This window comes from Erythranthe guttata, chromosome 3, assembly GCF_056151865.1.
Source record: "Erythranthe guttata isolate IM_541 chromosome 3, IM_541, whole genome shotgun sequence".
Taxonomy (NCBI): Eukaryota; Viridiplantae; Streptophyta; class Magnoliopsida; order Lamiales; family Phrymaceae; genus Erythranthe; species Erythranthe guttata.
Window position 1 is genome coordinate 15,227,501 of NC_142535.1, and position 63,289 is coordinate 15,290,789.

A 63,289-nucleotide genomic window follows, 5' to 3' on the forward strand; every position below is an offset into this window, starting at 1 on the left:
ATGAGTGATATCGTCGTTGGTCGCCGTCGCCGCCGCCGTCACTGCTCCAATCTAGGGTTACTCAAATCTAGGATTACTCAAATCTAGGGTTTTGATAATTCTTCGGCCCATAGTTGATTAACGAGATGCATAATCGAATTACATCTGTATTAATAGACTATCCCGTATCATTTAATAGACTATCCCACTGATATAATTTGACTATGGATCTCGTTATTCGACTATGGGCCGAAGAATCATCAAAACCCTAGATTTGAGAAGTGACGGCGGCGGATTTGTGTTTTAAAATTAATAGACTATCTCATATCATTTAATAGACTATCCCATATATCTAATTCGACTATGGATTTAGTTATTTGACTATTGAGCCGAATAATCAACAAAATCCTAGATCTGATAAGTGATGGCGGCGGATTTGTGTTTTAATATTGTTAGACTATCCCATGTCATGTAAAGACTATCTCATTGATCTAATTCGACTATGGATCTCGTTAATCGACGACGGGTCCCGTATTATTCAACCACATAGTATATTAATAATTTCAATATAGTACATTAATCTGCTATGATAGTATATTACGGTTATAGTAGTGATATGAAATTGTGTTACAAACAATATACCACTGAAATGACAAGAACATTGAGAACAAAACCAACGTAAAGTAATTCCAACATAACCACTAAAATAGTACATTAATAATCTCATAATTTCAATCTAGGGTTTTGATAAAATACTTAAAACACATCATAGCACAATCAACCAATATGTCGAGTTAAAAAACTCTAGTACATTAATAATCTCATAATAGTATAATAAAATGATAATGGTAGTATCATACGGTATTCATAATAGTATACTACTGTATTACAACGGTTTAACACTTAACCGAAGTTACCGAGCCATTACATCGTAAACACGACATTAATTAAACATATCAAATCTTAGGGTGGTTTGGAAAATAACAACCATCGGAATCATTTGAATTCATTGAGTTTATGTCCTCGTCGCTATCATCAGGAATGCAGTCGAGTTCTTCTTCGAACAACTGCACAAAGCCTGCATTCAATGCCTCACTTCCAGTGGCATCAACGGCTCCAACTAGTTCACCCCCATCCCCTGTTCCATCATCATCAGAAATAACAACTTCAGCATCATATGAACTTAAAAAATGCAGAATACAAATAATTGATTAAATAGACTACCAAATACATTCCAATGTACTACCGAATACATTAAAATCGACTGATGTAAACAAACAAAACAACTATCAGTCAGTTTCAACTTCATCAACTCGACCACACCAAATATTTATTTCGATTACTGCATAAACCAACTACAACACTCATATAAAACAACTCTGGTCCGACTGCGTGAACCATCCTCTGGCAACTATGTGAATCTTCTTCCAAACAAACATCATCAGACAAAATAAGGATGTATATGTGACGACGTAATTTTTTTAAGAAACGATCTACTTTACTACCAATATAATCAACGTATCAACACCAATCTTAAAATGTCTACCCACCATAACACAACAACCCCCGCACTATACAGCGAAAATAAAAACGAAAAAAAAGTTCATACCCGCTTAACGACGGACAACGATGAACGCTCAGATCCGAACCTACCTCCACGCCGGTGAAAACTTCTTCAAAGCCGACGGAAACGATGAATTGATGGAGAAATTCTTCAAAACCGATTGTACACGTTGTGATAATAACGAAACCGCCAATATACTCACGTAATTTTATTCCGTGATTTTAGGCAACGTATCAGCAATCTCATATCACGTAGTTAAGGAAATAAATGCCGTTCAAAAATAAAGCAGGGGTATTAAAGGGAAATTAAATAATATATTGTGCCAAGTTGGCATATTTGGGTGTATATCAAAAAGTGAAAAATTAATTGGATCTACCTCATTAGAAAATATGAACAAGGGGGTTATCCCTAATAAACCCATTTGAATAAGGATTTTTTTGTGGGAAATGCAATAAAATCAAACAAGTATTTGGTTTACTTTAATTCAATTCATTAGATTTAATAAAATTAGTGGTTTCGAATCGCATTAAAATAAATATATTTTGTGCTCTTATGCTTGAATCAATTTTTTTTGGTTGTACTACAGTTAGATGGATTAAGTTCTCTTGATTTGAAATAATGATTTTGTTGTTTTTGCGGTTTGTTTCATAACAATCTTTTGAGTGGGTTAATTATGTTTTAAGAGGAAATGTAAATAGATCGAGAAATCAAGGAAATCCGAACACCCGAAACTGAATATTTATACAAAAAAAATCTGTTTTTCTGTAGAAAATAAGTGATGATGCAATAGATCATCCATATGGATTGTGGCAGCTGTGATTCAATAAATGCAGGGGGTATGTATTTTATATTTTTGCTAATGTATTTATATTAAATTTACAAATAAAAACTAATTTTTAAATTACTTTTTTAATGCAGGTGTTTAGCATATTACATCAAACCTTCAAATGGTAAGATCTTAAATCCGAGTTCAACTCTTGTTTTCATAATGGGCTTTTGAGATCTTTTTTAAAAAGACTCAGAAGCCCAAAGCTGAAATGCAGCACAAATTTCGATTAAATTTGAAATCGAAATAATATGCAAAAAAAAAAAAAAACATATTGAATGAGGCATGTAAACAACAAAACGAACTAACACCACGGCGACGATTTGCGTTCCGTCCCCTTCTTCCATTGTTCGGCACCGCAACGCATTTCTTCTCATGATCTCTGAACCTGTCTGGATCCATGTGGAAATTTTTTTTGCAGACCAAACACTTGCTTCCCGTTTTGTCGTAATGGTTCTTGATCGATTGGTACACGTGAATCTCCTTCTCCTTCGGCGTTGCTAGAGTTAATACAAACTATTAGAGTTAATACATATAAAACATAGTTAATGCACACTATTAGAGTTAATACATCCAAAACAGAGTTAATAATAGATGTTAAAAATCTATTAGAATTAATACATTCAAAACAGAGTTAATGCAATCCATTAGAGTTAAAGAGTTAATGCAAACTAATATATTTAATGCAAGTCACATTATTATCAATTGTGTATTCATCAATAATTTTTTTAAACGCTAATGTTCAAACTAATCATGACTCTCTAAATTTAGCTGCATGTGAACCAAAACATTGTGAACCAAAACATTGTTGTGAAATGTGTACTAATCAATAATTTAGTAATACATTCGCTAATCGATGATCTAAGCTAGTTTTTCTAATTTTTTCTCAAAACATCAAGGCGTCGTTTAGTTGCCAATAATCTAATTTGCTAATAAAATGTTGAATAATCTAACGAGATCCCTCTAAAAAGGTAAGATAAAACAAGATATGTGGATATTTATCATCAAAAAAAAAAAAATCCAATTATTGAACCAATAATAGCTTATCTTTCCAACCAAACAAGGCTAACACTTATATATTTATCTAAGTCAAAAAAAATACTGGAAAAATAGAGTAAATCTAAAACAACAACATTAACAGGTGTTAAATACACTTCCCCCAAAAAAAATGTTAAATACAACTACTTAAACACAAGCGCCGAAATCATGCTTCATTTTCAAATCTGTTTAGTGATTACTAATTCATATTATATTAAGAAATACCCCACTAAAATTGAATGTTTGAATCTTCATTTTCAAATCAGATATGTGATTTCTAATTCATATTATATTAAGAAATACCCCACTAAAATTGAATGTTGGAATCTTCATTTTCAAATCTGATCAGTGATTTCTAATTCATATTATATTAAGAAAATACCATACTAAAATTGAATGTTGGAATCTACCTACTTTACAGATGTAACACATTATTTAATTAAAAAATGATGATTAACAGACAACATACCTTAGCTTCGCAGTGGTCGGGTTTGAACTTTGAATGCTCTCGAAGATGGGTAATTTCTTCAATGGTGTGAGAATATTAATTGTATGATCGTTTGCATGTCCTTTTTGTGAGGTTTTAATGAGGTTTTTTTTTTCCAGGCTCTTTTAATGGGCTTTTATTGTGTAGTTCAATTAAAACAACAATTTAAGTACACGTGAATCTTCTTCGCCTTCGTCATTACTATAAAACAGAGTTAATGCAAACTATTAGAGTTTAATGCAAACTAATAGATTTAATAGTAGATGTTAAAAATCTAATAAAGTTATTACATCGAAAACAGAGTTAATGCAAACTATTAGAGTTAAAGAGTTAATACAAACTAATAGAGTTCATAATAGATGTTAAAAATCTATTAAGGTTATTACATCCAAAACAGAGTTAATGCAAACTGTTAGAGTTAAAGAGTTAATGCAAACTAATAGATTTTATAGTAGATGTTAAAAATCTATTAGAGTTATTACATTCAAAACAGAAACAATTAGAGTTAAAGAGCTAATGCAAACTAATATATTTAATGCAAATCACATTATTATCAATTATGTATTTATCAATAATTTTTTAACCACTAATGTTCTAACTAATCATGATTCTCTAAATTTTGCTGCAGGTGAACCAAAACATTGTTGTGAAATGTGTACTAATCAATAATTTATTAATGCATCCGCTAATCTACGATCTAAGCTAGATTTTCTATTTTTTGCTCAAAACATCAAGGCCTCGTTTGGTTACCAATAATCTGATTTCCTAAGAAAATGTTGAATCTAACGAGATCCCTCTAAAAGGTAAGTTAAAGCTAGATATGTTGATATTTATCATCAAATAAAAATCCAATTATTGAACGAATAATAGCTAATCTTTCCAACCAAACAAGACTAACACTTATATATTTATCTAAGGCAAAAAAAGTACTGGAAAAACAGAGTAAATCTAAAACGCCAACATTAACAGGTTTTAAATACACTTTCCCCAAAAAAAATGTAAAATACAACTACTTAAATACACGCTGAAATCATGTTTTATTTTCAAATCTGATTAGTGATTACTAATTCATATTATATTAAGAAATACCCCACTAAAATTGAATGTTGGAATCTTCATTTTCAAATCAGATTAGTGATTTCTAATTTATATTATATTAAGAAATACCCCACTAAAAATTGAATGTTGGAATCTTCATTTTCAAATGTGATTAGTGATTTCTAATTCATATTATATTAAGAAAATACCCCACTAAAATTGAATGTTGGAATCTACCTACTTTACAGATGTAATACACTATTTAATTAAAAAATGATGATTAACAGACAACATACCTTAGCTTCGCGGTGGTAGGGTTTGAACTTTGAATTCTCTCGAAGATAGGTAAGTTCTTCAATGGTGTGAGAATTATAATTATATGATCGTTTGTTTTTTATTTTTGTGAAGTTTTAATGAAGTTTTTTTCCCAGCTCCTTTAATGCGCTTTTATTGTGTAGTCCAATTAATTAGGATTTCAATAATTTTAATTAATTTCAGCCCTATTCATTATGTTGGAATCGGGCCGTGTGTTGAATTTTTCTATATTTCAAATTCCGACTTGTACATTTTTTATCAAACGGAAATAAGTTCTAACATTTACTATGACTCCAAGATTGTCTCGTAGAAAAAATTACATTTTTCTATCAGTGATATAAAAATAGCAAATCAGTTGATCAAAATAATTTTTAGTTACATTAATGAATTCTCCTAGGATCCAAATAAAATGTTAAACCAAAGTATTAGGGTAAATTGCGAAAAACCCCGTGAACTTTAGTTTAAATAATGAAAAATACCTCCATCTATCTGTAATAACCAAAGTTCCCCTCTGATTAACTGTTGATTGAATTTTTTAACAGAAAATGTGTACAGTCTATTCTACTTAAAATTTTGATGAGCGAACATAAAATTTCCTCATCGGATTATCTTTATGTTTTTTGTATAATAAAGTGCGTGTGCTTTAATTTTAGGTTCTCCTTAGATCCCTCGACCATTTTTATAGGCTCAACTGTTTCGGTTCTTTTCCTTTTACGGTGAATTGATGAGTTAACAATCTTGGATCATTTTGAACAGTTTTAATATTTCTATTGTCCGAGTTTTTGTCTGAATATTTGAATTTATTTCATAAAAAATTTAGGATCAGTTTAAATAGTTTGACACAAACGTCTATTTTCAATAGCCAGTAGTGAACCGATCTTATTGAAATATAATTGATTGTTTTGCATAGCTCTGATCATTTTCTTTTCCCTTGAAATTTTAAAATTGAATTGATTGTCCATCTTTTAGTAGGCGTGCATGTGATATTTGTTGCAAACATATGATGAACAAGATGAAACAATAATATTTGAAAATGTTTCTCAATATTTGGTGCCCACGTGTTTCTTTTTGTGGAAGAATAGCAAGAACAAGAGGTGTTTATTCTAACTTTTATTTGAAGACCAAGCATCTTTAGATTGAGCATTTTTTTACAGTCAACAATTCGCAATGAACTATTTACAGAATAGTCTACGAGACTCAAACCCAATTCGATTTACTACACAATTTTACTTGATAGACATCTCCATGTGTTTGATTTGGATGATAGGAGCACAATTTCACAGCTATTATCTCGTAAAATTGGCGACAAGTCAATAACCTCTTGGGTGCAACACGAAATCTTCCGCAATCAACAATTTTGAATGAGTATTTGTTTGGGAAGATAGTTTTCCATGATTATTTTCCAGTTCATGATTTAATGCAAATAAAATATCAGCAAGTGAAGATTTCTATGAATATATAGAACGTTGTTGTCATTGATTCTACATTTTTTTTATTTACAATTATTTTTAGAAGGGCAATTACAATTTTGGTCATTTAAGTTTGCACGTTTTTCACTTTTGATTCTTGTTTACGGTCTTTAACAAAATATATTTTAATGCTGTCACATTTTTAACATATTGAGTCCCTTCGATCAATGATTGAATTATGGCTGAATATGGCATTTTTTTTTGAGAATTTGACTTCCTTTTAACTGGGTTGACTCTTTTTTTCGATTGATGACATATTCGTGCCAATTCTACAACCGATTTAAAATGCAATAACTTTGATAAAAACAAGTCAAATTAAATAAATTTAAAAAATAAAACACCCGAAGTTCTTGAAAGCAAATTTAAATAGATCTGCAAAGTTCTTACCCAACATAAAAACAACAAAGTTTTATATAATTCAAACCCCCAAATTAGATTTCTCGAAATAATGTTCAATAATATTCAAGATGCACGCCGATTAATGAATTCAAACGTGAACCACACATCCCGTGAAATCCCACAACTTTTCCTTCACACAGTCCCGAACTGAAAAAAGTGCCCTTTGCAACACCAAACGGACCGTATATCGATCTCCTTATTAGAATAGAAAGTTATCGATCTAATCATGTTCATTTCACCAACCATGCCATGATATTCATTCACGGATGTAAGAAACTCGGTTTTGTAGTCGATATCAATCTGCAATTGGTGATAAAATGTATATTGTATCTTCCTATTATAATAATTATTTGATTGATAATGATAATATATAGCATTTCTGATAACATCAACTTGCTGCAATATGCATTAATATATAGGTAACTGATGATTTTGATAATTAAATTAGACAACAAGATAATATAGCTATTATAATTCATTTTGAAAAAAAAAATTTATTTTGCTTACAGAGACATTTAAAAAGAAACAAAGGGAGTTTGAAAAATGCAGCATAACCTCGCGGTGTCGTATTTGAGCGGAATCGTGTACTGGAATTGGACCGGAAAGCACATGAAATCCATTAATCTCACCACCTTTCATTGAAAATGAAAAAGACGTTGTTGCCCCTACACCGGATGTCCGTTTCCTTAAATTTGTGTCGAAAAGCAGCGATTTTATTACCATGGTCTTCCCGTGTCCCGAGCAAAGTTTCGAAAAATAGCCACTTATTATGCTCGCCGAATATTCCGAGGGGTAACCGATATTGATCTGCATGCATGCATGCACTACAAAAAGTTTACATATTTTCATCTTTGAAGTTTGAAGTAAAGATATTTTGTTTTTGAGTTGATAGCATGCACACACACCATCTGCAGTGTCGAAATTGACTAATCCGTTGTTTTAGATGAAAAGACAAAACTACCCCTAACTATTTTAATTAATATTTTCAATTTTGCAAAAACAGAAAACAAAAGCTAAAATATTAAATATAAATAAACTAGAAGATAGTCAATCCGCTGTACGGTTAAACGTAGGGGTGCAAGTTGGAACGAAATTTCCAAAGTTCGCTAGTTCCGATCCAAAAAATTCCGATTTTGGAATAACTTTTTTCATTCCGACTTCCGAAATTCCGATTTTCGAATTTTTCCGATTTTTTGGATTGAAATTGGAATTATATAAAATAAATTTGGAATTTCCGATTTCCGATCCAATTTAATTCCGAAATTCATACCAAAAAATTCCGATTTTTTTTCCGAAAATACACCTATAAATAATATATATTATATAATACCTATTTTCCGAAAAATACACCTATAAGTTTTGTTTTAGGATTTTGACATAATGAATTGTTGTTAGAAGTTTTATTGGATATTATGTTGTGTTTATTTTTATTTACTTTTTTGAACTGAAATTTAGTAGTTATTAGTTTTACTTTAATCAACGTGGATGTTCTTATTTTTGAAAATTTATGAACATTGTAGAAAATTTCGGCTAAGTTTTGAAATTTTAAAGCTTATGTTATTTCCAAATTTTTTTCGAAATTCCGAAATATCGAACCTTTTAGAATTGGAACAAATTTTTATATTCCGAAATTTTTTGAATTGAAATTGGAATTGATTTTGCACTTCCGATATTTTTTTAGAAATTTTCTGAAAAGGCTAATTCCGATCCGATCCATCCGACTTTCACCCCTAGTTAAACCTCTATAAATTAATATAGTCGGACTAAGGAAATTCGATTAATTTAGCGGAATATTAAATTATCGAGTTAATAATTTAGCACGTTCTCGCCAAATTGGGACCGGAAAAATTATTATTTACGCGAGACTATTTTTTATTGAGTATTAATTTATCGAGGTTCTACTAGGGGTGTGCGCGGGCCATAAACCCGCGGGTTCTATCAAAACCCGCCCTCGTCCCGTCCAACAACGGTTCTTGATTTTGAAGAACCAAACTTGTGGGTTTTTAACGGGTTTACGATAGACGGGTCCATGGCGGGTTTGTAGTAGGACCCAACATTTACGGGTCGAAACCTGTTATCGTGTAAACTATTTTTTTTTAATATATAATTTATAAGTTTTACCGGAGAATAATTAAAACTAAACTGAATAACCTAAAATTTTAAATTGAAACCAAACATAAATGTTCTACTAGGGGTGTGCGCGGGCCATAAACCCGCGGGTTCTATCAAAACCCGCCCTCGTCCCGTCCAACAACGGTTCTTGATTTTGAAGAACCAAACTTGTGGGTTTTTAACGGGTTTACGATAGACGGGTCCATGGCGGGTTTGTAGTAGGACCCAACATTTACGGGTCGAAACCTGTTATCGTGTAAACTATTTTTTTTTAATATATAATTTATAAGTTTTACCGGAGAATAATTAAAACTAAACTGAATAACCTAAAATTTTAAATTGAAACCAAACATAAATAATATAAATGTCAAGAGTAAATAAAAATTAATATAAAACCAAAAATAACTAATTCATAACTTAAAAGACAAAATTTAAATAAAATAAATATAGCCTTTTCAAGTATAACCAATACTATTCAGCTCAATTCAACACCATTTTCTTCCTTCTTTTTTTTTTTTTTTTTTTTTCTCTGACGTGTGTTGACCGTCGTATATATATGTTTTTTTTCCTACATTTTCTTAGAGATTTTCATAATCTTTATAGCTATTACTTCCACAATTATAGTTTAGTTGATTTATGTATTTGATACTTTATTTATTCATTAATATTATTAATTTATTATACTGTATAATGTAAACAAAACGACGTCGTTTTGTATGGCTGGGCGAGACGGGTTTCACGGGTATTAAAAAAAATTGAACCCGTCTAAGACCCAAACCCACGGTTTTTCACGGTTTTTCACCATTTTAGAACCCAATCCTATGAATGGATCTATCCGTCCGGTCCCAACGGGACGGTTTTTCACGGGTTTGACGGGTGTAGCGGGTTGATGGGTCCGACTTGCTCACCCCTAGGTTCTACTATGCTATGAGATTTTAAGATTTTTTTATTTACCGTATCAACTGAATTACCTTCATCTCCCCCGAATATCGGAGAAGCCTCGTTGGAGCCATGTTCATTTTTACCCTGCGTTTTTTCATCAATTTATTATTACTATTATAAATTATTAAAATAAAAAAATAATAATAAGAAAAAACAAAAATAACGTTTATACCATTTGGTTGTTGTCCTCGTAAGGCGGTAGAGGGAAGAAGGAGGGGTTTATTTGCAATATAAATACTTATCATCTGAGAATTAATGACTTCGAAGAATGAACAGAAGGTGCTTGTTGAAATGCCCCAATGACCTCTTACTCATGAAGTCGTTTGATATTCACTTTGGACGTTTTGAATTTCAAATATCAAATGTAGTATTTGTTTATAGGGTAGATTCCACTTTCTTCCTTTGTATTTTAGCTCGATATTACTTCATCCTCTTCTAATCTTGATTGCATCGATTTGTCCTCCGCACTTGACAAATTGTCTCAATGTAGCCATCGACGTTAGTTTTCAGACCTTTGATTTTAACAACGTTTGGTCTAAGGTCTGAAAATTACAAAAAAAAACCACTCCTCCCTGTTTAAATAATTATAAAAAAAATTTAAAATAAATTGTGGTTGTCGTCGTGGACTATGCTTTCTCGTTGTCTTGATTTTTTTTTAATTATTTTTTTAATAATTATTTAAACTGAGAGAGGTGTCGTTTTTTGTAATTTCAGAGTTTAGACAAAACGGTGTTTATGTCAAATGTCTGACAACTAACAACAAGGACCACACTGAGACAATTTTTCAAGTGCCGAGGGCCAAATCGATGCAATCGATAATAGAAAGGGATAATGTAATACCGAGCCAAAGTATAGAGGGGGAAAGTGAAATTTGCCCTTGTTTATATATTTTTGTTACTTAACTATAATTTATTATTTGATTCATGAACTGAACAAAGTATAAGAAATTTATTGTTTCGTTATTTAATACCAATACAAGTCCGTTCAACTGATCAAATGCATAGTAGTTAAACTCGCGAGATACCGCGATATATATCGCGAGACGGTACGGTCCCAATCAAAACGAAACAACTCATAATATATATCGGCTATGCATAAAAACCGTTATATATCGCGAGATATCGTATCGTATCGCCACATCACGATACGATATTTACGATATTAGTCAAAATATTAAAATGAATTAAAAAAATTAAAAAAAATTAAAAAATTAAAAAATAAAAGAAAAAAAGAAGAAAACGAAATATTCACATTATCAGGGTCTGAAAACGAATTTCAATATTATTTAATGTTTTTTTTACATATATTAGATTCAAGAAATTTACACGCCAAGTTTTATATTGATAAGAGAAAATAGGAAAATGCCAAAGTTGGAGTTGATGAAGTTAAAGAGATTGATGAACATGAGGATGAAGACACTCGTTTGAAATTGGTGGATGAAAAAAAATTAAGTTACATTGATCTTGAAGATTATGAGTGATAGACTAGTTTTTTTACAAATTACGGATCAAAATTTGAACTTTGTTGATGTTATTTTTATGAGCAGTTATGACTTATGTCCTATTTTATGATATATTTTATGATACATTATTTTTTTAAGAAATTAGGAATGAGTGCTTTGACTTTAAAATATTAAATTTTACATTTTTATAGTATTTTTATTATGTAGATATATATTTTTTATTATTTTTAATAGTTGGTTAAATATCGTACGATACGATACGATAACGATACACGGAGAAAAACGATACGCCGGTATTTTCCGATTCGATAACCATGATCAAATGTAATTTATTTATTTATATTTTGGAAGAGAAAATAATAAGTCTAAAGAAATCAACGAGGATTAAAATGTTATGAAGAGTATACAAGTTCTTAAGCATCTTTAAAAATGAATTCATGATCTTCAGTTGTGTGCTTCTTGATTTAATTTGGAAAAATCAAAACCCTTGTGCGGAAAAATCTAAATGCAATAAGTTTTATACACGATCTATCGCCTAAAGTTCACTGGTCTTATTTAGCAAATTTTGGAAATTTTTGGACAGTTTGACCAAAGTGGCACTTCAAGACTCGAGTACATTTCTAGAAACGCAAATTTTGCTACCTATTCATCTTTTTGTAATGGTTTCATATCTTAGTCTGTTGGAACTCTATCGGAATAACGTATTCAATGAATTATCTCATTAGAGTTTCTAACAATGTTTTAGGGGGTTCATTGTAATTGTCAATACTACATGGACCTTAAAGTTATTTTAGTATATATACCTCATGGACGTAGGTGTAATTTACCCAAAAAATAAATACGTTTTGCACCCTAAAAATGCCAACACTCACAAAGCATGCCAACCGATTTTTTTTTCTTTCTCTTTTAAGTTTTGATGGATCAAAAGTTTCATGACACTATATTTCAACGGTATAAAGTGAGATTAAACGTGTAATATCCACCATATTTTATATATGTATTCTAACTTGACTGAAATTTTAGTTACTTTATCCCTTGCATGCACGCTATTTTCTTCATCAACAATGCCTCGTGCATCATCAACCGATCGAAACGTACAAGTGTTAATTGAAGGGATAGAAAAGTTTTGGGCACTATGGTCGAAATGACGATTCAAATGTATCTCACGAAACACAAAATTTGCTTCTCACAACTTAGCTAAGTGTGCATTTGATATGTTCAGTTTTGTAGTATTCGTGTATGTTGTTTTTGTGACGGGGGCTCCCCGATTGTTGACTCTTGTAATTTTTTATTTATTTAATTTATGATTGATCTTTTCTATCGAAAAAATAAAAATAAAATTCGTGAGAACAAATGAAGTAGATGAAATAAACTTTAATTAAACAATTAATTTCATTGCATTTGAAGTTATTCCATTTTTGTAACTTGGCTGGAGAATATACTATTGAAGAATGAATAGAGAATGCGAATATTTTTTTGTTTTCATATTAGGACAATTAATATCTGATGAATATTATACATTACATTTGAACACCAAGACACAAATAATATATATTTAAAATATTTTATTTTAGAAAATATTCTTTAAAATTTATAAATACTAGGGTAAATTATAAAAATCCCCATAAACTTAGATTAAATTATAAAAACCACCTCCACGTATTCGTAATTAACAAAACCCCCTAAAATTTTGTTTCCGTCTTGCACCACAATGTGACTTTTCACGGATTTTTTATTTATTCCCGGGAATAGACTTTACACAATTTTAGATATTTTCTGATGCAGAATGGAAGTACGGTAAAGAATTAATTGCACGAATTAATCCGAAAGAACACTACTCAGATGTTTTATTGATAATAAACAATCTTGAAAAATAAACCCTATAGCAACCACTTATACTATCGAAAACGGAAAAACTATAATCAAACTAGGAAAACTAGATAATTACCAAAAAATGCAAAAACGAAATAATTTCTAAATCTAATAGAATACTGATAATTGAAAATATCCCAACTTGCAAAATTGAAATCCCAATTTATAGAATTAATTATGAATTATTTAAAACTTTCCTAAAAGGGTAATGATATACGCAGGCCAAATTAAACATTCAGGCACTTTTTTACCATGATTTTTTACCTTTTTACCATAACTATTTACCTTTTGTACTATTCCTACCCAATAAAAATAAAAAAAAATAAAAAAAAAATTAAATTGTTGTGCTCGTGCAAAAACATGCAAGCATTTCAACAGTGGTCATCTGATTTCACACGAGCACTGTTGAAATGCTCGCATGTTTTTGCACGAGCATCTTATAAATCAAAAAAAAAAAAAAAAAAAGAAAATTAATCTGCTCGTGTAAAAACACACGAGCGGTTGAAAAGCGTTCGTGTGAAATCACACGAGCACTTTGCAACCGCTCGTGTGTTTTTACACAAGCAATTAAAAAAAAAAAACAAATAATAAAAATGCCTGCTCGTGTGGATTTACACGAGCACAGTGGATGCGCTCGTGTAAATTCACACGAGCAGGCCAACGTGTGATTTTTTTCTTTTTTTTTTTCCGGATTCGTAATCTACATAACAAGAGGATCGTAAAAACGTAAAAATTACCTCCGATCTGTTGACGATTTGCACGGGCTTTGCGAAAGAAAATCGAAAGGTTGAGAGAGTTTTGAGTTTTTTTACTTTTTGTTTTTTGAAGAATGGTAAAAAATGTGCCTGAATGTTTAATTTTGCCCTGCACAAATCATTTCAGTTCCTAAAATGGCAAAAACGTCGTTTTGGGAGCCTAATCGACCTCGAAACGCCAAAATCCATCCAAACATCACGGCGAAGTTGTGGGTTCGGTTCTCCTCGTCGTTCCGGTTCGGAAAAACTTGGCCTCACACAATTCCTCTTCCGTCGCCTCTTCATCATTTTCTTTTATTTCTCACCTATTTAACATAAAGTATAATAGACCGTACACATTTTTCTGTTAAAAAACTCGATCAACAGTTAATCAAAGAGGGAAATTTTAGTTATTACGGATAGGTGGGGGCGTTCTTTGTTATTTAACCTAAGTTCAGGGGTTTTCGTAATGTACACTAAATACTATTAACTTAAAAATGCTCCTTTCGATTGTTGGATAAAAGAAGAATATATATTCAAGGCAGGAAATTACCCAGCAGTCCCCATCCACTACCCCACTCGTGCTAAAATACGCCGCCGGCGTTTTTCTCACTCTACTCCCCCACCTCTCTCTCCCTCTCTCCTTCACCCTCAAGCTCTCTGTATTCCCGTTATTCCTCTGAAATTTCAAATTTCACAATTAATAAATTAATTTACTGACAGAAAAAAAAATAATCCAAAACCCCACAACCACCGCCAGCTCATCCGTTCACGTTTAACACGCCACCACCACCACCATAAAGCACCACCCCCGCTCCGTCGCCACGTGGCGGGAATTCGAATTTGATTCCTTCTGTGAGCGGAAATCGGATGCGGGAAATTCTCCGCATTTTCGCGTAAAGTACAAATTGGTGGGTGAAGGGGGGCCAAATTCGAGAACAAAAAAAATTGGGGAGTTGGATGCCTGAATTTAATGCATTGAGAGGGGTTTCAGCATAAACAAAGGGGGTATCGCGGTATCGGGTTCGATTCTAGGTTGTCAAATTGGTACTGTTGCTTGAAATTCCTTTCAGCTCGTAGGGCAATGGCTATTTAATACGATGATGCGTATCGCCAAAGGGCGTCCATTTTCACTCTGCGTCTCCTTATTTTCATTACCCTCAGCCTCCTCATTTTCTTCGACGATTTTGCGTTTTCGCTCTCGAGCTTTTTGTGCTCCGATCGCCGACCAGTTTCGCAGTAGAAGTAAGGTTTATCTTACTAGAGGTAAATTTGCGCGCTATTTTATTTATTATTTATTTGTATGTTTGGATGATTTTTTTGTAGTACTGTGTATAAATTTATTTTTCAGAGGTTTATGACTGCTCCTGATTAGAGTGATGGTTATTATTATTAATTTTTTTGTGTACTTTAAAAAAAAAAAATTGGGTGTTCTAATCAAATTTCGTTTTGCATGCCATCTTCACCAGTTCTGCTTCTCCTTTACAATGTATATGCAAAATTACTTTATGCTATTATGTTGGTTGTTTTGCATTAACGGAAACTTAATCATAGATTATCTCTTCGGGGAATGTTTTGTGAATTATGACTTCTCCTTTTAGTAATGTTTCTGTAGAAGCTAAGATCTGTATAGAAGAAGTAAATTGAATTTGAATTCTCTGTGATTGTTTCTGTTCTTGGTGAATTTGAGAATTAGTGTATGGTTGTGGATATCTATACAAGTAATTACTCAACTAGAGCATATAATCACTTGTCAAGAAATATTTGCATCATGACAGAGCACTTGACTGTATTAGTACAGCTGGTGTCGGTTTGTTTAATTTGTTACTTCTTGATTGGGTAATTTATTTCTGTTTCCGTTGATATTGTTGTTGCAAGTTAATTTCATGTATGTGCTTTTGACTCTTTTTAATTTACAGTGTTCTCTTTTTGTTGAACAGAGTCAAGTAATAATCAACTTAATACCAGTTACGTTATGGATAGCAAAACAATGCCGTATGAAAAGACTAGCAGCATCGATGGCGACGATAAGCATCCTCATGTGTGGTCTTCTCCAGAAGGAGGACAAAGGATTGATATAGGAAAACAAATCTTCTGCAATAGATCTCTAAACATGAGGAGTATAGTTGCAGTTGGATTCGATATGGACTATACTTTGGCCCAATACAAACCAGATACATTCGAATCACTTGCCTATGTAGGCACTGTCAAGAAGCTGGTTAATGATTTGGGATACCCTACAGAGGTTATCTTTCTCTCTCCTCTAATTTTCCTGCAACAGTGGTTAGTAGTTGTTGATATATGTATAACAGAACTGGGCAAATTTATTTTAGTTGCAAGTTTCTAGAATTTGCGCAATGATTAGTAATAATTGCAGCCAACTTGTGCTCTATGCTTATTGCTTTTGCTTCCTATTTGAGGATCTTTAGCATTTTAACTTGACTTGTTTCGTGTAGTTGCTGGAATGGTCGTTTGACTGGACTTACATGGTCAGAGGACTAGTTCTAGATAAAAAGAGAGGAAATATACTGAAGGTTTGTGTTGATCGGTTACAAATTGTGATTATTTTTCAATATGATTTCAGATATTTATCAGTGATTTGTTCTCTGTCAATTGGGTTTTGGGTTCATGTATATGTGAATTTGGTTCTGTAATTAACAGATGGATCGACACAAGTATGTAAAGGTGGCTTACCATGGATTCAGAGAGCTGTCGAAGGAAGACAAAGTTGCCACATATGGAAGTACATTGATCCGCGATGCGTTTGACGAGCCTGAATATGCTCTAATTGATACCCTTTTCTCTCTAGCTGAAGCTTACTTATTTGCGCAACTCGTTGACCTTAAGGATAAGAATCCGGGAAAAATTCCAGCAGAGTAAGAGAATTATTGCCATATGTTGTCTTAACCTTTTGTACCACGGTAGTTAGTTGCCTTTTTTGATATTTGCTCAATTTCTAGATTTCGATGATTACACTTCGGAAATTTTTCAAGTAGAGTTAGAACATTAGTGCAATTTTGCATTTCAAGATTGGCTGCAGTAGCTAATTTTCTTGTTTATCTAAACAATTCTGTAAAACTTCTAACATCCAAAGAAAAACCTTAAGGGTGAATTTGGATAGAAGGAATCGAGGGAGGAATTTCAAATCCATAATAACGAATCCATTGAGCTTGTTTGGATTGAGTTATTTGACAATGAATTTCAAATCTTTAGCTCTCATTTTATGTTTTTTTTAGCAGTTGTGGTGGATTTCAAATCCTTACAATTTGAAGTCGTTTCAAACCGTTTTTATTTGGAATCATTTCAAATCCATCAATGCAAATGAAACCTAAAATATTTTGTGGATGTGTTTAATCTTGTTGATGTTTTTTTTGGGTTTTTGATAAATATTAATGATTTTGAACAACAAATTACATGATTTACATAATAGTACATCCTATTTAGTTACTTAACTATGAATGGTTACAATTCTTTTAGAATTTTCCTTCCCCAATTTGGATGTCCTTTTGCTCAGTCACGATCAGCTTCTTAGTCAACAGCTTTTTCTTTAACAAAATTGATGTAGTACCGTTGAGTAACCTACTTCACCAATTTGGAAATAAAATTGTTTTTCTTCTTACTTAGAAACATTGTTGCAATGTTGTACAATTTCACGTATGTTCGAGTATGTTCTAAAGCTTATTAATGTCAACTCACGTGGTTTAGTTCACTAATTAGGTTAAAGCGTTTAAACTGAATAAAAGAACTTGACTATTAGTTCCTATGGAATCGACAAAAACATGTTGAATAAGGTCCACAAGATAAGAAATGTCAACATTCCATTTGTTCCATTGATGAACTTAACTTTCATGTAAGGTTGATCATTGTACTTAGGATCATTCATTTTGTTTGCCGTGATGTATATCGAAAAGTCTAAGTATAAGCAAAAGCAAAGCACGTATAACTGAACTTGCATAAAGTTAATGATTCTGATTGAAGTCAATGGTTTTCTCACCCTTCCTACATAATGGCGTGCAGTTATTCTCGTATGTATAAAGATGTTCGAGCTGCAGTTGATTTGTGCCATCGCGACGGGACATTAAAGAAGATGGTTGCAAAAGATCCTAAAAGGTATTCAAAGTTCATGCAATTTATTTCGAATGACACGTAGAAATTGGTTGATTTCTTTGAACTAGAATTGGAATGTAATAATTGAATTAGACTATCTGGAATGCATATGTAGCCAAGCATATCATCGATATATCTAATAAGTCACGTGTTTTTTTCTTTCACATACATACATTTAATGCATCTCTCCTGTGGTTATTTTATTATTCTTTCATAGCATATTGACTTTCATGAGGCAATTAATACACCGATCAATACCTTTATTTTAATCTTCTTAATTCTTAAATAAGCCTTCTATTACATTTCAGAATTTTCAATGAATAAGCCCTTTGAGGTCCTATCAATTACAATTATGTTGACCTTGTTCACCACAATCAGTCTCAGGATGACATGTCACTCCACACTGTTGTCACCTATCTCCTCAATTGTTTTCGCCACCATTTATGAATTATGCACCACGTAATTATAATAACCTAAGCAAGTCATTTCTAGGGCATTGCTGTGTGAACGAATTTCTGGAATATTCTTCGAACAATTATTTTCTTAAGAAATGCTTCACGGGTGACTGCTTACCTAATCTACTCGTGTGACATCTGAGTCGTAGACATGGATAATACATGGGTTCACAGATTTATTTAAAAAAATCACCTAAGATAAGCAAAATGGTGATTTTGCTGTTAATTCTGCCTAGAGATTCTAGATCACTTTAGAGTTATAAGCGTCGTGTTTTTTGGTATATATCTACATTGCACAATTAATTTTTATTGGCTGTGTCATGCATAAAAAGTGAATCTATTTCATGTTGTTATTAGATTTTTATGCAAGGTTAAACTATTTTTGAACCGTTTTCCTTTCTATTTCATTTTACGCAAAGGCTTATTAATTTTTCTAAATGCTTGATTCAATAAATTTCTAAATAAGCTCTTTGTATTTTGTACCAACTCCCTTGTGTATCACTTTCAAGTTACCCTGTTAAAGCTTGTGCAAATTTATGTTGTGATGAAGGTTCTCATAACTTAGATATAGGCATTGTAATTTTTTAGTAATCCCTCTTGTGTTATTGTTGCCCAAGTTAGTAATTCTTTAGTGATCTTGAGTTCAATTATACAAAACCCAATTTTTTTGAACCATAAATCTTAACTTTCCAATATGCTCATCTTATAGATATATCAATGAGGATTCCTCAATTGTTCCCATGCTGAAGATGCTTAGAGATTCTGGTCGTGCTACATTTCTGGTGACAAACAGGTAATTTCCAGGGTCAAAATGTTTTATGGACACAAATGATGCATTTAATTATGAAATTTATCTTGGGAATGGTTCACTTCAATTTTATATGGAGCATAAGATTTTTCAGTGTTCTACATATTCCGAAATCCTAAGACCTTATATCTTTTTATACTGACAAGTAGGTGTGGTCGTTAAGTCTAACTAAGAACTCGATTTGTTATTGGTGCAGCCTATGGGATTATACGAATATTGTAATGAACTTCCTGTGTGGACCAAGAGCAGTGGATGGTTGCTCCGATTTGAATTTTGATTGGCTTCAGTTTTTCGATGTTGTTATTACTGGCAGGTGATAAACATTTCTTGACTCTTGAAAGTCTTTGACAAAAATGATTATTTACTGGTTCTTGTTTCTGCTCACTTAAGATGGTAGTTTGGGGAATTAGGATTTTTTTTTCTTTCGAAAATTTGTACTTTGTGATATGTCATTACATGAATTTCACAATGCTTAATAATTGAAATGCACATTATATATGTTATTGTCCCTATTATATTTCTTAACTCATCGTGGACTAATAAGTGAGTTAATCTATTCTCTTGGCTATTCATTATTCTGTTAATAACACTGTTATGGCTCATTTTGAACAGCGCAAAACCAGGTTTTTTCCATGATGAAAACCGTGCTAATCTTTTTGAAGTTGATCCTGAATCGGGTATGCTTCTCAATACGGATAATGGAACTCCTATGCCTCAGGTTAGATTATCTTCTCGACATTTTCAGAAATGGAATACTCTACACCACTCTTCTGCAGGTCTAATTGACTTTCTTTTGTTGATTAACCAGGTAGATACTGCTCTAAGGTTACCATTGAAGACCCTAGACAAAGGTTGCCAAATTTTCCAGGTATACCCTACACACTACACTTCGATGTATATTTATACCAAGGAATGAAAGAAAAGAAGAATCAAATGTCGCTTTGTTTTCTGATTGTCGATTTTTCAGTCAATCATGCTCATTGTGTTGATAGTCTTTCTGAAATTACTTTCAGGGAGGAAATGTTGGTCATCTGCATAAATTACTGTCCATAGAATCAAGCTCCCAGGTATTCTTTGCCCTTTAGCAGGGGTTACTTTTCTTTGGAGTCCCGTATTGTGGTTTTTCTCTGTTCGGAAGTCAAAAGTATCTATTATAGTTGTTGCCCTTGGGTATGTCGTGGTTCTGATTGGCTGAATTTTTGCAACAATTGACATCTTATTTTTAGGTACTTTATGTTGGAGATCACATCTACGGAGACATTTTGCGCAGTAAAAAGATTCTAGGTATGGTTTACAATCTATCACATTTCGTTTTTATGCTTTCTAGCTTTTCTTATTTTTACCGAAGGAGATAAGAATCTGAAATTAAATTATGTTAATTGCAATGGCATTTTGCATTTAACTTGAAGTTTATAATCGTTGGATACTGATATATAGTGTTAATTTCTGAAGTTTGATATTTGGTTCATGTCATTCTTCTGTAGGTTGGAGAACAATGCTTGTTGTTCCGGAGCTTGAGAAGGAAGTTGAACTTCTCTGGACATTCAGAGAAACTCGCAAGGTATAAAAGGTCTTCTTTATTTGGAGTAATAATGCTTTGGAAAAGTGATTATTGAATGCCATGATATCGTTTCTTTCTATCTCTGCTATCAGTGCCTCTTGGATTCTTGATTTAATTCACGATATCTATCTATTCTCAGTTTCATGTTTAATTCTATGTAGCACCTTCAATTACTGAGGAATAAACGTGACCATATTGAAGACACAATACATCATCTCCAGTGGTCTATGAGGTAAATAAATTTCTAGCCTTTATTTTTCAATTTTCCATTGCGGATTTGGAATACGAAATATACTTTCATTTGTATAATCACTCCGTCGGATAGAATCTTTCAAGGAAATTCAGGATTCCCTTTACGACTGATCGAAGGATTTGAGCTGTCAAAGCAAACATGTGCGTCATTTGGAAAATAACCATGTACCTTTCCCTTTCTATCTGCGACCAGGTTCGATGGTGTGAATATTGAGAACAAGGAGGAGCTACTAGCTGAGATTGCCCAATTGCAGGTTAGGAAAGTTTACTGAGTTTTTCAATGATAATTATCAATTCACTTGACATAGCCATTACTCGAGTATCTGAGGTTAAAAAAAAAAAAAAACAAAACCTTTGCTTTTAAGCAGATAGTGTGATGTTTGATAAAATATTGACAATTGGAAAAATACTTTTGTTTGTTATTCTGAAATAGTTATCAGCTTTAAGTGCTATATAAATCATCTCATGCAAAATTTATGTCATGACAGTCGCAACAGGAGCGAGTGCGGCTCAGTCATCAAGAAGCACAACGAGAATGCCATCGAAAGGTAAATAAGTTCTCATCAACAAAACACATTATGATGCTTTTAGAAAAGTCAACTTCAGAACCGTTACATTTCGGTTTGCTAACACTTCAAGAATAATTTTTAAATTTTTTTTTTTTTTATCAAATATTTTCAGTTCCACAAGGTATGGGGACAGCTGATGAAAACTGGCTATCAGAATTCTCGGTTCGCCCATCAGGTGAGACGTAATTTCTATGAATATCTGCATGTTATCGAGATAATAATTAACTGTTTTTTATTTCGTAATTTTGTCAGGTGGAGAGATTTGCTTGTCTGTACACTAGCCAAGTGACGAATCTGAGCCTCTATTCTCCAGACAAATACTATCGACCGAGTGAAGATTTCATGCCCCATGAACTTGATATCCTTGCTTCATGAAAATACATTTTGTCTGTGGAGACTCTCCTGGTTTTCTTCGTAGAAAAATACTTAAAATCCAGTTGAACGATAGTTGCCATCTTAGAATGTTTCACATTCGCTGAAGATGTAAATAGTTAATGACTTTTATCTTCAAACCAAATGCAGTAATAGTCGTACTCTCGTAATGTTTGGTAACGTTTTTGGCTTTCTTTCCGCTGTTTTCCCAAACTGAATTCATGTTCGTTAATTATTAAAAAAAATATTCAAAAGTTTCTATTTCCTTTGAACGTGATTGTCTTTACTAAAAAACAATAAACTTCAATTTATTTTTGGGGTTTTAGCTCGCAAATCCTTTCTTACGCACGTGTTCCTACGAGCGTTTTTTGACAAGAAGTTTATATTCAAAATTGACGTAAATCACAACATCCTATCTCATTGTTCTTGATTGCAATAACAAGGAGCTGATGATTCTGATGACGACAACAATATTCTAGTACTTCAACCAAGGGTTGTTGACTATCACTAGATACATCTATATTTTGAGACACAGGGCATAGAGCTAAAAATGGTAGCATTATAGATGGGTGGAGCTACGGTGGCGCGAAAAGGAGACAAAGGTTGAGCACGCCGTTTTTATCTTAATTTTGGGAAGATGTGACCACACATGTGTGGGAACTATTATTATATCATAGGAGGGATAAATGGTATTTGGTTACATGTATAAATAAAACGGAGAAGAAAAAGAAAATACAAAATCGTTTAATGAATGACATTCCAGATATTTCGGGTGATTAGAGAACAATATGCAAAGTATAGTACTGAAGACCGTCTGATGTATAAAACTGGGCAAAATGGATTTACGAGCTGAAACCCCTTTATTTTTTCAAGTTATTCTTTTAAAATATATTTTTCCCAAAAATATTTAAAAATGATTTGATTGCTAAAGTATTTATTCTATCCATCCAAAAAAAAGAAAAAAAAATCATTTTCATTTTTTTTCCCAAAACAAAATGAAAATAAGCACCCAAAAACCCTCTCTCTAAAAGTTGATTGGAGTCCATACCATCCATTCTTTTCCTGTACAAATGAAGTGCATAAACAAATCGATAAACGGGATTTTTACTCGATAAAACGGTATTAAAACACCCACAAGCTATAAATACAAACATACATCACACACTCAACCGGTACCATCATCTTGCATCTCCACCGGCTCCGGAAAGACATCACTCGAAGATCTTTTATGCGAAGACGAATTCTCGTGGGCCCCACTGCCCCGCGACCCCACTCTCTCCGTCTGTCTCAAACCGCCGATAATTTCTCTACTCGTCTGACCCGATTCAGCAGAACCGTCCGATGAACTATGATGCCAGCTGCCAAAAATCGCAGCCGTCCAAGATTGCCTAGAAGAAGCCCTCCTCAGCCTCCCGGAGCTGAAATTCTCCTCCCTTACAACCTTAAAAGGGTTCTCCAATGCTTTAAGAACGTGTCTTATCGAAGGTCTTCTAGAAGCTTTCGGATTGAGGCATGATTTGGCCACGATTGCTACGGCCCACACTTCTTCTAGAAGGTCCTCGTCTATTATGAGCGACTGGTCGATAATCTTGATCACGAGTTCTTTGTCGTAGATATTGATCGAGGGTAAATTGGCGTCCATCCATTGCTTTGCGTCGGCTTCGTTTAATGCGCTTATACCGAGCCTACCGGTTACTAGCTCGAGTAGGACTTTTCCGAAGCAGTATACATCGTACGCGCATGTAATAGATGACGATCCTGATAATGTTTTTGGAATAATGTCATTTTTACGAAAGATTTTCAACCAAGTTTGTTTTTTGAACAAAAAAGGTAAGTTCATGTTACAAGTAGGGATGATAGTCGGACGGATCGGATCAAAATTAGCACTTTTGGAAGAAAAAAAAAACATTTTTTTGGAAGTGAAAAGCTAATTATAATTTTGTTCATAAAAAAATGGAAAAATAAGAAATTGAAATTTCGGAAATTGAAATGATAGAACGTGTTTCGAAATCGACGGAAAACGGAAAACGGAAAACGGAAAATTCCAATTTTTAACAACCTAGTTGTAAAATCGTAATAATTTTGATATTATAACTGTAATTTTCAGAACTATTTTCGGAAATTAAAATTAGATCGGAAATCGGAATGTATATGTACTCCAATTCCAATCCAAAAGGAAAATCAGAAAAATGAGAATCTGAATTTTAAAAATTCAAAATGAAGAATGTTGTTCCAAAATCCGAAAATTTTGGATCGGAATCGGCAATTCCGTTCCAATTACCACCCCTAGTTACTAGAAATGTAACATAAAATTTATAAATTGTTTTTTTCTTGCAGAAGCGAACTCTTACCAGAATGTCGTTTTCGGGAAGTCCTGCAAATTTTCAATTTAAAAAAAAAAAGGTGCTGAGAATTTCGGAGACGAGTATTAGACGGAACGTACAATAATGATCACAATCGAAAGCAACTTACTGCGGTGTACGAAGCAACCTCGCAAACATATTATGATTAATGTTGGCTCCTACATCACAAGCTTCACTTAAACTTCCGAGCCGCACCTCGTATTTGTCGTCCAAAAGTATACTGCTAGCTTGAATATCTCTTTATAAGTAAAGAAAAAACGAAATTAGGTCATATAATAATCAATACTATATATATATATGTCATGTAATAACTAATAATAATACCTATGGACAATCGAAGGAATGCATTCATGGTGCAAGTACGATAAAGCCTCGGCAGCTCCGATTGCAATCTTCAATCTCGTAATCCAATCCAACGACTGCAATTCGTCTTCTTCGTTTTCATCTTCGTTAGTTCGTCTATAAAAAGCGCTCGACAAATCTCCGTTAAGCATGTACTTATAGACCAAGTACTTTTCGTTTTCATCCTCCAGGCAATGGCCCACGAGCGGGACCACCCTCGCGTGCGCCATCGTCCCCTTGCTAAAAAAATCCAACTCCGACGCAAACGATTCCTTCGTCGTAACACCACGCAGATCGACTTTCTTGATAATTACGTAATCGCCCCCCTCCAATTTCCCACGGAATAGATCGCCCGAATGGCCGTTCTTGATTAGGTTTTCGCTGCTGAAATCGCGCGTAGCTACGAGCAATTGCTCGTACGTAAACGGTTGTCCTAATCCGGACAAGTCGACGGGAGCTTCTAGAACATGGTCCGCCCTCGGATTACTTCTTCGATGAACTTCACTTCTAATACTGCATGCTTTCGAAAGCAACAATATTAGCGCTACTAGAATTACGATAAAACCGAGCCCACCGAATACTCCGATCATAACGTACGTCAATACTCGTTTTCTCGTCTTCGGAAATCGTACCAATGGAGGCTCAAACGGCACACTACTATCGTTACCGAAAAATATACCTCTGTCGGAGTAAAACTTCAGACACGCATCGGGATTTCGCTGACCCGGCACACTCGTAAAGCAGTTGTCCGAAAATATAACGGTGGTTCCAGTTTTATTAGTAGCTGATCCTTCGAAATAATTGCTAGATACATCAATTAAACCGAGCTTTTCAAAACCGACGTTTAAATTTCCGTAAAACAGGTTGTTGGAGAAATTGAAGACTGCATTAGTGACGTTGAAAGAACCGATCGGGTTCCGAAAATCGCCGGTGAGATTATTACTGGAGACGTCTAGGTATTCGAGACGGGACATTGACCATAGAGAAATCGGAAGTACGCCGACGAAATTATTACTGCTGAGAACTAAATAATCTAATAAAGGAAGTTTTCGAAACAAGCTATCTAATAAAGAACCCTCCATCCTATTATTACCAATCATTAATTTCTCCAAATTTTTCAACCCGCCTAATTCGTCGGGTAACGAACCGAACAAGGAGTTGAATCCGAGATCGAGTTCGATCAGCTTGGAAAGATTTCCGAGCTGAGGTGGAATAAACTCACTCAAACTATTGTTACTCAAATTCAAGAATTCGAGATTCGAGAGTGAGCCGAACTCGAGAGGAATCCCACCGGATAAATAATTCGACGAAAAGTCGAGTTTAGTAAGATTCGAAAGAGCAGCAACTTCTTTTGGAATTTGTCCTGTGAATAGATTCTGCGAAAGATCAAGAACCGACAACGAAGAAAGATTCTCCAATGCAGTTGGAATATTCCCGGCAATCGAATTGTTCGACAAATTTAAGGAACCGAGCCGACTCAAACGTCCAATCGACGATGGAAGCGAACCGTAAATCGAGCAAGAACTGAGGTCAAGAACTTCAAGATTCGTAAGCCTTTCGAATAACCAGCTCGGAATTGAGCCCGGTAGCGAAAACCCCGTCGAATTGAAAACCGACAGAAACGGAAAATTCGACAAGGAATCGACGGCAAATCGAGGATTGAGGTTTCCTAAATGAGTTCGCCTTAACCCGGACAAGTTTATCCCTGTCACACGGCCGGTTTTGCACTGTATTCCGGTCCAATTCGAACAAGGGTTTGCTTTTTTGTGCCAATCTTTAGCTCTGATTCCGAGAGACGATCGGAGGTCAAATAGGGCCCGCCACTCTGTCTGAGAGCTCAGCCGCGGCACAGGCTGAGCCGCCGCCGCCGCCGCTGCCGCCGACGAGTTGAGGAACAAGAATGTGAGCAGAATGAAAAGCTTGAGGTGGGCTTCCATGGTTTTCGATTGAACACAAAAAAAGAACACTTTTTTATTTCAGCATTACACTGCGGAAATGGGAAAAATTAGAGAGAGAAATTAATTTTAGAGAGAGAGAGAGAGAGAATAATACAGTACAAGGATGAGTGTAAGTATTAAGGAAGCACATAGAACAGCTGAATATTATACATACATATGGCGTACCTTGACGATCACGAGGTTTGGTGTTTCATTTCAATGCGAAACAAATTCGCAAACTCGAACGAAGCTTCGGTGTGTGTGTGTGTGAGAGAGAGAGAGAGAGAGAGAGAGAGAAATACTAATTTGTAGTGTAATAAAAGCAGATGGGTTGAGGGGATGTGTATTAATGGCGGAAAAGGGGTGTTCTTCAACGGCCACAACTGTGCATAACAAATGTTGTTTTCATGGCAGAGGAGAGGTTTTTTTTTTTTTTTTTTTTTTTTTTTTTGTGATTTATGGTCGAATTACGTAAAAACCTCTCATGTTTAGGTAATTACAATCACACCCCTCAACTATAAATCTTCTTACACTTCCACCCTTGCGGTTTCAAATTTAGTGGAATATTCTCAATTTTGCACCTGTTTTATGCCATTCGAGCTCCACATTTTGAAGCAAGATGTGTTTTTTTGGCTTGTATATATCAGATTGTGGTGCATCAGAAACTGTATTTTTGCACAAAACGAATACAAACTAGAGAACATTCCACAGAATCTAAAAGATTAAATTAGATTTAACACCATAAGGTGGACGTCTAAAAGATTATGTTAGATTTAACATCATAAGGTGGACGTTTAGGAAGATTCAAAGTTGAGGGAAGTATTTGTAATCATCCAAAAATGGGGGATTTTTTGTAATTTGACCATACATCAGGGGTGGATTGTAATTTACCCATTATTACTTAATTAATGAAAGAATTAGATATTGAGTCAACTCGGCGGTGGTGGTGGGAACATAAAATGGAAGTGAGTGTCAATATGTGTGGGCTCCGGCGAGCAGTGTACGTTCTTTTTTGTTTTTCCATAATGATTAATGACAAATTAAACATGATTGTAAATAAAATAATGGGTAAATTATGTACACCCCTATATTGTGAAAAAAATCCCTTTGTATGGCTAATATAAATTTTAGTGGAATTTTCTAGATTATATGGAATATTATTCAGTTTGTACCCGTTTTATCTCATTCGACCTCCACATTTTGAAACAAGATGATTATAAGATGTATCTTATGGTTTGCAAATATCAGATTGTGGTGCATTATAAACTGTATTTTTGCACAAAACAACTACAAATTAGAGATTATTTCACGGAATCTAGAAGATTCTGTTGAATTTGATACCATAAGAGTGGACTTATGAAGATTCATAATTGATGGGACAATTATAATTACCCAAACAAAAATAGATTTTTCGTAATTTGACATTACTTTCGACGGTGGTCGTATTTTACCCAAAATTATTATTTAGTAATATGTATAAATAAAGTTATATAGTAATATGTTAAAAATAAAATAAAAAAGTAAAGAAAAAGGTGTATAATAATAGACAAGTGAATAAAATAAGTTAAAACAAAGGGTAAATTACAACCGCAACCATGAGGTATGCTTAAATAACTTTAAGGTCCCTATGGTATCGGTAATTACACTCACCCCTTGAAACGTAGTTAAAAACTCTAATGAGATAATGCATTGGATACATTATTCCGATAGGGTTCTAACGGACTATTACTTTTAGCTAGTGATGGAGACAACATATAGTTATGGGGTGACATGACTCCTCCAACATTTCTTAAATCATCCATAGCTCTTTGTTGTCTCCACCACTTCCTGAAACCAATAGTCCGTTAGAACTCTATCGGAATAACGCATACAATGCATTATCCCATTAGAGTTTCTAACTACGTCTCAGGGGGGGTGAGTGTAATTACCGATACCACATGGACTGTAATATTATTTAAGCATACCTTAGGGGTGTGGGTGTAATTTACCCTAAAACAAAATAATAGCATGGGGCCCTCAAAAAATGGTCGTACATATATCCCACGGGCAAAATGTTGAAATAAAAGTCCCTAAGTTCAAAAATTTGTGTTTGTTATTATAAAGTTGAATATATATAACTTGCATGAAATGGATGTTTTTTTTTGGCAAGTTGGCTTTACCTAAATACCCAAAAATAATATTATAAATACATAAAAACAGAAAATTGATGTAGCCTAACTTTTATTTGTTTGGCACTGCAATTTCTTCTGACCAAGTCTACGTTTCTCCTTCATACCTATCTCTTTAATTTAGTCTCTCTTTTTTTTTTCGAAATTATTTGGATCGGAATTGAAATATACATGAGATTTCGATTTTCGATCCGATTTAAGTTTCGGAAATAATTCGATAAATTCCGATTTTTTTTTCCGAATATTACACTTAAAATACCAATGTTATTATGTATTTTATATTTAAGGTGACCAAAAATTGGAAATTTCCGAATCCCGCAACGGCAATTCTGGTCCGACATTCTTCAATTATGGAACAAGTTTTTTCGTTCCAATTTTCATGATTCCGATTTTTGGTTTTTTTGGAAAGGAATTGGAACTAGTTTTTCACTTCTGGTAAAAAAAATGAAATTTTTCCGAAAGGGCTAATTCTGATACAATCCGTGTGCTATTTCTTAACTATTTCTTAATTTCTTTTTATTATTTTTTTTCCTTTTTCTAATTCCTCATACTTATTGTTACCAAATTGTAGGCCAAATTAAAGATTTTTTTTATTTTTATTTTTGGTCAGCAGTCATGTCATTATCCTGAATTAGTGAGTCACTGGGGGCAAAAGTGTAATTAGCAAATTTCCATGTCAAATTTAAGGATGTAATAGAGACATGATTAATTGATAATATAGGCCAAGAAACAAGTGAAGAAGAAGAAGATGAACAAAACTAGCCGCCAATTTTCCAACGCGTCCAAAGGCCGACAATATTTAGTGTCTTCCATTACATTCCTTAGCCTTTTTTTTTTTTTTTTTTTTTTTTAATTTATTTCAAATTTTCTTAATTTCTAAACTATTATTTTATGCTTTATATCTTCTTTATTTGAATCTTGTTTTTTTTTTTATATACTAAGCGTTCTGGTAACCAGTTTGCACATTTTAACTTTGAAGCCAGAATAGTTTTTTTCTAAAGGTTCTACCCATTCGATTGAGCTAACGTATTACGCTTAGGTGATACTATCCGATTTATTCAATTCACGTATCGTTTATCACATCATAATTCGTGACTACATAACAATTTGACAAAATACCTAAATATTATGACTCAAAATCAACACAATTATTCATTGAATAATTTACTTTTGTTGGGTATTTTGCCTTTAAGTCATACCATCAAGCAACTAACGTGGAATCTTGATAATTATATATATATATATATATATATATATATATATATATATATATATATATATATTAACAAGTTGACATAACAAAGGGCCCAATAATTTCATAATTTTCCAATATATGAAAAGTATGTGATTAGGATTATTCATGAAAGATATCTTTTTTTGTGGAATTTGACTTGGTCTTCAACCACTTATAAATTATTGCAGACCAATTATTAAGAGACAAATCACATCTTTGATTTTATTTATTAAAAAAGAGAGCCAAACTAGCCTTATAGGAAAGCATCTCCCTCCAAAAAAGTTTCTTGTTTCAATAGAGACTGATTCCGACCGATCGGAACCCGGGTTTTCAAATTACGATGATTCCGGTCAAGAAATTTACGATTTTTAGATAATGTATACATTCGAATTTCAAAAATTCCGATTTTCAGTTTTGTTTTGAATCAGAATTATAATACAGTAGAACCTCGATAAATTAATACCCGATAAATTAATAACCTCGTTTAGATAATAGATTTTTCCGGTCCCGATTCGGGGACAACGTGCTAAATTAATAATTCGCTAAATTTATAAGATAATACACATTCGAAAATTTTAAGAAGCCCCATATAATATATAAATTAATAATGCATATATTCTTAAATTACATGGTACAATACATATGTTACATATCTATGAAGGCTTAATACAATATTATTTTAATTGTCGTTTGTTTTTTGTTGATGTTCACATTACCATCAATCTCTTCCCTGACTTTTCTTAACATGGTTGGAACTTTCGATATAGTTTTCTCATAACTCAACAAAAAAATGTTCTATGACATTGATTCTTCAAGAGCTTCCGTTCGTGAAACGGGCTCTATAGTGCATTGAACTAATGGTACAATGAATAATATACACGTAAAAAAATTAAAAAAATATGTATTTAATGAAAATAATAATAAAAATAATTTCATAAATTAATAAATTATTGATTAATGTATAAATTTATAATTATTAATTCATTGATAAGTTAATATTTCACTAAATTAATTTAATTTTGATGGTCCCAACTTTATTAATTTATAAATGTTTAACTGTATATGATATCCAATTTCCAGCTCGGGCGCGCGCGCACACACACAAAAACACTTATAAATCAATATATTACGTAGTTTATACTATACGTGAATATATATATATATATATATATATATATATATATATATATATATATATATATATATATATATAAATTTATTTGCGCCGATCCGAAAAATTTCAATTTTGGAGCAAATCTTTTGAATCCAATTTCCAAAATTCTGTTTTTCAATATATTTTTTTTTCATTTGTTTCGGAATAAAATTGAAATTAGCTTCTACGTCTGAAAATTTTGAAATCGTTCAAAAATTAATTCCGATCCGGCCCAATTGGTTCAATTTCAACAGCTACGTTTCACACTCGTATAAAATTTCAAAAATTATTTTGGAAACAATTAATATCTTATGTTGTTCCATGTAATAATATATAGTTTATCAATGAATATAATTAATCCAAATATTTTATTTTTTTTGAATTGTTGAAATTTAATGAACCATATGGGCTCTCTATATAAATGGGTGCAATTGACTGGGCTGTAATGGATAGTGAAACACTGAGTGGACTGGGCTGTAGACTTTGTGTGGAATTCGGATAAATTGCATCAGAGAATAATATTTTTGAATTTTTTTAATTGTGAAATCTTTTTTTTTTTAATTCCAATATTCCAACAAAGAATCATAAGTTTTTTTAATTGTAGTGAAAAATCATAAAAATACATGATATTTTTTATATTATAAAGATAACTTTTGATGATAAAAGAAAAAAAAAATCAACTTTCTATATTATATCATAATCGTCTTATTCTTTTGGGCAAATTACGGTCAACTCCATGTGGTAAGGTCAAATTACGAGAAAAAAAACCCTCATGTTTGGGTAATTACAACTACCCCTTCAACTATGTATTTTCTTACCAAAAACTCCTCCTCCTGTGGTAACTTTGACACTGTACGGATCGGATGGACGCGTAAGACAATACATAGTTTAAGGGATGGACTCATTTAACCGTTAACTTTTTTGAATAACTATTTTTACCCTAGACGACATAGTGAGTAAATTACATTTTCCTCCGTTGAGATTATGTTTAATTACATAGGGACCCCTCGTACTTTAATAATATTACAAAGACCTCCTTAAAAGTACTTGATAAGCAATCTTAATCATGTTTTTTTTTTGTCTCTCTAATGTATTAACACGTGCTTTGCAAAAGCAATAAAATATCAAACAAAATGATATTTTGAGCAATTTGCAAGTTGCAAAAAGAATCCACATAAAGAAAATAAACTTTTTTGGGAAAGTGCTCCCCCCCCCCCCCCCCAATTTAAGGTGGAATCTGAAAGATTTTGAAAGAGAAAGGGTTAGGGAATAATATTACACACACAGACATATTTATATATATTACACCATTATGAGCATGGATTAATTAGTAAAAAATCAAGAAGCATTTTTCTTCCATACTCAAAGTGCCTGTTATATAATTTTAATGAGAATATAATGTATTTTCTTTAATTAACAAGAGAACCGGCAACCACTTTAATTAATTATGTGTGACGAGGTCGATCAGAAATATTTTGTGAAATTAAATTGGTTATAAGGTTATCTGCATATCTATCTATACTTAACTGAAGAATCTAGTCAACCAAATATCTATCAACAAGATCCCAACTCCATGCAAGAACAACAGATAAAAAAAAGTGACACTGACAGAAAATTAAAATATATAACAACCAATAAAAATGAATATTATTTACAGTACACCTATGTGGATGATGATAAGGATTACTATATATATATATATTATTTGGATATGATCTTTAACATTGAAGAATAATTTTGAAATATACACTAAAATTAAAGTTTTTATTTCATCTCTATCTTCAAAATATTTAGGTTGCTAGCTATCTATATAATGTTTTCGACATTAATTAAGTAATTAATTAATTATATATTAATTGGCCGATATTGGGTGCTAAATACCTAACACGCAAGTGCACGTATCGCAAACAAGTAGTAAAGTAGACTCGTGAGAGTCGGATGTCGATCCCACAGGGAATACGTAAATTATTTAATCCTAAGTACCAAATCCTAACAATTGTGATTTTTATCCAGCCTACGCAAGGTTGTCAAATTAATTAACTAATAAAATTAAAATAATTAAGAAAACAAGTAATCACGAGAAAAATCAATAATAAACGGATCTAGGATTTTATCTTCCCCCTATGCAATAATTCTCACCCAATTAATCTCCTATTATGCAAGTTACGATTCCCGATTATTAACCCAAGACACGAAATTATTCATAACCAGCTGTCGCTGCGCTATAAACCTATTATTCATAAAAGATTCACTATATGTCTATGCAAACCTAGTATAAATAAAGCATTAAATAACAAGTCTCGTAAACGGCTACCTAAGGTATTATCTGTATGTCTACGATAATACATGCAATCAACACACGCATTCGGTGAAAAACTACTCGAAGGCTCTTCTATCCCTGTTCTAATTATTAAAACGATCTGTCAATCAATTCTAACAATAACAAATAGCAACATAAGTTAGCTACGCTCATGCACTAAATAAGATCAAGATAGAAGAAATAATCGAAGAATTAAACTTGCATAAAAGTAGAAAAATAGGTTCGAATTACCACATAGGGTTCCAATAAAATCCTAGAATAAAAACTTAGCTACTCATGTTCATAACGAAAAGCATAATAAAAATACGAAAATTCATAAAAATCAGAAAAGAAAAGGAAAAAGGAAAACTAGGATGAAGAGTCGTCAAGTCTTCGTCTTCGTTCTCTTGCTCCTTGATTGCGTGTAGAAAAGATAAAAAACTAAAAACTAATAATAACGATAAAAGGTAAAAGATTCAAGATAGGTCTAATTGTGTGCTTGTGGCCTTTAAATAGGGTGCAAAAGTCTAATAGGGCGGGTTTCCTTGTATAATTGAGTTCCCTTCACTGCGCCATCACGTCCACTCACACGGCCGTGTGAGATTTTGAACTAAAATCCGCACGGCCGTGCGGTCTTTTAATTCTTCAGAAATCTGCTTTTTTCACTTTTGGCCCACTTTTTCTCTGAATTTGCAGTTTTCACCCCAAAAGTTGTCAATTCTTCAATTTGCACCTAAAATACAAATAATAACCAAATTAAGCACCAATTATCGTAAAAACACACCAAAAGCTCCAATTAAAAGGTATAATTAAGTGTATAAGTATACACTTAACACACCCCCAAACTTGAACTTTTGCTTGTCCTCAAGTAAAATCAAATCAAGAACACAAACCAAAACCATGCATCTCATTACATAGATCGATGGGTCAACTTAGCGTTTTCAGAATTTGCAATTATGATGACAATTCATAGGTATTCGCAAGCTTAACATTCAACGGCACTTAGTCACTCACTATTACCAAAAACCACAAATCATACAATTGCTTCAAGTATCCAATATTTGCAAGTTAAAGATAGAAAGAATTTATACTTACATGCATATATTTGACTCCAAATACTCACCAAATTATTTTACTCAACTAATATTGAACAATAAGCTATTGGGATCATTGGGACTTTGTGGCTTTCAATTGTTAGGCTCTTTGGTCCGAGGTAGGTAATATGGGTATATGTGGCTAATTTTCTTGAATTGAGGTGATTACGCCAAAATTTGAAAGATAGGCGTTTGAAACAATGAATTCACCTCTAGGGACTTAAATAAACTCAATTCTCCAAAATTCACACGTCAACACTTTTGCCTTGAGGCAATGGATCGAGTTTTCAACACAACTCAACAACTAGTCCTTATTTCTCCCTTCTAATCTATTCTTCTTCTTTTTTTTTTTTTTTTTTTTTTTTCTTTTTCTTTTTCGAATCGAAGGATTTAGATATATATATATATATGAAGATGCACATATATATCTATCCTTTTTCTTTTTCTCTTTTTTTTTTTTTTTTTTTTTTTTTATTTTTTTTTTATTTTTTTTTATTTTTTATTTATTTATTTTTTTTTTTTAGAAGAAGAAGAAAGATCTAATAAAACATTTCGACCGAACTCCAAGGGATAATTATTCAAAAATCTCCACTTTTCCACCTTCTACATATTAGCTAAAAGAAAGAACACCTTTTTTCTCCGAGGCTCAAATCAAGGTTCTAAGGATAAAAATTTAAAGGTAGGCTTGAAAGGCTCAAACGGTTCAAAGAAGGCCCAAATCATATCCCAAATCACTCATTACCCAACACTTCGTTTCATAAATGTCCTAAGGTGAGATTTAAAACCGAACAAAGCATGATTGAGCACAAATAAATTCCAAATTTAAAATGCAAAACATTCAACCAAAGCAAAGCACAAGGTGTGATTCCTAGCAATAATTCACTTCTACGTTCCGTTGAATCGAAAGCTAGACAAATACATACTCCTTATCAACATAAAACAAGTAGTTTCATCATCAAACATTGACCATCTACCATCATCGTAATTCATCGATGCATCGAACAATTTTTTTTTTTTTTTTTTTTTTTTTTGTAATAAAAACGAAAATAATAAAACGACAACTAAAACAAAAACTAAAGCATGCAAAATAAATAAAAAAAAAATAAAACACACATAAAGCGCACATAAACGAAAACAAGTGATTAACCACCCCCAAACTTAAAATTCACATTGCCCTCAATGTGATTTGCCCGGAGTTTAAGGATAGAAAACACCTGTTTTTAAGCGTCCGGACCATCGTCGGGTTGCGCTCCAACTCCACCATGTGCAAGAGCATCACCATCATCTTCCTCATCCGAAAGCTCGGGTACCGGTTCAAGGATCGGTGCGGGCAAAGGAGCCGGTTCGGTGCACTCGGGATTGCCGCACGCCAGATGTCGCACAATGGCTTGAAGCATCTTTCCCGACCACCGTTGGAGGGATTCGATCGTGCTCACCTTGTGCTCTACCGTTGCAAGCCGATTTCTCGTGATCACCAACTCTCGCTCCATTCTTCTTTGGAATCGTCGGTCCGAACTTGTGCTTGGACCCGCGGGTGGAGCGATTGGTTGGTTCTCGACGGGTTGCTCGCCATCTTGGATGGGTGCCTTGTATTGCCGGGCCGCAAGGTCATTCATCGGGTTCCGAATTGATGTGAAAATGTCCGTCGGTTTGGTTGGGACCTTCGCCTTCTTGCACAAGCCGGTAATGAGGCAAGGGAAATAAAACCCCTTGGAGTTGTTGACCATGGAGGTCCAAAATCGGCCGGATATGATGACGCCAATGTTGATCGGGGTGCCCTTGAGGATGTAGTATGCCAAAGCACACCGTTCGGGGTCCACGCGAGTCCACGAGCGGGTGGGGATGAGGTTGGCACATATGAACGTGAGGCACGCCTTGCCGACTTGGTTGATGCATTTCCACTCTAACTCGTACTTTTCTTCGGTAGATAGTTCGGACCAAATGGGGGGTCCATCGCACAACACCTCGGCGATGTGATCTCGTGTGACTGCAAGTTGCAGTTGCCCCCAATTTAATGGTGTCATGTGTCGGAGGTGATAGAAGGAATTGATGTCGTAGGCATTCCACTCGACCCTCTTGCCTCGAACAGTGCTCACGGTCCGCTCCTCTGTGAGGTGGATATGGTTGTTGGCGTAGAACTCGCGGACCAATGATAGGTTGATTGAACCCTCCGGTTCCAATAGTGCTTGCCACCCTCGTCGTAGGAATTCTTGATGTAACGGGGCAAATTGTGGAAGGGTGATTTCGTAGGCACGCTCCGTCACTAGTTTCTTCCCCTTTTGCTTCTCGAAGCGAGCACTAGCGCATTCGACACAAAAAGCGTCGTCGTCGGGAGTCGGAATTTGGTCGGTTTTCTTGCCCTTCCCCTTGCCCTTTGAAGTGCTTTCGCCTTTGGAAGTGCCCTCTCCGTCACGTCCTTGTTTCCCCATGACTTGAGAATGTGTGTAGAAGGGATTAGGAGTGGATTGGTGTGCAAAAATTCCCCCAAACTTGACTCGGGCAATTCGTCGAACACCTTGTGGGCGTTCTTGGTGGAATGGGTTTTTGGAGAAATTTGTACCCTTCTTGAAGCCTCCCTGCGCAAATTAACAACAAATCACCAAGATTTAGTAGTATGTGTGTATAGTTTGTGGAATTTCGGTGAAAATTGCCAAAGAAAATCGAAAATTTTGAAAAGAGGGGTTAGGGTTCGAAGTGGGAGAGAAAGAGGGGTTGGATTTGTGAAAATTGGGGTTTGGAAAAACCCTTTTAATCTGCCCTGTTTTTCCCTTTCGGACGGCCGTGCGGAATTTTAGCCTAAAATCAGCACGGCCGTGCCAAACTGTCAAATTGTACAGTGGCTTATTTTTCTTTCGGACGGCCGTGCGGGATTTTGTGAAGAAATCCGCACGGCCGCACCAATTGGCCAATTTGTCCAGTAGCATCGTCCGCTTCTCGGACGGCCGTGCGAGATGCCAGGTCTTTTTTCGCAAGGCCGTGTGACAAGTTGCAAGAATTGCATTTAAGGCCCTGAAAAATAAAAACTTCTTATTAGTGCCCCTGAAACTTTTTTTTTTTTTTTTTTTTTTTTTTTTTTGAAAAATAAAATAAAAGCAAAACTAAAAATTTAAAATAACATAAAATAAATAAAAAAAAAAACGAAAGCTCGGGTTGCCTCCCGAGAAGCGCTAAGTTTACAGTCTTCAGCCGGACTTTGTCTGCTTCTTTGTTCAAGCTAACGTGACCGAAGTCACTTGGCCATTGAATTCCTCTCCCCGATGACGCTCGTTTGATTTTTTAGGTGGCCACATCCTCCTTGCACGTTCATCACCGTTAGCACCCCAACTCTTTTGACTATCTCTCGGAGGAGTTGAAATTGAGTTCGCACAACAAACGTGCTCCTTCCGATTCCCTTTTCCGTTGTCATCTCCTGCACTCAACGATGCTTTCCCATGGTCCAAAATTGAAACATCAAAATTTTCATGATTTGTAAAATCCATAAGCTCAATAGTAAAACACTCATTATTCTCACATGGATTTTTATTAGCACAAAAAACATTAAATTTGATCGTTTCATCATGCACCGTCATTGTAAGATCACCACTCGCACAATCAATTAGAGTTTTTGAAGTGGCTAAAAACGGTCTCCCTAAAATAAGAGGTATCTCCCTATCTTCATCAATATCGAGTACAATAAAATCAACCGGGAAGATAAATTTGTTCACCTTTACTAGCACATTCTCTAAAATACCTTTTGGGTATACCAAAGACCTATCGGCTAATTGAAGAGTTATAGCCGTAGGTTCAATCTCACCTAACCCAAGATTTTTATAAGTGGAATAAGGCATGAGATTAATGCTAGCACCTAAATCAAGGAGCGATCTAAAATTTTTACCTCCTATAGTACAAGGGATAGTGAACTTACCTGGATCGCCGAGTTTTTGTGGAAGGGGTCGTGTAAGAATTGCACTACATTGTTCCGTGAGTTGGATCATCTCGTTTCCTTGCAATTTCTTTCTCTTTGTCACGAGATCCTTGAGGAACTTCACCCACTTTGGCATCTTTTGAAGGGCTTCAATAAACGGAATATTTATTTGGATTTCCTTCAGCTTGTCCAAAAATCTCTGATAATCGGCATCGAGCTTCTTCTTTATAAGCTTCTGAGGATATGGAATTGGCGGGGTTCGTGATTTCACTGGAGATGATAGTGGTTCTTCGTGAGTCGCTTCTTTTTCTCCAATCACGCTCGGCTCCTCGATCACCGTGTTTTGCTTCTCTTTTCGTGGGGCTTCCTCCAATTGTCTCCCATTCCTTAAACTCACAGCGTTGCACTGCTCGACGTTGTTCTTCCTAGGATCTTCAGTATTTGACGGCAGTGCTCCCGATGGCCTCGCGGTTAGCTGGGTTGCAAGTTGACCCATCTGTGTCTCCAAATTTCGGATGGAGGCTTGGGTGGTTGTCATGAATTGCGCCAAGATATTTGCGAGATCTCCACCTTGAGGTTGAGCTTGAGGCGAATTTTGAAATCCGGGCGCTGGTCGTGAATAATTAGGCGGTTGGCCTTGAGGGGGTGCTTGCCTTTGTCCCTGCTGATTTCCTCCCCACCCAAAATTAGGGTGATCCTTCCATCCCGGATTATACGTGTTGGAGTACGGGTTTCTGTGTTGTCGGTTGGCGTCATGCACATAATTTATCGACTCCGTTTCATCTACGCCTTGATCGGGAGCTTGGACTGCATGGACTTGCTGCGTCTGCAAAGCCGCTACCTGCTTCGATAGCTTCTCCAATTGAGCCGTGATTGCAGTGACTCCGTCTAACTCCAAAATTCCTCCCGTCTTGACTGCTCCGCTATTCGACCGGTCCGATGCCCTCATGTATTTGTTCCTAGCGATTCGTTCCAAGAGCTCGTATGCTTCGTCGTAGGTCAAACTCATGAACATACCTCCAGCTGCCGAATCAAGCACGGTTCTCGAGTTGTCTTGCAATCCATCGTAAAATATTTGCAATTGGCGCCACTCTTGAAGTCCGTGATTCGGGCACCTCCTTACTAGCTGCTTGAACCGCTCCCACGTCTCGAATAGTGCTTCACCGGCTTCTTGAATGAAATTTTGAATTTCTCTCCGGATTCGCTCAGTTTTTGTTGGGGAGTTGTATGTGTTCATGAAAAGTTGCGCTAGCTGGGCCCAAGACGAGATGGAGTGCGGTGCGCGAGTTTGCAACCATTCTCGGGCTGCTCCTTGTAGGGAATGCTTGAACAGGCGGAGTTGCAGTGCTTCGGGTGTTACTCCGTTCATCTTGTGCGAATCGCACGTTTCGAGAAAGTTGACCAAGTGAAGATGTGGATCTTCATGAGCCAATCCGCTGAAAAGACCATTGTTTTGGAGCATCGTGAGGAGTCCCGCTCGAATCTCGAAATTGTTGGCTTCAATGGGGGGCTGCTGGATGCTTGATTGGAACCCATTGAGTGTCGGAACGGTGTACTCGTGCAAGGCTCGTTGGCGAGGCGGTGGATTGATCAGCTGGCGTTGGTTTTGCTCGTTGACGATTTCTCTCACCCCATTCGGTGGACGCCTTTGGTCACCCTCCCCACGATTAGTCTCTTCTTCCATCGTTGCGGGAGTGTTTTGAGCTAACCGTTGATTTCTCCTAGCTTGTCTGAACGTTCGCTCAATTTCAGGATCGAGAGGTAGAAAGCTCGTATCGTGTCCTCTTCGCATAAAAAGTACCTAAAACAAAATAAAATAAAAAAAAATAATTAAGTAAAATAAAAAAAATTGGCTGAAGTAAGAAAAATTGCTTAAATTTAATATTAGGATAAATAAATAATTTAGCCGTATTCCCCGGCAACGGCGCCAAAAACTTATTGGGTGCTAAATACCTAACACGCAAGTGCACGTATCGCAAACAAGTAGTAAAGTAGACTCGTGAGAGTCGGATGTCGATCCCACAGGGAATACGTAAATTATTTAATCCTAAGTACCAAATCCTAACAATTGTGATTTTTATCCAGCCTACGCAAGGTTGTCAAATTAATTAACTAATAAAATTAAAATAATTAAGAAAACAAGTAATCACGAGAAAAATCAATAATAAACGGATCTAGGATTTTATCTTCCCCCTATGCAATAATTCTCACCCAATTAATCTCCTATTATGCAAGTTACGATTCCCGATTATTAACCCAAGACACGAAATTATTCATAACCAGCTGTCGCTGCGCTATAAACCTATTATTCATAAAAGATTCACTATATGTCTATGCAAACCTAGTATAAATAAAGCATTAAATAACAAGTCTCGTAAACGGCTACCTAAGGTATTATCTGTATGTCTACGATAATACATGCAATCAACACACGCATTCGGTGAAAAACTACTCGAAGGCTCTTCTATCCCTGTTCTAATTATTAAAACGATCTGTCAATCAATTCTAACAATAACAAATAGCAACATAAGTTAGCTACGCTCATGCACTAAATAAGATCAAGATAGAAGAAATAATCGAAGAATTAAACTTGCATAAAAGTAGAAAAATAGGTTCGAATTACCACATAGGGTTCCAATAAAATCCTAGAATAAAAACTTAGCTACTCATGTTCATAACGAAAAGCATAATAAAAATACGAAAATTCATAAAAATCAGAAAAGAAAAGGAAAAAGGAAAACTAGGATGAAGAGTCGTCAAGTCTTCGTCTTCGTTCTCTTGCTCCTTGATTGCGTGTAGAAAAGATAAAAAACTAAAAACTAATAATAACGATAAAAGGTAAAAGATTCAAGATAGGTCTAATTGTGTGCTTGTGGCCTTTAAATAGGGTGCAAAAGTCTAATAGGGCGGGTTTCCTTGTATAATTGAGTTCCCTTCACTGCGCCATCACGTCCACTCACACGGCCGTGTGAGATTTTGAACTAAAATCCGCACGGCCGTGCGGTCTTTTAATTCTTCAGAAATCTGCTTTTTTCACTTTTGGCCCACTTTTTCTCTGAATTTGCAGTTTTCACCCCAAAAGTTGTCAATTCTTCAATTTGCACCTAAAATACAAATAATAACCAAATTAAGCACCAATTATCGTAAAAACACACCAAAAGCTCCAATTAAAAGGTATAATTAAGTGTATAAGTATACACTTAACAGCCGATTAAACAGAAAAGTGCGGTTGATCGATTACTAGCTATAAATATAGATAGATATGGCCTTCGAATTTGTCAAGATATTGGAAATTAAAGAACATGTATATAATAATTTCGTTTAGTTCATCAACGTTATAACTTAATGGCATTTGCATTGGATTGCTCTCATTTCGTCGGGAAATTTACGTACAAAATTTGGCGTTCTTTGTCATCGAACACTAATTATCAAAGAAATATTCTTTTCAAGATCATGCAATTCACATCAATGATGATGCTGCAAAAAAGAAATATCTTATGTTCCCTTATGACTTGATAAAAGTAAAAAAAAAAAAAAAATTACAAAGCTTTTCGGTCCCGAACGCGTGATAAGTTATGCATAATCATTGATATATTGTATTTTTGGAATGTTCGGAAATTAAATAAAAATATATTTAGGGAGAAAAAAAAATGGTTTCTCAAATGTTATGCATTTTTTTAGATTTGTATCGTATGTCACGTTTATGATTAGCCGTTTAGGAAATAAAACAAGCGAGGTTGTACCGAAAATAGGGTTTCGTTCTTATCCCCATTTATAGAATCGCACATCCGTATCTATCTATAGAAACTATAAACGGCACGAGATATATCGAAACCAGGTCACGATTTACCGGTGCGAAAAAAGAAAAAAAAACTTTTTCGAGCACGAAAATTAAGCAGCTAGTAATTCTGGATAAATACAGATAACTTTTTTTTTGGACCCACTAATAATGAATGACTATAGATGAATATTTCACGTTGGTTTTAACCTGTTGAGAAGCAAAAATGATGACATGGATTAAAAAAAATAATAATAATAAAATAAAATAAAGTAAGCCTGTCTACAAGCTGTGCTTTTTATTACCAGCTGGATTTTTAATCTTATCTACTACACATTTTATTACATGGCAAATTAGGGCAAAAACCACGCTGTTTGTTACTGACAAAAATTACCAAAATAACCACCCCCACCCTTACTATAAATAAAGCATCTATTCATGCTACATTTTTCATTGCAAATTTACTTTTATACAAAAAACTTTTTTTTTTAAATATCGATAGGGAAAGATGGGATCGAACTCGATATGGACGAGCAAGCAAAATAAGATATTCGAGGATGCATTGGCGGAGTACTGTAAAGATTCACCGGAGTGGTGGCAGAAGGTGGCTAGGGCTGTCGGCAAGACGGTGGAGGATGTGAAATGTCACTATCAGAAGCTCGTTGAAGATATCGAATGCATCGAATCGGGAAAAGTGCCCCTGCCTAATTATAGACCTTATAAGGAAAATCGCAAAGAAAAAAAAATCATCGATGATCAAGAACAAAGGTATATATATATACATATAGCCAAAATAAATATAAAAATAAATGGACTTAATTATTTCCTCTCCAAATTAAATTAATTTGCCAATCTCCCTTTATTACATATTTTGTGCATGGATATATATATATATATATATATATATATATATATATATATATATATATATATATATATATATATATATATATATATATATATATATATATATATATATATATATATATATATAGTCTGAAATAATCTTCCATATTTGTTGACAGGATGAAGTATCTGAAGCTCCAATGAAGGAAGTATCAAGAATAGCCACCTTGGATCGAATGCATGGAATCTCGAGTTTCGATTTTTTCTTTTTAATAATTATTTTATAACAAAAGTGGAACAAGTACTCTAGCTTAATTATTTATGTTTTAATCTCATTTTTGTCCTTTATATTTCTAATTAATGAAGTTTAAATTTTATTAGTTATATGCTCCTGCACATGAACCAAATATTTGGATTTATTAACGGTACTGCTAGAAAAAAATCGCGATTTAGCGGCGGATTTTCCGTTTAGATGGATTTGTCGATCTCTAAAATGCAATACTCTTTTAGATAACATGTTTTATGAAATTAAAAGTTAAAAGGGTTCCGTTTAATTTTTTTTATTACCGATAATTGGTCGAATATTTCCGACGATTCATAAAAAAAAAAAAAAAAAAACTACTAAAATTAATGTTTTAAGGTTTCATGAAGTTTTGCTTTTATTTCTGTTAAATAGTGCAGAAATTTATGAAAGCAAAATTGACTTACCTTTTATTTTCCTTTTTTGGTAGATTTCAATTTTAATGTTATTTGAATCTCAGATTTTGTATTACTAAGCAAAATTGGCCAGAAATTGTAAAAATCCCCAATTGTTAGTCACCACAGCCCTAATTTTGAAATTATTGGTCAAAGTTTGAATTCAACCCCTCGATCTTTAATATTTTAGAGTTGACTTTGGCAAAATAAAAATATATATATATACATAATAGGTCACAAATCGTCCCAACTCCTTGATTAATTTTGTAACTTTGACTAAATAGCAGAATTAAATTTGTATGATTATTAAAAGGGGCTTGATAGATGCAGAAGGGTTTTCAATAGATCGTATATTAATTTGCAATATAATTTAACAAATTCTCTCATTTTCAATCTTGCAACACGGGAAACCTTATATGCGATTCCGGGTTCCGTGTTAAACAACCCGAAATTTAAAGAAAAAGAAGAGATTTTTTTTTTTTTTTTTTTGTTGAAAGAGTTTGAGATAAAGTAAGGTCTTGAAATACGAAAAAATAATAAATATTAAAATAATTCTATGACCTATCTTTTTTCTCTGCAAATATTATTTCACTTATTATAATTAATTTTGTGTTAATAAAATTTGAAATATTCTTTAATATAATCACAAACAATTCCCAAACAAAAAATTAATAATAATATTCTTACCCTACAACATTTTGTTCCCTTATCCTGCTAACCAATAACAAGGGTTTTTCCTTCTTCAAAGTAGTGATATACTTTTCATTTGTATCTATACTACTTATATCTTCACCATTAGGCAAGCTCCAATCAAAATAATGCAATAAAGACCCCACAAGTATTTGAATATTTTTAAAAGCAACGGTCGAACCGGGGCACATTCTCAATCCCGTTCCGAAAGGCAAATATTCGAAATGTGTTCCTCGATGACCTATTTTTGACTCCAAAAACCTCTCGGGTTTGAAAATCGGAGCATCCTCCCAATAACTAGGGTCTCGTGCAATCCCCCATGCATTCACCAATACCATACTATTTTTCGGGATTGTGTAGTTATTCACTTTGCATGCCTCCGTTGCGCGATGAGGCACTAAAAGTGGGGCCGGCACGTGAAGTCGTAACGTCTCCTTGATGCATGCCTGGAAATAATTGCAATTGTTAGATAGTAGCGATTCGTTCAATTCGTCGCCTTTGAAAGCCTGCGATATTTCGTCGCGGACTTTGGACAACATCTCGGGATTTTTAATCAATTCTACCATCAACCACACCGATGTTATAGTCGTAGTGTCTGTAGCACCAATCAATATTTCCTGCAAATCATGTAAAATTAATTATTAATTAGACAACTTTAACGTTCCGTTTTTAGCACTATAATATGCTCGAGTTTATTGCATTTAATTAGTACCCTTGTGTTATATCAAATTGCTAAAATACTTCCCGTATTAATATTATTAGCAAAACCCCCTTACAATGCATTTTTTTTGCAGATAACTCCCTAAATCTAGTGTTTTCGGGCGCATTTTGGGAATCGTTTTTGAACCATTGGATATTATTTTGCTAATACATCAATACCACAGGGAGGTTTTTAGCCATTTGAAAAAAATGTAGGGGTGCTGAATGCAATTAATAAACAAGTATATGTTTGTATAGTTTGAGATCGAAAAGGAAAAGAATCTAACCATCAAAGCGTTGCCAATTTGATCGTCGGAAAACGTGGTATCAGACAGGACAGTGTCCAAGAAATCTCGGTTCGAACTCGGGTTTTCACGCCCGAAAGATCTTCTTTCTTGAATTATATCTCCCCAAGTAAGTTTTATTTTCCGACAAATATCTTTCGCCTTCCCTTTACTCCAAAAATCCACCCCCTTCAAAATCGGCAAGAAATCGACCAATCCGGGAGCCGTAGTACCTTCAATAACCTCGTTTACTATATCCATCATCACCTCATAATTATCACCTTTCGCCGCCCCCCCATTAATAACAAATAGGTCCCTCGAAGTTAAAACGCTCGATATCATATTCGCCAAGGTGGCAAACATAAGGTCCTCGAGATTTACGACTTCGCCATCCTTACCTCTCAAATGATCCAAAATTTCCTTAGCCTTCGTCTTTCTCATCCAGGCGCTGGACTCCACAACCCTGGATGAGAAAACGCAATGCTGGCAGATCGATCGTAAAAGTTTCCATGATTTTCCGCAATCGGGCGAAAGTACGATCGACGAACCGATCGTACCTTGAAGGTAGTGATAGACAGCTGGCAAATGCCGCCCGGAGAATATTCCATCGTGGGTTCTACAAAATTCCTTTGCGTAATCGGGCGACGAAGCCACTACCATGAGTTGGTTTCCGAGCTTGAACGACATTAACGGGCCGTAGATTCGGGCTAGGTCATTCATAGCCACGTGGGGTTTGTGCATTAATTGCGAAAGGTAGCTCAAAACTTGCCATTGATTAGGGCCCGGCGGAAGCTGTTTTCGGTGCATTCGAAAAAACGAATGCGTTACGAGAAGGGAAAAAGGTAGCAAAAGAAGCAAAGTGGCTAAAAACATTTTAATTTTTTTTAATTTTTTGGTGTTTATTAATGAGTATTTTCTGTTAATTAGGACATGATCAGAAGCTGCAGAGGATTTATAACAGTTACATATGATCAAGTTGAATGAATATTGTTGTCATGTTGTATAAATTAATGATGGATCAACATGCAAGAATTTTTGAAGTGGCCCCACTTGTTGGGAAATAATATATAGTCAACTCTTCCACCGAATATTTTAAATACATATATACGACGTCGTTTAATTTTGAAAGTTGAATCTTCTCGTTCGGTTACTGCTATAAGGTTCTACTGACTAAATAGAAGGGGCTAATAACATGTCCGGCTGGTAGATTCACACTTTTTCAAATCCGCTATTAAAATCAAAATCCGCTATTAAATGCTACTATTTCATTAAATTAGTAGCACCCCTCCCCTGAGATTAATTTAATAGGGGTGATTAAAAAGGAAAACGATAATTTTATCATTAAAATCATGTTGTATTATTTTAAATTAAATGGTTTTATAGACAATTCATATATAATAACTAAATGTAACAAATTTAATAGAAAATCTAATTTAAAAAACCGAACATGCTAATAACTAAATAATTAATTAGTCATTATGTAATAATCTAATCTCATCTAATCCAATGTAATCCAATATAGGTAACCAAGCCAGTGTACTACTTAGATAAAGAATATTTCCACGGTTCTATTATTATAATGTGATTAATTATATTCTTGTTTAATAATTAAGTCAACATTAATTTTTGTAATTGGATGTGCTTGTGAATGCATTTGCATTAATGTCAAGCTTTTAATTAAATTAAAATGGGTAAATTACGACCACCCCTGATTTATGGATAAATTACGAGAAAAAAATTCCTCTTCTTTGGGTAATTATAGCCACCACTCCTTTTAAACAATGTTAATATATTCTCTCGGTTCCGACTTAATCACTTAATGACAAAGTTATGTGATCCGAGTTTGGGTTGGCATCAGACATCATGTATAGGGGCAGGGGCCACCCCCAGTCTCTTACTCCGCCACCGCCACTATGGTAAAGACGATTCAAACCATATCATACAGTTTGGATAAATATGTATAATGTATGTAAATAATAATAATAATAATAATAATAATAATAATAATAATAATAATAATAATAATAATAATAATAATAATAATAATAATAATAATAAATTTGGACTCCCTTAATACTATTCTCCCGGTCTTCGGTCAGCAATCATCACATGAGGCAGATCATCAAAAGAAAATAAAAAATATATTTTTAAAAACCATATATTTGCTAACATGTGCAGATTTACTAATATTATCCCCATTTTATTGAAAAAAGAAAACAAATTATTATTATTCCGAAAAACTGACTCATATTTTTCCTGTTTTGGTTGACCGGAGACTGTTAATATACTCATTCTTTTTCCTTTTTTTTTTTATTATTTTTTTTTTTTTTCTTTTTTCAGAGGAAAAATGGGAAGAAAAATAAGTAAAAAAATTGACCTCAACAGTCAAGCTAACCTTTCTAGACCACAACTCTTCAAATTCCAAGATTTAATTCACGAAACAAAGTATTCCCACTATCCCTAATTAATTGTCGTTTTAAATTTTATATAAGTATTAAGAATTTTAATAGATGTATCTTGATTTTATTAAAAAAAAAACATGAAAAAAACTAAACTAACCTTCATTTTTTTAATGATGCGACAAAAGAGCGTTAATACTTAGAGTTAAATTAATAAAATTAGAAAAAAAAAACAATGCATTTAAAGCAGTATTAGGATTAAAGTGATAAATAATACAGAACAAATTTAAAAAAAAAATACAATTATTATAGAATAGGAGTGATTAACCACAACAAATGTTTAATGAACTGATACAAATCAATATGTTGATTTCCACTAGACTTATTCGGAAATCACCATTTTTTTAATTAATTATAACAATATAAATTCGAAAATAGAACTTATTAAATATCCAAAGAATTTTATTTTTTAAAATCATCACTCCCTCAACTTTGGAACCAAAAGCAATGGCTTTTCCTTCTTAAGAGTCGTTAAATACGTCTCGCTCATGTCAATCGAAATCGGGTCGTCGCCATTAGGCAAGCTCCAATCGAAGTAATGCAACAAAGACCCGACGAGCATTTGAATATTCTTGAAAGCAACGGCCGAACCGGGGCACATTCTCAATCCCGTCCCGAATGGCAAGTATTCGAAATGCGTTCCTCTATAACCGATGTTCGAATCCAAGAACCTCTCGGGTTTGAAAATCGTAGCGTCCTCCCAATACTTCGGGTCCCGTGCGATTCCCCATGAATTCACCAACACCATACTATTTTTCGGGATTGTGTAGTTATTCACTTTGCATGTCTCAATCGCGCGATGAGGCACCAAGAGTGGGGCCGGCACGTGAAGTCGTAACGTTTCTTTAATACACGCCTGGAAATAATTGCAATTATTAGATAATAGTGATTCGTTTAGTTCATCGCCTTCGACTGCTTGCGCAATTTCTTCGCGGACTTTGGACAACATTTCTGGATTTTTAATCAACTCTACGATCAACCACACGGTTGTTATAGTCGTCGAATCGGTAGCACCAATCAATAATTCCTGCATGCATGTAAATATAAATATGTAAGATTATAGAAAACCTCAAATCAAAAACAAGATTATCTTTTTTTTAACTCAGATCAGGACTCGAACCCTAGACCTCTCTGCTATAATAATAATAATAGAGGCTACGTACCAAGAATTAAGTGTGATATATAGTTTGAGTTCGAAAAAAAAAGGGTACTAACCATCAATGAAATGGCAATTTGATCTTCAGAAAATGTACCGTCCGATAAGACGATATCCAAGAAATCTTGCGACGTTTTTGAACTAGGGTTTTGATCATTTTTCGTCGATGCTCTTCTTTCTTGAATAATGCCACCCCAAGTAAGTTTGATTTTCCGGTACATATCCATTGCCTTTCCGTTGCTCCAAAAGTCTACCCCTTTCAAAATCGGCAAGAAATCGACCAAACCGAAAGTCGTGGTCTTTTCGATAACCTCGTTCACCAACGACATCATCTCCTTGTAATCTTCTTTCCCTTCTCCTTCGATATGGAACAAGTTTTTTGCGGTTAAAGCACTCGAGATAATATTTGCTAGTGTAGCAAACATCAAATCTTCAAGATTTACGACTTGACCTAATTGCTTCGTCCGTAAATGATTCACCGTGTCCATCACTTTAGCCTTTCTAATCCATGCGTTCGTTTCCATAGCCCGAGACGAAAACACGCAACTTTGACCGATCGTACGTAGAAGTTTCCACGCTTTACCACACTCGGGCGACAATACGATAGAAGAATCGATTGTCCCCGGAAGAATGTGATAAACGGAAGGCAAATGCCTTCCGGAGAATATTCTATCGTGGGTCCGGCAAAATTCCTTTGCGGTCTCGGGCGAAGACGCAACGACCATCAGCTGGTCGCCGAGCTGAAACGACATCAACGGGCCGTAAGCCTTGGCTAGGGTTTGGAGCGCGATGTGCGGTTTGTATATTAATTGGGAAAGATAACTCATAACATGGAATTGATTAGGGCCCGGTGGAAGCTGTCGGGCCCCGAAGAGGAAATGCTTGAGGAAAAGAACGACAACGGGCACGAAAAGGAAATAGGCGAATTCCATTATCGAAAAAAAAATGAAGGGTGTATTATATTTTTTTTCAGAATTACTTAAATGAATATAATGAATCAAGAAAAAAAATAATTGAATTTTATTTGCTATTACACAGCTTTAAGGAAAACTTAAAACTATGTATATATCAAATTAAAGCTTATGGTAAACTAAAATGAAGAGGCTCATGTATTTATAAGGTGATGAAGTAGGTGCATGTATATTATGGGGATAGTAGTATGTAACTGACTATTCTTAATTCTCCAAAGAAAGACTGACTTTTCTGTATGTATATCTATGTATATACTTACAGTCGTGTATATTTGAATTTTAGTATTAAAAAACTAATATATTTAATAAAATGGGAGTTTTTTTCTTACTTAGAATGTAGTGTTGTTAGATTTTGCTTTTCAGCTGCTGGTCATTGATTGGTTATTGCTCAGTTTTTCTTTTAGCTAACTTTTCAGAAAAGCTCCTAACTTCCAAAAATGTATGGTCCACTTTATAAAAATATTTATTTTACGGGGAGTTAGATGTTATATCTGGTTATTTACATCGGGTGAATTTGAATCGTAGATTTGATTAAATAATTATCTACTAATCACACATAAACATGGGTTAAACATGGGGGCAGGGGCGGAACCGGGGGGGTTTTGGGTGGGAGGGACTAGAAATATTTTTATGGCTAAAATATATAAAATTTGAACTTTGTGGGGGCTAAAGTACATAAATAACATAATAATATTAAAAAAAAAAAGTAATAAAAAACAGGTAAAAGAAAAATCCTGATGAGGTAGTGGCCCGCAAGACATACTTTGGGTCCACCTCTGCATGGAGGTATGTTTGATTATGTGTGGATCTACGGATCAAATGCGGATCAAATTCATTAGTGTATATAATGAAGTGTAGCACCTAATTTCTTTATGCTACGTGTGAATATAAATATAGTTATTTGGTGAGGAAAAAATGCACTTTTTCGTCCCTTAAATTTACATCTATTGAATATTTGCTCCTTATTATTCAAAAAAAAAAAAATTTGATTTAGTCCCTGATGTTTTAAAAAATCTGACATTCCACCAGACGAAGGATTAAGAAAATTTCAAAATATGAAAAAAATCATTTAGTATTTTTTTTAATCTCTTGTGCGAGTTTCATGTTTTTATTTCATTCAAAATTATTATTTTAATTACATAATTAATTAATAAAAATTATTTGAAATTGCATATCTTGCACTAAAAGGCGAAATCCCTCGCCCCAGGGCTCCATCTCTATTTTTAAAATAAGTCGATCAAATATAGTAATAGAAGTTATATAAAATTAAATTTTACATATAAACAAATATTCTTATTGGTCCTTTGAATGGGCCATGGGTGTGAACCCTATCAATATCAATCAGGTCCTTGTATTGATATTGCCAGTTTGCCATTGAGATTTGATTGGTTAACTACTTATTCGATTCTATAACCGGTGATTAAATATCGGATGGATCTTCTGCTACCACGTGTATTATTCCGCTAGGGTTTACCTTTAGGGGTTTTAGGTCAAAAAAAAAAAAAAAGATTTACCTGGTGTTTATCACCGAATGTAGGGTCGAAGGAGCATTGGTTAATTCCCTGTACTAATAGAACTGCAATTAATCGGTAAACGCAATTACAAAAAGATTAAACCGTCTAGGAAGATTAGATCTTGTGAAAGTGAAGTGCTAACTAATTACCCTAATTATAAAATAAATAAAGTGCTAATTACACTAATTAGTAACTCAATCGGATGAGAATGTACGTGAGAGAGGCCGTTTATGTGGTCTAAACTTAGAGCTCGTTTGGATAGGCTTATTTAAAATATCTGATAAATTCATACATCTGATAAACTCTTCGATATTATTTTAGAAATTAATTTTATGTTGTTTGGATATGGAGCTTATAAGTTATTTTAGTGTAATTTTGTATTTTTACTGTGTCAGTAAATGAGCAAATAAAATCTTATATAAACATTTTAAGTAACAGTTTATAAGACCCCTAACGATTTATTATTTCAATATTTAAGATCTCTTTGAAAAAAATTATCAAACGTTAGTTAGCAGCTTATATATGGCTTATACTATGCCACATCGGATGAAATACACCGGGTAGATCTTTACCATTCATATACACACAAACACACACACCCACATTGGTGTGTGTAGATTAACGATAAAAAATCACCCGTTGTAACATTCATTGGGTGTAGCATAAAAATAACCGCTTATATATGAACTCTTAACCATCTTATAAGGTATTTTTAAGAGTTTATAAGTTTAGCCAAACAGATTCTTAATCATCGAACAATTACCAACTTGGATTATTATAATTGAGACCAAAAGGAATGACAACTAATTAATTAAATATAGGAAAAGTATTGAGAGTTCAATATTGGCAGAATTCCAAATATTTGTAGATCAAGATTTAGTCAATAAAAAACGTTACTTACTTGACCAGGAATAAATGTGTGACATTCAAATTTGTAGGAAACTACTCAGATGTTTCTTACACTGCTCTACCTCGGGCTACTCAGAACGAAGTTTCAGACTAAATAATAAATTTTTTTTTTCATTTCTAATTTTTTTTAAATAATAAAATATAATATTTAGCTAAAATTCAGCAAATTCATCTTATAAAGGATGTATATACTTTTTTATATCCAATGCACATGATATAATAATAGTGAATTGTTTATAATATATTTGATAGTAAAACATTTAAAACTAGAAAAATAATAAGTAGCAAATAATATAAAAATGGGTAAATTACAATCAACCCCCTGAGGTATGGTCAAATTATAAAACATCCCTATTGTTTGGATAATTACAACCACCCCTCAAGTATAAATCTTTTTACACGTTCACCCTTGTGGTTTCAAATTTCGTGGAATTTTCGAGATTATATGGATTATTATCACTTTTATACCCGTTTATCCCATTTGAACCCCACATTGTGAAGCAAGCTGATCATAATATGTGTTTTTAAGCTTGTACATATCAGATTGTGGTGCATCAAAAACTGTATTTTTAAACAAAACGAGTATAAGCTAGAGCACATTTCACGAAATCTAGATGATTATGTTGAATTTGACACCATAAGGGTGTAGGTGTAAGAAAAAAACATAGTTGAGGAATAGATGTAATTATCCAAACAAAAAGGGTTTTTCGTAAATTAACCATAAGTCAAGGGTGGTTTTAATTACCCCATGCTTATATCATATAATTAGTGTCAATTTTGACGCCTATTCAAACTTTTGATTTTTTAAAATTTGGAACAGTATTACAGCACACACTAGGTAGTCAATTTTTTATGAAAAAAAATATATATAAAATAGATAAGCTAAATCCTATTAAAAAAACAAAAAAACAAAAAAAAAAAAAAAAAAAAAAAACCTAATTGACAAATGTTCAGCAAAAATATTCACTCGATTCGTTTTCTTGTGACATAAGAGTCGAAGTAAGATGAAGTCATAACGAAATGACATCTAAATTATAGTAGTAAATATACCACACGATTATTTCTCAAAAAAAATTCTCACTCTAAATTTTGAGAAGTCTATGGCAATGTTTGTTGTGTTTTTATTTTGTTTTCATTGATTCTCCAAAATAAAATTATATATTTATTATATTTTTTAAATACTTTTCTCAAAACAATCTCAAAAGTATCTCTCTTTCAGACATGATGTGTCTGTTACAGTAAAATGATTTGACTGCTACACTAAAAAATGTCTTCACTAAAATACTTTTTTCTAACACATTTAAACATGATGTGACTGCTACAGTGCATTTTGTCTCCTTCCAAAATATAAACAAACATTACTTTCATTCTCAAATTTTTCCCCCAAAACACATTTTCTTAAAATAAAATCTAAATAAGTTTTAAAACGCTTCCAAACATTGCCTATATTTTTTGTCCATCCAGATTCACATAGCATGTTTACGCACATAACATATGCAGAAAAATATCTTTTACGCCCATGTTGAACACGGCCAACGTGGGCGTAAGTAGGGCTGGGACTGGGTTGGTTTTTATCCACCAACCGATCCATTACCGATCATATTTATAGGCGGATAATTAATTTTTAACCGACCCATTGGATCGGGTCGAAAATTTCAACCAACCCATCTATAATGGGTCGGTTGGTGGTTTCTAATATTATCAAAAGTTGGTTGACCGATAATTATCGGTTATCCAACTATACTATTAAAAATATAAAATAAAGCCCGTGTTTTCTTAAGTGGTTATTAAATTATCAAAATAATTAGTATTTTAAATTTTAAAACAATCAACAAAGGAAAAAAAATTGACCTAAATATTCCACCAGTTTCTTTATGCCCAAACTTAAACAAAAGCGCACAAAAATCCACTAAATCTCTTGTGTATGTTTGAAATTACTTTGAATTTCCTAATTATATTTTTTCCGTAAATTATTATTAATTATTTTGAACTGATAAATGATGATCGCACCGTGACATTACGCAAAATGTTGATATTTTTACTCCAAATTTTGAATTTTTTTTAAGTGAACTAGGTGCGGGTATAAACCATCAACCGACCCATTCCAGAACCAAATATTCAGTTGCCAACCATCAACCGACCCACAAAGGTTGGGTCGGCAACGGTTTTCAAATTTTAGCAAAAATGGTTTGACGGATGGGTCGGTTCTTAGACTGGTAATTGACCGACCCAACTCAGTCCCAACCCTAGGCGTGAGTGAGCATTCACGTTTTTTTCTTCTTTTCATTTAATTTTGTTTTAGTTAACAGTGATTTCTTAATTATTAATGAATAATTAATTAAAAAGAAATTCAAATTTTAATGTTCAATTAATGATTAATTGGTTAATAATTAATCAATAAATAAATAATTATTGATTAATAGTTATTTAGTAATTAGCTAATAATTGATTAATATTTTTGAAGTAATTAATAATAATTAGTTTTCAGTTTGTAGTCATAATTAATTTATATTTAATGAATGATTAATCAATTTTTATTTTTTTTTTTGTTAACGTAAAAAAGATATTAATTTTATTTATATGTATTAAAAAAATAGTCTATCACGCCCAAACCGGGTGTTGGATGCGGTTTTCCGCACCTAGCTTGGCCATGATTGTGACTTTTAGGGCTTTGGGTGGGTTTGAGAGTTTTAGAAAGTGATAAATTCTTTGAGGGTTTTTTTTTTATAAGTCCCCCACCAACATCTTTATTATTCTAGTTTAAGACTGTATGACTATATCTCTTTCACTATTAAGTTCATTCCTTTAATTTTGACCACAAAAATCCAATTTTGACCACAAAAATTCAATTTTGAATTTTTTTTCAAAAACTTTTTTTTTCAAAATTTTTTTTTTGCCGCCGGATTCCGGTGTTGATCGGCGTTGACTTTTCGATTTTTTTTTTCTTTCTTCCAGAAATTTTCGCCGATTACCGACGTTGACTTTTTTTTTCTTCCCCTCTTCTTCTGGATTTTTTCTGCGATGACCTTTTTTAGTGTTTTCTGGAGTTTTTTTTTGGTTTTTTCTTTTTTTTTTTTATGTCCGCCACTAAACGTTGACCATAATTGTGTTGTCACTAACAGTAAATTAACGTAATTATACTATAATGACAGTTAATTAACGTAGTTGTACTGCCGTTGACAATACATTTATGTAATTGTGCTGCCGTTGACAGTAAATTAATGTAAATTAATGTAATATTATTATTTTTTATTTTTTGTTGTTTTTTTTTATTTTGTTTGATTTGTTGACTAGTCAACATAATTATATTACTGTCGTTGACAGTAAAATAACCGTAAACACAATAATATTACTGTCAACAACATCAATATTATTATTTTTTGGGGTTTTTTGTTTTGTTTGAGTTATTCACGAAGTAACGTAATAATATTACTGTTTATTATTGTAATATTACTGTAAACACAATAATATTATTGTGGTTGACGGTAATATTACTGTTGTTATAGTAATATTGTTGTCAACCACATCAATATTATTATTTTGTTTGGATTTTTTGTTTGTTTGAGTTATTCACGGAGTAACGTAAGAATATTAATGTCTATTATTGTAATATTACTGTGGTTGACGGTAATATTACTGTTGTTATAGTAATATTACTGTCACTCACAGTAATATTAATTCTTTTGGTTTTTTTATTATGTTTATATTTGTTGAACGTTCAACATAGTAATATTACTCTATTACAATAATAATGAGTCTTGCTGTGTTAATATTACTGTGCTAAGCACAGACTAATATAGTAATATTACTATGTCAAACTGTAGTTTAGTTAATTTTACTGTGTTTAACAGTAATATAGTTAATATTATTGTCAATCACAACAATATTGCTGTTTAAACGAAAAAAAAAGTTATAGAAAGAAAGAAAAGAAGAAAAAAATCGAAAAATTCAACGCCGGAGACCGCCGAAAAAATCCGGAAGAAAAAAAAAAAAAAGTCAACGCCGGAATCCGGCGGCAAAAAAAAAGTTTTTGAAAAAAAAATTTGTTTGAAACAAAAAATGTTTTGGGTCAAAATTGAATAATTTGTGAAATTTGGGGTCAAATTGAGGTTAAATAAAGTGAAGAATGAAATTGGTGCATATTAAAGTATGAGGGGTTATTTTAGTCCTTTACAAAAATCTAACCATGTATGAATTATTGATAAATGATTTTTTTGTCTGAATCCCTTTATGAATAAGTTCCCAATAATGGGCTTATTTGTAATAACCCCATTCTTTGAATGAAAAATGCTTATCCATTTAATTTAAAAGAACATTAACATGAAATTAATACAATATGGGCTTATTGATCAAAATGAATTATGAATATAAATAAAATTGTTTATATATTTGAACATTAATTGGGTTACAAAGATTATACATTTACATACGAAAGAGAGTACCCATATAGATAACATTGTTATTTTTACGTAAATATTTGTATTTATAAATATAATAATCTATATTATATTCTACGATCTACGTAATATATTTTATGAAACATTTACGTATGAATTAGATTAATCACCCATGTGTTAATATATTTTCAAATAAAATTGATAAATTAATACCGGTTAAAATGATTTTTATAATTACATGTAATAAATTAACAATATTAAATTGTTATAACATGTTTAGTAACCAACTGATTCACACGTAAATGCCTCTTTCAATATGGAAATTAAATATTTTACATTCTACTAAAACATATTAATATTTATGTTTTCTAATCTCGCGTTGTGTTTACGGTAATAGGATCCGATATTTTCAATAAAATATACAGTATTTAAGGCAAATATATTAATCATCTATATAAGATTTTTAGTTTTTTTTCTATTAACTTTGACATTAATTTTGGAATCCGTGGAATGAAATAATTAAAAAGTGATATGAATATAGTGTGTGTATTTTCTAACTTTATTTTAAATCTATATTATATATAAAACTAAGATACACAATAAAATTTATCCACTTGAGGAGATTGAGTCCACATTTTATTATTAATTTCAAAATAACCCCACTTACCATAATCACTATCTATATTATATATAAAACTAAGATACACAATAAAATTTATCCACTTGAGGAAATTGAGTCCACATTTTATTATTAATTTCAAAATAACCCCACTTACCATAATCACTATATTATTATGTAATTGATTTCACATAATTAATTTTTAAATTTTATCTCTCCTACATGTCAAAATAGTGTCTTTTTATTGGTTATTTAGTTTCCTTTTTTAATCCATTTTTTCAAAATAAATACGTTAATTTTTTTTTTGGGTTAATTAAATTTTATACATAATATTATATTAATTGCAAAAAAACCCCAATTATCATAATCATCTATATTATTAATTAATTTGACATTGTTGATTTTAAAATTTTATCTCTCCCACATGTCAAAATAATGTCTTTTTATTGGTTCATGAGTTTTTTTTATAAACAATATTTTGATTTAAAAACGTAGGACTTAATTGCAATTTTTATAATTTCACAATTGAGTAAATTTTATTCACAATATTATATTAATTGCAAAAATAACCCACTTACAAGAATCACCCATATTATTAATCAAATAATTCCACATTTTTTGTTTCAAATTTTATCTCTCCTACATTTCAAAATAGTGTATTTTTATTGGTTAATGAGTTTCTTTTTTTATAAGCAATAAATATATATATATATATATATATATATATATATATATATATATATATATATATATATATATATATATATATATATATATATATATATATAAATTGAAACCCTCATAGCTTAAGAAATCGACATGTGGCATATCTATGTGGCATCCACCTCATATCTAATGTGGCATTTTTTGTTCCATTATAATCACAATATTAATATACACACATTAATTAATTATTTAATGCAATTACCGATACTAGATGCATATTAATTAAAACTTACCAACTTAATATACGATATTATTATTTTGTGTATTAATTTGATTTATATCTTTTCCATATTTCATAATATCTTATACAAGAGTGTCAATTAATACCAATTACAATATATATAATTTCTATAATTATAGAAACGATATTAATTTATTTCTAGATATCATTATTAATATATATATATATATATATATATATATATATATATATATATATATATATATATATATATAATATGTGTGTGTGTGATTTAGCAAAATTGAAGCATATCATTAATTATATTGGTTTCGGGTTTTCCTTATTTAAACATGTACTTTAATTTATTTTAAAATTCAAATTCAAAAATTCAATCTTGAAAATCTTTGTTTTAATGTTAATTAATTATTTCCGTTTTTTACATATTATTTACGTTTTTATCGCATAAATACAACTATAAAATCTCATACCACAAAATTCATCACCACCAAAAGAAATTCAGTTAGAGAGAGAGAGAGAGAGAGAGAGAGAGAGAGAGAGAGAGAGAGAGAGAGAGAGAGAGAGAGAGAGAGAGAGAGAGAGAGAGAGAGAGAGAGAGGGTTCTTGGTTTCTCTTTTTAGTTTTTCTGTTTTTTTCTTCTGATAATTATATTGAAATTCATATTTCGGTGTACATTTTTTTTCTCGACAAAATAGATCATTAGTATCACAGTATTAATATTAGTATTAGTTTGAGTTTCAGTATCAGTATGCGTATCAGTAGTAGTATCAATATGATTGTCCGTTTTAGTGTCAGTATTAGTATCAATACCAATATGAGTATCAAAATGTGTCGCACTATGAGTATATGTGTGTGTATCAATATTAGTATAAATAATAGTGTTAATGTGATTATCAGTATGATTAACAATATCAATATTAATATCAGTATAGTATTAGTATTAGTATCAGTATTAGTACCAATATAAGTATCAATATCAATATCATTATGAGTATCAGTATCAATATAAATATAAATATAAATATATGTATCACTATGAATATCAGTTTGAGTATCTATAGACTATCAATATGAGTATCAATATTAGTATCATTATTAATATCGATATGAGTATCATTATGAGTATCAATATTAGTATCAATATTAGTGTCATTATCACTATAAATATTAGTAATATTTTAATATCAACATTAGTATAATTATTAGTATCATTATTATTATCAATGATAGTATCAGTATCAATATCAATATTTGTTAAAAACAAATCAATATCAATATGAGTATTAGTATGAGTATGAGTACGAGTATTAGTATCAATATATGTATTAGTATGAGTATTAGTCTCAATATTATTAATCAGTATGAGTATCAGTATCAGTATCAACATTAATAGTATCAACATTAATATCAATATGAGTATCAATATTAGTATCAATATTAATGTCAATAGCAATATTAGTATTAATATCAATATCAGTATCATTATCATTCTCAATATCATTATGAGTATCAATAGATTATCAGTATGAGTAATTGAGTATCAATATTAGTATCAGTATTAGTATCATCATGACTATTGATATTAGTATCAGTATTAGTATTAGTAGTAGTATCAATATTAATATCAGTATGGTATGAGTATTAGTGTTAGTATTACTATCAATATGAGTATGAATATCAATATTATTATCAATATCAATATCAATATAAGTATGCGTATCAGTATTAATATTATTATTAATATAAGTATTAGTGCCAGTATGGATATCAATATGAGCATCGTATCAGTATTAGTATTAGTATTGATATCAGAATCATAATCAATATCAATATCGATATAGTATGAGTATCAATATCAGTATCAGTATTAATATATATCAAATTAGTATTAATATAAGTATAAATATGAGTATTACTATTAATATTAGCATTAGTATCAATATTACTATCAATATTAGTATCCGTATTAGTATTAATATTACTATGATTATGAGTATGAGGATAATGATAAGAATGAATATGCATATAAGTATTAGATTAATATAATTATGAATATGAATATGAGTATGAATATGAATATGATTATTAATATGATTATGAATATGAATATGCATATAAGTATTAGATTAATATGATTATGAGTATGAGTATTATATCAAATTAGTATTAATATAAGTATAAATATCAGTATTAGCATTAATATTAATATTAGTATCAATATTAGTATCCGTATTATTATTAATATTACTATGATTATGAGTATGAGGATGATGATGAGTATGGATATGCATATTAGTATTAGTATGAATATGCATATTAGTATTAGATTAATATGATTATGAATATGAATATTTGTATTAGTATAGGTATCAGTATGAGTATGAGTATAAATATGAGAATTCATATTAGTAGTATTATTAGCATTAGTATTAACATTAGCATTATTATTAGCATTTCATTACGATTACTATTAGTATTAATATTAATATTAGTATTAATATTATTATTAATATTAATATTGTATTAAATGTGACATGTACAATTATACATCGTAATTTTGTGAGATAAGATTAGAGGTGATATGGACATTTGGGTTTTGTATAATTTATATGTTATAATTATTTTGCTTCAATGTGTATTCGAACTTTATGCTAATTTTACTGTTGACTCGAATTAAGTTTTTTTCATCAAGGTAATTTAGCATAAATTATATTTATTTCTTACATTTTTAAGTAATTTACATTTTACTAATATGTGTCATGATTACATATGAACAATTAAAACTGTGCGAGTTACTTGCTAAGTATTAATTAGATAAGTTCCATCAATGCATGTGTTTTCAAACTCCACTTTGATAACTAAGTTTTGCATTAAGGACTCGAGTGTGTTAGTCTTGATAGTTGCAATATTTGTATCCGATGATGTATCATATTTTTATTATCACATTTAATATTTTTATCTATTATTTTGTTTTATTCGGTACTTAAATCAAACGGAATAATTTTAAAAAGTTGATAAGAGCAATGATTTTTTTATTGTGTCATATCATTCACACACACACACACACATATATATATATATATATATATATATATATATATATATATATATATATATATATATATATATATATATATATATATATATATATATATATATATATATCAAATATTGGAGTTTATAATAAATTATTTTTTCTAAAATGTATTTTTATTTTTTAAATTATCACCGTGCATCGCACGGGTGATATACTAGTTAAAGTATGAGGGGTTATTTTAGTCCTTTACAAAAATCTAACCATGTATGAATTATTGATAAATGATTTTTTTGTCTGAATCCCTTTATGAATAAGTTCCCAATAATGGGCTTATTTGTAATAACCCCATTCTTTGAATGAAAAATGCTTATCCATTTAATTTAAAAGAAGAAGTACGGTCAAGCCCACGAGCCTACAAAATCTTATGAAATCCAAAAATGTTTATCTGGGTTGGGCCCCCTATTTGGCCCAAAAATGTTTATAAAACACTAATATTTCACCCAAAAAAAAGTATGAGATGTTTTATTATATTGAAAGGGCAAATTACGGTCAATCCCTGAGTTATGGTCAAATTACGAAAACACTCATCCAATCATGCTTGGGTAATTACAGTCATCCCTTCTACTATATATTATCTTACAAAAATACTCCTCCAGAGGTAAATTTAGGAATGTTAAATCGGTAAAAAATGTCGAATCAAAATTTTGGTACGCCAACATTTCATACAGTTTATCGAACTGAATATACGATTTAGTTCGATAAATAATCGAATTACATAAAATTTATGTAAAAATATTTAAAAGGAGGGGATGACTGTAATTACAAACAAGAGAGGTTTTTTCGTAATTTGATGGTACCTCAGGGGTGGCCGTAATTTGCCCATGTATAAAATATATCACGCATCAGAAAAAGTGTATAATATTAAATATTGTTTGTCAAAAATTCACATGCAAGTATACCTATCGTAACAAGTAGTAAAATTACAATAGCCTACTTTTAAACAAAGGGTACAATTCTCAACACTTCTTCATACCACGGGGGCCTATGTTGTTACCAAGATATCGGATGGCTAAGCAATTTCTTGCCCGTTACACTCGAAATGATGTTTTTTTCGATTTGAGACCACAAATCCATGTTTTGTACCTGCATAATTATAAAACACACACATCAAAACACCGAAACATACTCGTTTCGAATAAATTTCAAGCAAAATACGTGTATTTTAGGCATTCAACAATAATATTACAACTTATATAAACCAAACTTGTCAAAAAAGTACTAAGATTATAAAAGTAAGTTAGGATCTCTTCTCGTTTTCTTTTCTGGATTTCAATATTTTTGGGGCATTTGGTTGCGAAAAAATTGAGGCTCACAAATTTATTAATTCATTTAAGTGAATTGATTTCAAAATCCGAACCGAATTTTGAATATTTTGTATTGGACCTCAATTTCTA

The 63,289-nt window shown here is 32.6% G+C and overlaps 5 protein-coding genes across 7 annotated transcripts; 2 read left to right on the forward strand and 3 right to left on the reverse strand.

The window, feature by feature from the left end:
- Positions 1 to 14,709: 14,709 nt before the first annotated feature.
- On the forward strand, positions 14,710 to 22,629 carry LOC105966040 (HAD-superfamily hydrolase, subfamily IG, 5'-nucleotidase). Of its 2 annotated transcripts, none has more exons than XM_012990584.2 (17): positions 14,710 to 15,503; positions 16,178 to 16,482; positions 16,694 to 16,771; positions 16,899 to 17,113; positions 18,255 to 18,347; positions 19,509 to 19,592; positions 19,804 to 19,920; positions 20,220 to 20,325; positions 20,416 to 20,475; positions 20,621 to 20,674; positions 20,834 to 20,891; positions 21,092 to 21,168; positions 21,330 to 21,400; positions 21,614 to 21,674; positions 21,909 to 21,968; positions 22,102 to 22,164; positions 22,242 to 22,629. In XM_012990584.2, the coding sequence occupies exons 1-17, from the start codon at positions 15,338 to 15,340 to the stop codon at positions 22,362 to 22,364; spliced, it is 1,791 nt and encodes a 596-aa protein (XP_012846038.2). In that variant the 5' UTR covers positions 14,710 to 15,337; the 3' UTR covers positions 22,365 to 22,629. The 2 variants fall into 2 exon arrangements, with proteins under 2 accessions (XP_012846038.2, XP_012846046.2); XM_012990592.2 differs by having other exon boundaries at positions 14,917 to 15,482.
- A 550-nt stretch (positions 22,630 to 23,179) lies between these two features.
- Positions 23,180 to 27,493, reverse strand: LOC105966022 (putative LRR receptor-like serine/threonine-protein kinase At2g16250). The gene is made up of 5 exons (XM_012990567.2): positions 27,190 to 27,493; positions 25,049 to 27,053; positions 24,834 to 24,962; positions 24,713 to 24,735; positions 23,180 to 24,119 (listed from the first exon to the last, which is right to left on the reverse strand). Exons 2-5 carry the CDS (start codon positions 27,001 to 27,003, stop codon positions 23,527 to 23,529), a joined length of 2,700 nt encoding a protein of 899 aa, XP_012846021.2. The 5' UTR covers positions 27,004 to 27,053; positions 27,190 to 27,493; the 3' UTR covers positions 23,180 to 23,526.
- A 15,562-nt stretch (positions 27,494 to 43,055) lies between these two features.
- On the forward strand, positions 43,056 to 43,863 carry LOC105966367 (protein RADIALIS-like 4). Of its 2 annotated transcripts, none has more exons than XM_088815636.1 (2): positions 43,056 to 43,401; positions 43,629 to 43,863. In XM_088815636.1, exons 1-2 carry the CDS (start codon positions 43,142 to 43,144, stop codon positions 43,636 to 43,638), a joined length of 270 nt encoding a protein of 89 aa, XP_088671762.1. In that variant the 5' UTR covers positions 43,056 to 43,141; the 3' UTR covers positions 43,639 to 43,863. The 2 variants fall into 2 exon arrangements, with proteins under 2 accessions (XP_088671762.1, XP_088671761.1); XM_088815635.1 differs by having other exon boundaries at positions 43,063 to 43,401; positions 43,659 to 43,863.
- A 940-nt stretch (positions 43,864 to 44,803) lies between these two features.
- On the reverse strand, positions 44,804 to 46,753 carry LOC105966376 (putative (S)-N-methylcoclaurine 3'-hydroxylase isozyme 2). The gene is made up of 2 exons (XM_012990939.2): positions 45,852 to 46,753; positions 44,804 to 45,482 (listed from the first exon to the last, which is right to left on the reverse strand). The coding sequence occupies exons 1-2, from the start codon at positions 46,719 to 46,721 to the stop codon at positions 44,859 to 44,861; spliced, it is 1,494 nt and encodes a 497-aa protein (XP_012846393.2). The 5' UTR covers positions 46,722 to 46,753; the 3' UTR covers positions 44,804 to 44,858.
- Positions 46,754 to 48,534: 1,781 nt separating this feature from the next.
- Positions 48,535 to 50,550, reverse strand: LOC105966385 (littorine mutase/monooxygenase). Its single transcript, XM_012990947.2, has 2 exons — positions 49,523 to 50,550; positions 48,535 to 49,334 (listed from the first exon to the last, which is right to left on the reverse strand). Exons 1-2 carry the CDS (start codon positions 50,393 to 50,395, stop codon positions 48,726 to 48,728), a joined length of 1,482 nt encoding a protein of 493 aa, XP_012846401.2. The 5' UTR covers positions 50,396 to 50,550; the 3' UTR covers positions 48,535 to 48,725.
- Between the last annotated feature and the right edge of the window lie 12,739 nt (positions 50,551 to 63,289).

Bases quoted from the DNA above. Each gene is read 5' to 3' on its own strand.
- LOC105966040 (XM_012990584.2), top strand. From the start codon at position 15,338: ATGATGCGTATCGCCAAAGGGCGTCCATTTTCACTCTGCGTCTCCTTA. The intron at 19,593-19,803 runs GTAATTTCCAGG...TTATTGGTGCAG, and splicing joins ACATTTCTGGTGACAAACAG to CCTATGGGATTATACGAATA. The intron at 20,476-20,620 runs GTATACCCTACA...AATTACTTTCAG, and splicing joins AAGGTTGCCAAATTTTCCAG to GGAGGAAATGTTGGTCATCT.
- LOC105966022 (XM_012990567.2), bottom strand. From the start codon at position 27,003: ATGGAAGCCCACCTCAAGCTTTTCATTCTGCTCACATTCTTGTTCCTC. The intron at 24,736-24,833 runs GTAAGTTGCTTT...GAAAATTTGCAG, and splicing joins AGGTTGCTTCGTACACCGCA to GACTTCCCGAAAACGACATT. The intron at 24,120-24,712 runs GTAAGAGTTCGC...AAACATTATCAG, and splicing joins TTCCCGAAAACGACATTCTG to GATCGTCATCTATTACATGC.
- LOC105966367 (XM_088815635.1), top strand. From the start codon at position 43,142: ATGGGATCGAACTCGATATGGACGAGCAAGCAAAATAAGATATTCGAG. The intron at 43,402-43,658 runs GTATATATATAT...ATTTGTTGACAG, and splicing joins ATCGATGATCAAGAACAAAG to GATGAAGTATCTGAAGCTCC.
- LOC105966376 (XM_012990939.2), bottom strand. From the start codon at position 46,721: ATGTTTTTAGCCACTTTGCTTCTTTTGCTACCTTTTTCCCTTCTCGTA. The intron at 45,483-45,851 runs GTTAGATTCTTT...CATGATTTGCAG, and splicing joins AAATTGGCAACGCTTTGATG to GAAATATTGATTGGTGCTAC.
- LOC105966385 (XM_012990947.2), bottom strand. From the start codon at position 50,395: ATGGAATTCGCCTATTTCCTTTTCGTGCCCGTTGTCGTTCTTTTCCTC. The intron at 49,335-49,522 runs GTTAGTACCCTT...ACATGCATGCAG, and splicing joins AAATTGCCATTTCATTGATG to GAATTATTGATTGGTGCTAC.